Genomic DNA, 72,089 nt, shown 5'->3' with positions numbered 1-72,089 from the left:
TAAAGGGAGGCAGCCCTGTCGCCGCATTCGGACAGGTGATATCCTGGTAATAGAATAACGTCGACTGCTAGTTCCTGACCGACTCACTTAGCTGGAGAGCAGGATCACTACTCCGACTCTTTTTCTGGAAACCTAAGCCCCCGCAGAGCTGGAGAAGATGTGTCTTATCATCCGACTGGCTGAGTCATTTGATGGTTTGGGATCTAGCAGAAAATATGTGCTTGAATAACCCCCAATGGGGAGGGCAGCCAATGAAACAATCGCACAGGACTCTAAAAGCAGAGATATGGGCAATGGCGTTCGGGGGAAAGTGGTGAAGTTGTGCCCCGAAGTGATTCATGATGCCCTTGAAGAAATGATGCGGGGGCAAGGAGAAACCTCGATGGACGTGGCTGAGGAGTAAGACGCGCTCCCCCTCCCGGGGTGTCGGCTCGACCTCGTTCTCCGTCGGCAGCCTCCAAGACTTGTGCACGATCATTCCATGCTCCACCAGCTGCAGCAAATCCCCCTCCGTCACCGTGGAGGGGACGAAGTCGCCCTGAATCCACCCCGCCGGCAATGGCCGCTGCCGCCGCTAAGCAGGAGCCACCGCCTTCCCCTTCTTCTTCCTCGCCTCCATCTTGCTGGTCTGACCCTTGGTCATGGCGGCAACTGCGAACCCTCGGGAGGAAGGAGGAGGAAGGAGTGTAGAGGCGCTGGAGGTGGCGAGAAGGACGGAGCAGGCGAAAGCGATAGATTCGGCGAGCGTAACGAAGAACCCTCACCGCCGAGATTTAAGTAAGGTTCCGACTGGGTCGCTGGCAGGTGGCCCCGAAAACTTATCCCCCCGACCCACCGCGGCGATATTAGTGGAGAGGTTGAAGGCGCAAGAATCGAGGCGTCAGGCGCTACTCGAGCGCGATGGCGTCATCCCCGCTGAGCGCACGGAAACCGAAATTTGAGGATCCCGGAAAATCCGCCGCTGTCAGTTGACCGGTCGCGTCAAAAGTTGCCGCAGAAGCACTTGGATTCCGACAGTCTGTTTCACAAGTACTTCCACTCGGATCGTCGATCAGAAAAGATAAAATGGACCGAGGCAAGCAACGCCAAAGCCACGTCCGCGCCAGTCGGATCCAAAGCACAGGCATCACTTCGTCGTTTCAACCTCAATCCATTCGAGGACTAATGATGGGGTCATAGTCCTAGGGTAGGGTCATAAGCCTACCTTATAGGTCCTACCCAAGGACTACCCTTCATAAGGGACAAGGCCCTTTGTCAGCTCCGACTGAACTAAGGAATTCCCATCATCAAGTCGGTAACAGACATCCGATCATCCAGTGGAAGGCGAGCACTCGGAGCGTACCGATCAGACCGACTGGATTCCACTCTGTACATCATAACCCCCCAGGAGGGAAACGGTCGTACGTTTCCTCACGCTTTTATTTGCATTTAAGCCGTACGTTACCTGTAACGTAGGTGTTTATTTGCCATTATTCCACCCCTGCGCACCGACCGTTGTGAAGGACAGCGCACTCTATATAAGCCACCCTTCCCCACTGGTGCAGGGGTTAGCAACTCATTGTATTCCATATTTCCACTCGACAACAAGCTCCCTGAGCACTGAGACGTAGGGCTATTACCTCCACCGCAGAGGGGCCTGAACTCGTACAACCTCGCAGAAGCTAAGGCTCTGCCCATCCCTTTCGTACCCTACACATCTACTGTCAGGCTTATACCCACGATAATGATCATAGCTAACACCCTCTTTAAGAAGACAGAATCACATCTAGTGACGTATAGTAATGGGCAACAGTCTAAACATATTGATTTCATCCTCTCGAGAAGAGAAGACAGGCGTGCATGCCTAGACTGTAAGGTGATACCTGGAGAGAGTGTTGTCCCTCAACATAAGCTTGTGGTTGCTGACTTCCTCTTTTGGATTCGTGTCCAGCGGGACAAGCGTGCCAAAGTCTATAGAACGAAGTGGTGGAAGCTCAAGGGGGAGGTAGCTCAAGCATTCAAGGAGAGGGTCGTTAAGGAGGGCCCTTGGGAGGAAGGAGGTGATGCAAACAACATGTGCATGAAGATGGCGACTTGCATTCGTAAGGTGGCCTCAGAGGAGTTCGAAGTGTCCAGGGGAAGTAGAAGATAAGCTAAAGATACCTGGTGGTGGAATGATGATGTGCAGAAGGCAATTAAGGAGAAGAAAGATTGTTTCAGACGCCTATATCTGGATAGGAGTGCAGACAACATACAGAAGTACAAGATGGCAAAGAAGGCCGCAAAGCGAGCTGTGAGTGAAGCAAGGGGTCGGGCGTATGAGGACCTCTACCAATGGTTAGACACGAAGGAAGGCGAAAGGGACATCTATAAGATGGCGAAGATTCGAGAGAGGAAGACGAGGGATGTTGACCAAATCAAGTGCATCAAGGACGGAGCAGACCAACTCTTGGTGAAGAACGAGGAGATTAAGCATAGATGGCGGGGGTACTTTGACAAGTTGTTCAATGGGGAGAGTGAGAGCACTACCATTGATCTGGATGACTCCTTTGATGATACCAAAAGGCGTTTTGTGCGGCGAATCCAGGAGTTGGAGGTTAAGGAGGCTTTAAAGAGGATGAAAGGAGGCAAGGAGATGTGCCTTGATTGTATCCCCATTGAGGTGTGGAGAGGCCTCGGGGACATAGCGTTAGTATGGCTAACCAAACCTTTCAACCACATTTTTCGGGCAAACAAGATGCTAGAAGAATGGGGACGGAGTATATTAATACCAATATTCAAGAACAAGGGGGGTGTTCAGAGTTGTACTAATTACGTGGAAGTAAACTGATGAACCATACAATGAAGCTATGAGAGAGAGTGATTGAGCACGCTTAAGAAGAATGACAAGCGTGGCCAAAAATCACTTTGGTTTCATGCCTGGAAGGTCAACCATGGAAGCCCTTTTCTTGGTACGACAACTTATGGAGAGATATAGGGATCAAAAGAAGGACCTGCATATGGTGTTCATTGACTTGGAGAAGGCCTATGACAAGATACCGCTGAATTTTATGTGGTGGGCCTTGGATAAACACAACGTCCCAGCAAACTACATTACCCACATCAAGGACATGTACGATAATGTTGTGACAAGTGTTCGAACAAGTGATGGCGACACTCATGACTTCCCGATTAAGATATGATTGCATAAGTGGTCATCTTTGAGCCCTTATCTTTTTGCCTTGGTGATAGATGATGTCACAAGGGATATATAAGGAGATATCGCATGGTGTATGCTCTTTGTGGACGATGTGGTGCTAGTCGATGATAGTCGAATGGGGGCCAACAGGAAGTTGGAGTTATGGAGGCAAACCTTCGAATGGTTTTAGACTTAGTAGGACTAAAACCGAGTACTTGAGGTGCGCTTTTCAGTACTACCTTGCATGAGGAGGAGGAGGATGTAAGCCTTGATGGTCAGGTGGTGCCTCAGAAGGATACCTTCCGATCGATATTTGGGGTCAATGTTGAAGAAGGACGGGGATATCGATGAACATGTGAACCATCGAATTAAAGCCGAATGGATAAAGTGGCGCCAAGCTTATGGCATTTTTTGTGACAAGAGGGTGCCACAAAAGCTAAAAGGCAAGTTCTATAGGACGGCGATTCGACACGCAATGTTGTATGGCACTGAGTGTTGGCCGACTAAAAGGCGACATGTGCAACAGTTAGGTGTGGAGGAGGTGCGCATGTTGAGATGGATGTGTGGCCACACAAGGAAGGACCGAATCCGGATTGATGATATACGAGATAGAATTGGGATAACGCCAATTGAAGAGAAGCTTGTGAAACATTGTCTGAGATGGTTTGGGCATATTCACCGCATGCCTCCAAAAGCCCCAATGCATAGCGGATCGCTAAAGCATGCGGATAATGTCAAAAGAGGCCGGGGTAGACCGAACTTGACATGGGAAGAGTCCGTAAAGTGAGATCTGAAGGATTGGAGCATCACCAAAGAACTAGCCATGGACAGGGGTACTTGGAAGCTTGCTATCCATGTGCCAGAACCATGACTTGGTCACGAGATCTTATGAGTTTCACCTCTAACCTACCCCAACTTGTTTGGGACTAAAGGCTTTGTTGTTGTTGTTGTTGTATCCCAATCTTGAGGGATTGTTGTTGAGCCCATCGGCCACACCCTAACTTCTCCATGGTTCATGATGAAGCTTTTGAAGGCATTGTCATTGTGCCTAGCTCATAACGAATATGTTTGATAGAAGAAGTGTTTTCCCAAGGTTCATGTGCAATCTTGTCGTCATGAATATGAGACGGTTCTGCTTCGCTTCCTCTGGGGTCATCCGAAATCATTCACGCATGTGTGAGGTGTTATAAGTTTTGAAGATTTGCTATCCTCACTTCATATAACTTCTCTTAGCACCCCAAGGCGCTAACTAATTTGATCAAGGAAAGTAAGTTCCTTCATAAGAGCTAATTCATGCTTACATAAGGACCTTGATATCCTCGATGATGGTTCCTAAACCAGAACTCGGTTGCATTTCATTGTAAGAATTCCATGTGGGCACGGATGTCTTGACATTGTGTTCATGTGTCTTACAATCAAATTCGGGATTCAAGACTTGCTACCGCAGTTCATATCCCGAGATTCTTGCATCATCATCTCGTCAATTTCTTTGTTCCCCCTTTTTCTTCTCAGGCATACTGAACCAGAGGTGTCTTGGCACCAATCAGATCAGAATCTCGGACAGATATGATGGCTGGAACGTTTCTCAATAATTATATCTTTGGTATTTATGTAACCCGATACGGTGATCTCTTGTCTAGCACAGCTGGCCGGAGGACCTATTGTTATAGCATCTTGTTCAACAAGATTTGCCATTCTTCCATGCAGAAATTGTATGAATTATTTTATAAGTTGTTCATGATGGATCCTTTGTGTACCCAAAGTTTGACCTTTATATGATGATCATGTCGATGCTACCTCGAAGTACGAATGTGGTACTTCAAATGTAAACAATAACATTGGGAGCGTCATGCTAAAATGTTCTGGATCAATTATCCAAACAGTATGGTATGTATAAGCCTCATATTCCGCTTGCCCTTTATCTAAATGGTTATGGATTTGATGACCTATAATGTATACTATGCTCCGAATAACTTGGGAAAGGTATACTCTAATACTTGTACGTGAACACATTTTCCTTTCCGAGTGGTTTGTTTAACAGTTCTTGTATTCTAATTTATCTGGGCAGTGGTAATTCTCTGCTTATGTAAAAACCTCGGTGAACAACTCTGTCAGTAAGACCCTGTTACTATTGTGGGTAACATTCTGATAGCCGACGGTGGACGAGAACTTTGCCTATTGGTCCGCCTCGTTTCAAGGAGTAGGAAAATGGTTCCATTCGTCCCCCGCCCTTGGTACCGACGTTGTTGCCAACATAACTGATAGGCTATCCTCTAACATGTCTTGCTACCAAGACCGTACAAAATGTAACCACTCTGCCTACTCTCAACCCACATGGTGGACTCATAACCCAAAGTTCCATCGGATCGAAACCTCACTCTCTTGTACATATTTGACTCCAAATTATCCTTTGCACTTGGCTTTGTGTGAAATTCCCAAGCCACCGTCCAACGGGACTATATATTCTTCTGTTAGACGCAATATTGATTTTTTGTTGCTCTAAACCACCCTTTCATCTCTGTTTAGGCATCAAACGATTACCTAACCATTTGAAACCTTGGTACCATCGCATGTTACTCTCAATGAATTCCATGAGTTACAACTTAAGGAGTAATTCATGTCCTCTTCCCTTAGTTCTCCGTCAGATGCCCAACTTTGTGTAGGTACGTTCTTCGAACGTTTCTCCCTGTTATCGCATTCGTAGGACGATGAAGATCCTGAAGGAAGGATGAAAAATTTATTAGAATGATGTAAGCAAGATAATTGAAGACTTCAACAAAAAGGATAAATTTCTTTGAGAAGGACAAACAAGACCGAGAAGACTTGTTAGAATTTCGTAACCAAACGTTTTCCCCTTACATATACCTCTTAATTCTCAGGACGAGTGTAAGTGCATCTAGTGCCCTTAGTGATTTTGGTGGTTTGAAGACTTATAGGTAAAGTATCTAATGTGTTGATGAGTGTACGCATGATTTATAAGTCGTTGAGGAGTTTGAGTTATCCAATGAATATCGACCCCTAAAAATGTATATCTTCGGCTGAAGAAATTGGTCTTATGCTCAAGATTTGGATCGCGAAGAAATTGCGATGAAATTGATATTCCTCATGAAGATACTGAAGATGAGGAACTCGGTGTGTCCTGAAGAAAATCAGTCTGAAGACTTTGAAGCGTGAAGATTTATTCTTTCCGTTTCATTTTCTTCACTCTTGAGTCATAGGAACACCGTACTGTTAAAGGGGGTCAAGGTAACACTATGGAATAAATTTCCTCATGATGCTCAACCCAAGCCTAAATCTACAAAAGCCTCAAATGAGGAATATGAGAGACATGAGGACTCTCATAGTTGAGAGTCCCGACCGTTGCCGCGATTCACGCCACCTCACCGATCTTATCCACACCAACGGTCATAATATTTAACGGCATTAATATCAAATCATGTCAGGATGCTCCCAGGGAATAAATAGCCACCCCCACAACCATTAGCTGGTTGGCTGCTCGGCGAGAAACTGACACTTGTCATTTAGAACAACCCAAATTCCTCAAAGTCTTCGAGAGTAAATAACCCAAACACCAAACCACAAACCAAAAACCAAGTGATTGAGCATCACTGAAGAATTTGTTCCTGTGTGGAACTAAAGCCTTTTACCTTTGAGGACTGTGCATCCTCCAGACGGCTAGGCGTCATGGTCTAGAGCAATCTATCAGTCAATTGTGGATTGCCGGATGACCAAGTTTGTGAGGGTTTGGAAGTCTGCCCTGAAGACTTACCACGAGTGTTGGGCGAGGACTGTGTGTCCTTAGCTCAAGGAGAATACGGTAGGGACTATGTGTCTCAGGACTATGTGTCTTTTGGTTTCAATACCAAGCCGCTCCAAACCAGACGTACGACTGTCACAGCAGTTGGAACTGGGTCATCCACCACTGTATTCACTGTGATACGGGTTCTATTTTTTCAACTCTTTCAATTCCTCAATATTGGATGTTGAAGATTTTCATTGTCTCTGTTTGAAGAATTTGCTGAAGATTTTCTCTGAATTTCATCAACCTCAAATTCTTCACTCTAGTTAATCCTCACCTGCTTACTCTATGCCTACGTACTTTGCAAACTGATTTTCATATTCCTCATCTAGAAAACTGCTATAGTAATACTTTGCACTCCTTTGCTGTTTCCGCAGCAAGTTCTTCATCAGTGAGGAATTTCCTCAAAAGGAATTTCCTCAGCGATGAAATTCTACAAATCTCCTATTCACCCCCTCTAGTCGTTATAACGCACTTTCAATTGGTATCAGAGCAAGGTACTCCCTTGTTCTATGTGATTTTGGTTTAACCACTTGGAGTTTTAGTTATGTCAACTGCATGCATGATCAAGGTTACTGCTGGATGTCCTACCTTCAAAGGAAAGGACATTCCCTACTGGAAGGCCAAGATGCAGACGCATCTTCAAGCTATTGACAATGATCTCTCGTATATTGTTGAACATGGTGTTCCCTCCATTACTGCTACTATCTCTACCACTGATGTGAAGAAATTCAAGCAACTTGATTCTCAAGCGAAGAATATCATATGTGGCCGTCTCAGCAAAGGTCAGTATGGCAGAGTGAGTTCTTTGGGCTCAGCAAAACAAATCTGGGAAAGGTTGTCCAAAGTCAATGAAGGAATATCAACTCAGCGTGACTCTCGTGTTGATGTTATTCGCAATCTCTTCAATCGCTTCAAGAGGCTTGACAATGAAAGCTGCCAAGATACCTTTGACCGCCTCACTGACATCTCAAATGAACTGCAAGCACTCGGAGCTCGAGACATTACTGACCATGAAGTTGTGAAGAAATATATAAGATCTTTGGATTCATCATTTGATACACTGGTTCTAATGATTCAAGAAAGACCAGACTACAAGATGCTTGATCCTGCTGAAATACTCGAAAGGCTCAATACTCATGAATTCCAACAGGAAGAAAAGAGAGATCTATAAGGACCAAGCTATTCTAGACCTGATGCACTGAACGCCAAAGCAATTTCCTCATCTCAAGAAGAAGACTCAGAGTGCATCATTGGTGATCCTGAAGAACTTGGACAGAAGCTTGAAATGCTCATGAGGAAATTCCAGAAGTTTACAAAACATGGCCAATTTGGTAAATCTTCAAGAAGAGATATGAGGAAATCATAATCTTCATCTGAGGACTACACGAAAAGAACCTGCCACAAATGCAAGAAATCAGGTCACTATATTGATGATTATTCTCGTTGGGTGAACGAATCAAAGAAGAAGAAATACAAGGATGAAAGTTTTGATGACCTGAAGAAAAAGAATAAATCTTCAAAATCCTGATCCTCAAAGTCCTCATCGCACAAGAAGACTAGTTTCAGAAACGCTCGGGCACTTATTGGCAAGGAAATGGATTCTAAGGCAGAATTTGAGGAATGTGATGAAGAGGAGGGTTCTGAAGAAGACTCAGAGTCTGGTGTGGCTAGTCTTGCACTGGCTACCACGTTGGTCAGCAAGTCTATCTTCAACCTTGAAGAAAACGACAACGCCATCTACACTAATGACTATGCTGATGACTTCGCTCCAACCTATTGCTTCATGCCAAAAGGTTCAAAGGTACCAAATGACACTTCCTCCTCTGATTCAAGTGATTGTGAACCTAATGATTATAAAAAACCGAGTTACAGTAAACTTGCCAACATTGCAACTAAACAATAAACTGCCTTGAAAAGCTTCATAAACTGTTAGACATAACAGATGACCTCTTGAATGATGAAATGAATCTTACCAAAATCCTCACCGAAGATATATAAAGTGTTCAGTCCATATTTGATAATCTTCAAGATCGTCATGGCACACTCCTGGATGATCATGAGAAACTTTCCTATGAATTACTTCAAAGGAAACTTGATCTTGAGAAGTTGAGGATGTCTCATGATGATCTTCGAATGGAAACGGATTCTTTACTCGCTCAACAGTTTAGTGCCGCTCAAGTTGAATTCATTCCACCATGTCATAAATGCATCGAACGTGAAACTGCCAATTCTTCACCAGAATCATCAAACGCTTCTATTGCTACAAATTCTTCATCTGCTCATGTGGTATCAAATTCCTCACTTGAGGAAACCACAAGTGTTACTGACGAAAATGCAGGCTGAAGGAATTGTATGTGACATGCATGTACAAAAGTCTCAAAGGGCATCAAACCCTTTGCGATGTGCTCAAAAAGTAGATTTTGAACACGAACCCGGGGAAAGAAGGAATTGCTTTTGAAAGGAAACTGAATGCTGATGGATCATACTGGAAACTTGAGCAGTATCCCAAAACCTCATGGGTTGTTGCTAAAGGACCACCTGTTGATCCATCCAATCTAACATGCTTTGCATGTTAATTATCCTATTCCTCAGATGAGTCATTTGACTCCAACTATGAACTGTTAAAAAATCAATCTGGTGAAGTATTTGCTCGATATGTTGGAACAAACTACAGGAATGGACCACCCCTAAGGAAAATCTAAGTTCCCAAAAGCCTTTAGGAAAATCTTCAGGTGAATGTCCTCATGACACCACCCGTGAAGAATCTAAACCCCAGATCAAATTCCTGAGGTGGACCAAAGTCTTCAAGAGGATCAAAATTCTCAACTGGTCAAAACTATGCGCGTACTCGTGCTAATGCTTCTGATATGCAGGGAAATTACAAGGGTATGAATATGAGCATTACTCCTCAAATCATTATGTTCATAAATCCTCAAAGAACTTATCTGCCTATTCATTTGAGTACTCAACCCCCCCTACGGTGAAGAGAAGTGCATTAGCTTCAATGCCCCCTTTCTCATATGGTGCTCGCAGGATGATGAACTCTTTACCACCCCTTCAGATGTGGGTGGTGATGAAATTGGACTAATCACTTGTGCAGGTCAGGTCTCCAGATGAAAATCATCATTGATACGTCTCCGTCGTATCTATAATTTTTGATTGTTTCATGCCAATATTCTACAACATTCTTATACTTTTGGCAACTTTTTATACTATTTTTGGGACTAACATATTGATCCAGTACCCAGTGCCAGTTCCTGTTTGTTGCATGTTTTTTATTTCGCAGAATATCCATACAAAACGAATTCCAAACGCAATAAAAAAACTACATGGATTTGTTTGGAATATTTATGATTTTTGGGAAGAAGAATCTACGCGAAACGATGCCCGAGGAGGTAACAAGCCCCCTAGGCGCGCCGTAGGGGGCGCCCGTGGCAGGCTTGTGACCAATCCCTAAGGTGGTTGGGGCCCTTCTTTCTCCTCAAGAAAGATAATATAACGAATAAAATCGTGTTAAAAGTTCAGCCCAATCGGAGTAACGGATCTCCGGGAATTTGAGAAACGGTGAAAGCGAGAATCTGGGAGCACAGAAACAGAAGGACACAGAGAGAGATCCAATCTCGGAGGGGATCTCGCCCCTCCACCTCCATGGAGACCATGGACCATAGGGGAAACCCTTCTCCCATCTAGGGAGGAGGTCAAGGAATAAGAAGAAGAAGGGGGGCTCTCTCCCCCTCTCTACTAACGGCGCCGGAATGCCGCCGGGACATCATCGTGTGACGGCGATCTACACCAACACCTCCGTCATCTTCACCAACACCTCCATCACCTCCCCCCATCTATATTCAGCGGTCCACTCTCCCGCAACCCGCTGTACCCTCTACTAGAACACGGTGCTTTATGCTTCATATTATTATCCAATGATGTGTTGCCATCATATGATGTCTGAGTAGATTTTCGTTGTCCTATCAGTGATTGATGAATTGCTATGATTGGTTTCATTTGATTGTGGTTATGTTGCTGTATTTTGGTGCCCATCATATGAGCGCGCGCGTGGATCACACCATAGGGTTAGTAGTATGTTGATAGGACTATGTATTGGAGGGAAAGAGTGACAGAAGCTTCAGCCTAGCATAGAAATTGATGCATACAGGATTGAAGGGGGACCAATATATCTTATTGCTATGGTTGGGTTTTACCTTAATGAACGTTAGTAGTTGCGGATGCTTGCTAATAGTTCCAATCATAAGTGCATAGAATTCCAAGTAAGGGATGACATGCTAGCAGTGGCCTCTCCCACATAAATCTTGCTATGAGTCTAGTAACGTAGTCAATTGCTTAGGGACAATTCCGCAACTCCTACCACCACTTTTCCACACTCGTTAAACTAACGTAATTGTTTCTTTATCTAACCAGCCCCTAGTTTTTATTTACGTGTTCTTTATTTTCTTGGAAGCCTATCCTATCACTCCTACAAAGTACTTCTAGTTTCATACTTGTTCTAGGTAAAGCGAACGTAAAGTGTGCGTAGAGTTGTATGAGTGGTCGATAGAACTTGAGGGAATATTTGTCCTACCTTTAGCTCCTCGTTGGGTTCGACACTCTTACTTATCGAGAAAGGCTACAATTGATCCCCTATACTTGTGGGTTTTCAACACCTTTTTCTGGCGCCTTTGCCGGGGAGAAATAGCGTGGGGTGAATATTCTCGTGTGTGCTTGTTTGCTTTATCACTAAGTAGATTTATTTGCTGTTCTAAGTTGTTCTCTATCTTTAGTTATGGATATGGAACACGAAATACGAAAAACATTAGGTGTACTTGCTACTCATGGAGATGGGGAACCTCCTAAAACCCTCGATGCTCGTTATGAGGAAAATATTATGCACTTCTTTGATAATTCTGAGAAAACCCCTAAATTATATAATGGGATACATGTTGGATCAACGTGAATACTTTAGGGATTATCGCTTGACTCAAAAAGGGAAACTATTATGGGACCAAATACATATGTTTAAATGGTATGCTTGGGAGCTATGCTCGAGATATGATGTTACTTGTTGCTCTAGGATGAAGGCTCAACACCTTCCCTTTTCTTGTAAATTTAATGCTAATGCAAACTTGGCTTCTTATGCTAATGGTACATATGATTACTATGATGTGGAACAAATAGAAGAGTTTGTTGCTTTTATGGGTTCTTATGAAATTGAAGCTCTGTTTAAAAGGTGTGATGATAATGATGATGCTGCTTACCGATCTGAAAATTTGGTTATGCTTTGTTATTGTTATACTAATTATTAATATAATGCCCATATTTATCGATTGATGGAGAAATTCTACGCTGCCCGAGAAGAGAATAATATTTTGCAGGAAGCTATGGAAGAAGAAAATGCTGAAACTGTGAGCTCATTAGATGAAAAAGATGACGAGGAGAGCGAAGAACAAAAGGAGGAAGAGAAGACTAGCTACCGTGCCCACGTTCTAATGAGAATAACTCTTCAACTAATACATTGTTTAATTTCCCCTCGTTCTTACCGAAGGATGAATGTTATGTTGATCGCTATGACCCCTTGGATTCGTTTGAAATATCCCTTTTTGATGAACTTGATGCTTGCTATGTTTGTGGCCATTATGCCAATATGAATGATGCTTATGAAGATGAACTTGCTATAGTTCCTTATGTGAAACATGAAATTGTTTCTATCGCACCCACTTATGATCGTCCTATTATCTTTTTGAACTCTCCCAACTTCACTATATCAGAGAAGTTTGCTCTTATTAGGGATTACATCGATGGGTTGCCTTCTACTATTACAGATGGTGATTTTGATGAATATAATATGCATGTGCTTGCTGCTCCTACTTGCAATTATTATGAGACAGGAACTACATCTCCACCTCTCTATGTTTGCAATACGATAAAATTGCAAGAAATTGCTTATGCTATGTATTGGCCTTTACCTGATGTGCATGAATTCTTCTTTTATGACATGCCAATGCATAGGAAGAGAGTTAGACTTCGTCATTTCATGATATATGTTACCTTGTGCTCACTACTAAATTACAAATCATTGTTAATTAAAATTGGCTTTGATATACCTTGGGATCCGGGTGGATCCATTACTTGAGCACTTTATTCCTAGCTTAATGGCTTTAAAGAAAGCGCTGCCTGGGAGACAACCCAGAATTTTGAGGGAGTCATTTATTTCTGTTGAGTGCTTTTATATAGTTTAAAAACAAAAAAAATATACAGGGGAACTTAAAACTTTTTCAAAAAGAGAAGTGATTGAAAGGTGATGCATTGCGGAAGTGAGGATCGACCTTGAACACTTGTGTTCATGCTCATGGAAACAATGTAGAATTTTTCATGGAAGTTTCTCGCAAAAATAAATATCCCCTTGTAAAATTCCTTTGTATTATAAAAATAATGTGCCAAGTAAAGCCTTTATGATTAGTTTGGATGATAGTTGTTTGATCATGCTGAAAAAGACAGAAGCTTTGTGCTCACGAAATTATCTTTAATTCCTATCCAGAAAGAGCTTTTGAGTTGATCCTTTTTGCTACTGATTGTTATGAAAATTTCCCTAATTTTCATAATTTGTAAGAATTTGTGGAGAATCATAAGTATGGTATGTGTTCAGATTACTACAGACTATTCTATTTTTGACAGATTCTGTTTTCTATGCATTGTTCTCTTATTTTGATGAATCTATGGGTAGTATCGGGGGGTATGAACCATGGTGAAGTTGGATTACAGTATATATAATTCTAATATGAATTTGGAATGAGTTCACAATAGTACTTAAAGTGTTGATTTACTTTACTATACTAACGGATCTCAACAAGGTTTTGTTGAGTTTTGTGTGATTGAAGTTCTCAAGTTTTAGGTCAGACCACGATGGATGAAGGAATAAGGAGAGGCAAGAGCCTAAGCTTGGGGATGCCCAAGGCACCCCAAGGTAATATTCAAGGAAGACTCAAGCGTCTAAGCTTGGGGATGCCCCGGAAGGCATCCCCTCTTTCGTCTACAATCTATCGGTAATTTTACTTGGAGCTATATTTTTATTCGTCACATGATATGTGCAAATGCTTGGAGCGTCTTTTGTGTTTATTTTTCCTTTTTCTTTTATGAACCATGTTGGTATGAGATAGTCCATGGCATTATAGAATGCTTCATGTGCTTCACTTATATCATTTGAAGTTTGGATTGCATGTTTCCCTACACATAGAAAACCGCCATTTGTAGAATGCTCTTTTGCTTCACTTATATTTGTTAGAGCGGGGCATATATTTTGTAGAAGTAATTAAACTCTCATGCTTCACTTATACCTATTTAGAGAGTTAACAGGAGTTGGTCATTCACATGGTTAGTCATAAAATCCTACATAAACTTTGTAGATCACTGAATATGATATGTTTGATTCCTTGCAATAGTTTTGCGACATGAAGATGTGATATTAGAGTCATGCTAGTGAGTAATTGTGTATTCATAGAAATACTTGTGTTAAGGTTTGTGATTCCCTTAGCATGCACGTGTGGTGAACCGTTGTGTGACGAAGCCAAAGCATGATTTATTTATTGATTGTCATCCTTTGTGTGGAGGTCGGGATCACGCGATGGTTAACTCCTACCAACTGTTCCCCTAGGAGCATGCGTGTAGTACCTTGTTTGGATGACTAATAGAATTTTGCAATAAGTATGTGAGTTCTTTATAACTAATGTTGAGTCCATGGATTATACACACTCTCACCCTTCTACCATTGCTAGCCTCTCTAGTACCGCGCAACTTTCGCTGGTGCATTACACCCACCATATACCCTTCCTCAAAACAGCCACCATACCTACCTATTATGGCATTTCCATAAACATTCCGGGATATACTGCCATGCAACTTCCATCGCTCCGTTTATTATGACACGCACCATCATTGTCATATTGCTTTGCATGATCGTAAGATAGCTAGCATGATGTTTTCATGGCTTGTCCGTTTTTTGATGTCATTGCTACGCTAGATCATTGCACATCCCGGTACACCGCCGTAAGCATTCATATAGAGTCATATTTTGTTCTAAATATTGAGTTATAAGTAAATAAAAGTGTGATGATCCTCATTATTACAGCATTGTCCCATGTGAGGAAGTAATAAAAGAGGCCAATGAAGCCCAAATAAAAAAAGAGGCCAAAGAAGCCCACCAAAAAAAGAGAAAAAATAATAATAAAAAATACTAAAAAATGAGAGAAAAGATAGAAGGGACAATGCTACTATCCTTTGCCACACTTGTGCTTCAAAGTAGCACCATGATCTTCATGATAGAGAGTCTCCTATGTTGTCACTTTCATATACTAGTGGGAAATTTTCATTATAGAACTTGGCTTGTATATTCCAATGATGGGCTTCCTCAAATTGCCCTAGGTCTTCGTGAGCAAGCGAGTTGTATGGACACCCACTAGTTTCTTTTTGAGCTTTCATACACTTATAGCTCTTGTGCATCTGTTGCATGGCAATCCCTACTCACATTGATATCTATTGATGGGCACCTCCATAGCCCGTTGATACGCCTAGTTGATGTGAGACTATCTCCACCTTTTTGTCTTCTCCACAACCACCATATTCTATTCCACCTATAGATCTATGTCCATGGCTCACGCTCATGTATTGCGTGAAAGTTGAAAAAGTTTGAGAACACTAAAATATGAAACAATTGCTTGGCTAAAACCGGGGTTGTGCATGATTTAAATACGTTGTGTGGGGAAGATGGAGCATAGCCACACTATATGATTTTGTAGGGATAACTTTCTTTGGCCATGATATTTTGAGAAGACATGAGTGCTTTGTTAGTATGCTTGAAATATTATTGTCTTTATGTCAAATGATAGACTATTGCTTCGAATCACTCGTGTTTTAGTATTCATGCCATGATTTGATTATATGATCAAGATTATGCTAGGTAGCATTCCACATCAAAAATTATGTTTTTTATCATTTACCTACTCGAAGACGAGCATGAATTAAGATTGGGGAAGCTGATATGTCTCCGTCGTATCTATACTTTTTGATTGTTTCATGCCAATATTCTACAACTTTCATATACTTATGGCTACTTTTTATACCATTTTTGGGACTAACATATTGATCTAGTGCCCAGTGTCAGTTCCTGTTTGTTGCATGTTTTTTGTTTCACAGAATATCCGTATCAAACGTAGTACGAACACAATAAAAAACCTACGGGGATTTTTTTGTAATATTTATGATTTTTGGGAAGAAGAATCTACGCGAAATGATGCCCGAGGAGGTCACAAGCCCCCTAGGTGCGCCCTAGGGGGGCTGCACGTGGCAGGCTAGTGACCAATACCTAAGGAGGTTGGGGGCCTTATTTCCCTGCAAGAAAGCTAATATCCGGAAGAAAATCGTGTTAAAATTTCAGCCCAATCAGAGCTAGGGATCTCCGGGAATTTAAGAAACGGTGAAAGCCAGAATCTGGGAGCGCAGAAACAGAAGGACAGAGAAAGAGAGATCCAATCTCGGAGAAGCTCTTGCCCCTCCGCCGCCATGGAGACCATGGACCAGAGGGGAAACCCTTCTCCCATCTAGGGAGGAGGTTAAGGCAGAAGAAGAAGAAGGGGTCTCTCTCCCCATCTCTCCCGGCGGCGCCGGAACGCCGCCCGGGACATCCTTGTGTGACGGCGATCTACACCAACACCTCCGTCATCTTCACCAACACCTCCATCACCTTCCCCCATCTATATTCACTGGTCCACTCTCCCGCAACCCAATGTACGCTCTACTTGAACATGGTGCTTTATGCTTCCTATTATTATCCAATGATGTGTTGCCATCATATGATGTCTGAGTAGATTTTCGTTGTCCTATCGGTGATTGATGAATTCCTATGATTGGTTTAATTTGCCAGTGGTTATGTTGTTGTCCTTTGGTGCCCATCATATGAGTGCGCGCGTGGATCACACTATAGGGTTAGTTGTATGTTGATAGGACTATGTATTGGAGGGCAAGGGTGACAGAAGCTTCAGCCTAGCGTAGAAATTGATGCATACGGGATTGAAGGGGGACCAATATATCTTATTGCTATGGTTGGGTTTTACCTTAATGAATGTTAATAGTTGCGGATGCTTGCTAATAGTTTGAATCATAAGTGCATAGAATTCCAAGTAAGGGATGACATGCTAGCAGTGGCCTCTCCCACATAAAACTTGCTATCGGTCTAGTAATGTAGTCAATTGCTTAGGGACAATTCCGCGACTCCTACCACCACTTTTCCACACTCGTTAAACTAACGGAATTGTTTCTTTATCTAACCAGCCCCTAGTTTTTATTTACATGTTCCTTATTTTCTTGCAAGCCTATCCTATCACTCCTACAAAGTACTTCTAGTTTCATACTTGTTCTAGGTAAAGCGAACGTAAGGTGTGCATACAGTTGTATCGATGGTCGATAGAACTTGAGGGAATATTTGTCCTACCTTTAGCTCCTCGATGGGTTCGACACTCTTACCTATCTAGAAAGTCTACAATTGATCCCCTATACTTGTGGGTTATCAATCATCTAAAGAATTTGCTGGAGACCTAAGGAAAGATCTTGATTGGACGCAACCTAACATTGATGAAATGATAACATTTCACATGTCCTCTAATTTACTATTTATCATGAAATTCCTATCTGATGAAATTGATATGATATTCATCAAGGCTGAAGCATATGAGATGGTAAGCTATACTAATTCATCTGGAGGATGACAAACCCAAGAGTACTGAATGGCTTCTTGATAGTGGCTGCACACACCATATGACTAGTGACAAAAGCTTGCTGATGAATATGCCACTAACTACATCACCACTGAAGGAAATCACTTATGCTGACAGAGGTAAAAGCAATGTATTGGAACTTAGCAAAGTGGCTATTTCCAAGGACAGGCACATGGACAAAGTGATGCTTGTTGAATCCCTTGGGTTTAACATCATGTCAGTCTCAATGCTTTGTGATCTTGATATGGTTGTTATCTTTGGAAAATATAGATGTGTTGTCATCATGGAATCTGACAGATCCAAAGTCTTCGAAGGTGTAAGGAGAGGAGATTTGTACATTGTTGATTTTTCCACAGGTCCTCAACCAGCCACATGCCTACTAGCAAAATCCTTAGAAGGCTGGCTATGGCATCGAAGACTTGGTCATGCAGGTATGAGGAATTTGCACACGCTGGCAAAGAAGAAACATGTCATTGGCATCGAATCAGTCAAATTCCTCAAGGACCATCTCTGCGGTGCTTGCGAGTGTGGAAAAATGACTAGATCCAAACACCCATCAAAGACTATCATGACTACTACTTGTCCATTTGAATTGCTTCACATGGGTCTATTTGGACCTACTCATTATGCCAGTCTAACAAATGTAACATCTTTATACGGCTTTGTCATAGTTGATGACTATTCTAGATATACTTGGGTGCATATCATTCTGTATAAAACTGAAGTGCGGGAAGTCTTCAAACGATTTTGCTCAAGGGCCTCAACAAACTTCGCCGTCAAAATCAAACACACCAGGAGTGAGAATGGGACTGAATTCGAAAATACAGGTCTTGATGATTATCTTCATGAACTTGGTATTATTCACGAATTGTCTGCTCCTTATACTCCTCAACAGAATGGCGTCGTCGAAAGAAAGAACAAGACTCTGGTTGAGATGGCACGAACCGTGTTTGAAGAATATCAGACTCCTCGTCATTTCTGGCCTGAAGCAATCAACAGTGCTTTTCCATATCATCAACAGGGTATATCTTCACAAATTCCTCAAGAAAACTTCGTATGAACTCCTCACTGACAAGAAATCCAATGTAAGTTATTTCAAAGTCTTCGGTGCAAAATGCTGGATTAGAGATCCTCGCCATCGCTCGAAGTTTGTACCTAAAGCACATGAGGGTTTTATGCTCGGTTATGGAAAAGACTCGCACACCTACAAAGTCTTCAACAACTATCACAACAAGGTTGTTGAAACTGTAGATGTGCGGTTCGATGAAACTAATGGCTTGCAAAGAGAGTAATTGCAATCAAGCTCAAAGCTACCGAAGACATTGTTCCTACTGAGGAAATTGCTGAAGAAATCACTCCCACCACTAATGAAAATAAAGAAGATGCTTCTGAGGAAATTGCTCCAAAACAAATTCCTCAGCCCAGACGAAATCCTCAACCATCTCATCCGAGGATTGCAAATGAAGTAGAACTCGACAAAATCCTTGATGACATCAACGCGCCAGGTCCTCTCACTTGCTCAAAAGCTTCACACTTAGTTAACTTTTGTGGGCACTCTTCTATTGGGTCTATCATAGAACCTTCAAAATTTGCTGAGGCTTTCATGGAACGTGAGTGGATTCAAGCCATGCAAGATGAACTTCTTCAATTCAAGCTAAATGACATGTGGGAGCTCGTCAAACGAGAAGAGCCTCGCAAGCACAATATCATCGGCACCAAGTGGATTTTCTAAAAGAAGGAAGATGAGGATGGTTAAGTGGTGATGAATAAGACACGACTTGTAGCACAAGGCTATACCCAGGTTGAAGGAATTGATTTCGATGAAACTTTTGCACCTATTGGTAGACTTGAAACTATTCGAATATTACTTGCTTATGCTAATCATCATAACATTATCTTATATCAAATGAATGTGAAAAGTGCACTCCTCAATGGTAAGCTTGAGGAAGAAGTATATGTTGCTCAGCCCCCAGGTTTTGAAGATCCAAAGAATCCAGACAAAGTCTTCAGACTCAAAAAGGCACTCTATGGACTCAAGGAAGCCCCTCGGGCATGGTATGACACATTGATGGAATTCCTCATGAAGAAAGGCTTCAAACCTGGTTCACTCGATCCAACTCTTTTCACAAAATCCTATGACAATGAACTATTTGTGTGTCAAATATATGTCGATGACATCATATTTGGGTGTACTGACAAACGTTACAGTGATGAATTTGCCTACATGATGAGTGAAGAATATCAGATGTCTATGATGGGGGAGCTGAAATTCTTCTTAGGTCTTCAAATTCGTCAAAAACGCAATGACATCTTCATATCACAGGAGAAATACCTCAAGGATGTTCTGAGGAAATTCGACATGCATGAATGCAAAGGTGCCAAGACTCCCATGCCTACCAACGACCACCTCTACACTAACGAAAATGGTAAAGAATTCGATTAGCAGGTATATCACTCAATGATTGGCTCTTGACTGTATTTGTGTGCATCTAGGCCAGATATAATGCTTAGTGTTTACATGTGCGCTCGTCTTCAAGCAAAACTGAAGGAATCACACCATAATGCTGTGAAACATATTCTTCGATACTTAGCTCACACACAAACACTAGGATTATGGTACCCCAATGGCTCAAATCTTCATCTCGTGGCATATTCTGACTCTGACTATGCTGGTGACCGTGTGGATCGCAAGTCAACTTCTAGCACTTATCATTTCCTCGGAAGATCATTAGTCTAGTGGTCCTCAAAGAAGCAGAACCGTGTTTCTCTCTCCACTGCCGAAGCTGAGTACATTGTTGCTAGATCCTGCTATGCTCAATTGCTATGGATGAAGAAAACCCTCAAGGACTACGGCATCAACATGAACAATGTGCCTCTATACCGCGACAATGAGAGTGAAATCAAGATTGCATACAACCCAGTTCAACATTCGAAGACTAAGCACATCCAGATTCGTCATCATTTTCTTCGGGACCATGTTCTCAAGGGGAATATCCTCATAGACCATGTGAAGACTGACGACCAACTAGCAGATATTTTCACTAAGCCCTTGGATGATAAAAGGTTTTGCAAGTTGAGGTGTGAGCTGAATATCATAGACTCTTCAAATATTTTGTAAAATGATGCACACAACCTAAAACTTATGCAAAATTGATGACTTAGATGTGCAACACACGAAGAATCGATTTTCTTCAATCAATGAAGAATATCACTCTTAGTGTGAGGAAATTAATGAAGAATCTGGTTCTTAGGGCCCTACGACAATTGTACGCGGCGCCTGAAATCATCATTCTTATACGGTGGGTCACGCCACCACCCAACTTTGAAAATCTTCAAGCTGCTTTTTCTTCAAAGTTGAAATTCATCAACCTAACGCTTTGTCACAAAATCCTCAACTTTTTCAAAATCTTCAAGACACTTGATGATTTTCATTTGCCTATATATATATATATATATATATATATATATATATATATATATATATATATATATATATATATAGACTGTGATTTCAAAGTCCTCAACAACATTCACTTATAGCTATTTCTTCAATTTATATTTCATCTAAGTGAATGTGATCGGACCCTACTCCCCTCTATGCTATACTCACCCAGTCTATTCAATTCTTCATATGCGTTCTACTTGAAACTTGTTCAAAATCCTCACTGTGTCCTTGTCAGCTGAGGATTTTGCAACGAAATCCTCAAATCTTCACAAATGAATTTTATATTGTTACACAGTAACTGAACCCCACTTCTCACGATCAGATAAGGACGATCTCCACCGCTTTAATCTCAGGCTACATGTGTCGTGCGGAGACGAATGGGCAAGGGCTGTTCGGTTTGAAAGTCTCGGCCGAACTGTTTTAACTTGAGCTATAAATAGTTCCTTACCCCCCCTTTGTCAAAACTCTTCGTCCTCTCGTCCTTCTCTCCGCCTCAAGCACAAACCTAGCGCCACCGCTAGAAATCTCGTTGCCGGTGAGGAACAACTTCACTGCCTCGACCTCTCCGTCGCCGAACTCATGCCGGAAGTGGAACATCTACATCCACCACCGCCGTAGTTGTCTTCTGCCGCCAAGCTAGGGCGCTGCAGACTCGAACCGAAGAGCTTCTTACTGTTACTGCCTCTGTTCCTCGTGTTCACCACACATGGTAATTAAAATCCTATTTTACTCCTCCTTTGGATCTACTATTTTACCTTAGATTCGAGAAATCTGTTTTTCCTCAATGTCTATGAGCTTCACACACTCAATTCCTCAAACACTTGATGAATTTCACTAAGCCACTAAAATTCTTCATGTGATTCCTCAATTGTGCAAATTTTTGAATCTGCACAACTCTGGAACCCAAGATCAGAAAGCTTAGACAAATTCCTCAACCCACTGGTCAAATCCCTCAACTTTTAAAATTTCAATTTCTTCAAATCTGAGAACGCATATGACCTCTCCGAATTCCTCGCACCTATACTCTGTTCACAGGTACAAAATGTCAGTTGATGAATCTCTAGGTTCTCATCAACTTAACTCATTTGCAGCGTTCCTCGAAGAAACTTTGCGAGTGTCATCGGAATCTTCAAGAGTGCAAATTCCTCAACAAAAGCACTAGTTGAAGAAAATGGAAGATGACGGAAAGCGAAAGGGTGGAAAGAAACTTGAAAAGAACACTGCAATTGATATCCCTGAGGATATATACCTTGATTACTATACGCCAGATGAGCAAGAACCTATGGCGAAGCGGAAAATTAGGCTTCAAAGGATAGAACACAGGTGGACTAAGGAGTGGAAGAAATATCGCTTCGTCACTCCAAAGTATGCGAAGAAATTCGCCCTCAAGCCACCTTGCAAAAGGCCTCCTCTGGGTGATCATTAGGTGGCACATTCCTCAAGCATCAAAACAGTTGAGGATTACCCTAAGGAGAAAGAAAAACACTTGTCTAAACTTCAGAAGAAAGCAGAAGCTGTAGTGAAGAAATACAATGAGGAATCTGCTCCTGCCACTGCAGCCACATCTTCTGTTGCTGATGCTTCGGGTACAGCTATTCCTCAAGTGAAGTCTGTGCCAAAGAAACCGAAGGCCTGAAAGCCTAAAGAGAAATTGCATCAGAAGGTTGCACCAGCTTCAAAACCTTCAACTACTACACAGGCCTCAAAGCCTGAACAAAAACAGATTGTCAAGCAACAACCTACTCACTGCAGCTCCTCTCTACCATCTGCCACAAGCTCAGACACAAAGTCTTCACCAACACCCTTGAAGACTAAAATGACAGCTGGAAGGGGCATCAGGTCCATCCCAAGCAAAGGCATCACCATCCCTTCTGCATCAGAATGAAGTGATGAATTTGATGATGAAACTCTTCAAGCCATCATCAGAAACAAGCAGGAACAAGTTGCACAAGCCTCAGGCAGCTCTATTCCTCTTACCATGGATCCCAAGGTTCTGATTGACTTCATTAATGTCTGGTATGAAGACCCAAGCACCCCCATTCATGACTTGAAGCTTCCCCCAGGTCTTAGTCATATGGTGGCCACATTCATCAATGATGCCAAATGGAAAGAGATGCAAGCCAAGCAAGCAAAGGCTGCAAAACTGAAGAAGGAGAAATTCCTCACACACAATCTCCTCAAACTGACGCCTGAAGATCTTGTGTACACCCAGGCTGAACTGAAGACTTTGACTGACAAGTACACGAATCTATCTGATCGTAAAAGTCTCAAGTTAAACTTCATCAAGTTTGCAACTGATGCAATTGATGAATATAACAAGAAGGCTGCTCCTCCACTGAAACAAAAGCTGCATGAGTCCAGCTATTCTGTTCAACTGACTGAAGAAGAAGAAGCTGAAGAACCTGTTGTTGAACAAATACCTCAAGATATTCTAGCTGATGAACCTGTAATTGAGGAAATACCTCAAGACACTCTAGCTGATGAATCTGTTCCAGCTAAAGGAAATGCTTCAGCTGAGGAAACTGCCAGGACTGATACTGCACCAGATCTGAAAGAGAGAATTCCTTCACCTCAATCCTCAAAGGTGAAGAAAATGGTTCCGTCTGCATCAGACGTGAAGAAAACCAAGACTGCTGAGAAAGAAGCGAAGAAAAGAAAAACTTCAATGAACTCAAAATCATCAAAGGCCAAGCGCCCCAAGTTAGCTCACACAGAGTCTTCAACTGCTCCAGTGGATGCTATGCCTCTGAAGGTAGCTCCATCATATTCACTTATTCCCTTCAGAATTGACTATGTCATTCCTGAAGAAGATGAGGAAATGAAAGATGTTGAATCTGAAGAAACCATGGATGTGGAAATTCAAATTGTTGATATTCCTGAGTCCTTCATTCCTCACAAGACATCTGATGAAACTGCTCAGGGATCAGCTGCAACAACTGAAGATTTTGCCTCCTCCACCAAGCAAATTCCTCAAGCTGAGGAAAATCCTCAACCTAAAAAAAAATCCTCAACCTGAGAAACAGGTTGAAGAAAATGCTCATGCACCCAATACCGAAACTGCTATTGTTCTGGTCAACACTGAAACAACAATGATAGTATCTCCTCAAGACCAGCAGCATAATCCTCAACCAAAGAAAAATTAGCCTTTTTCGAAGAGGCCAAAGTTACAGAAGGAAGCGTTCTATGAAGAATAGATGTATTTCATAGGCGACAATCCATATGACAAGCTTCACATTAGGCACAGGAAGTTTTGGACAAGGGCTCAACTCAACTACTATACCTCTGTCCTCTGTGGGAGGAACAAAATATTTCAGCACATGCATATTCCTCATGTTGAGATGGAAGAAATTCCTTGCTTCGCCCCAGTCCTCAATATTCTTCATGAAGCTGGACTGCTGCCTTTTTGCACTGATATAGGTGATTGGAGCAGTGATATAATTCTTCAGTTCTATACTACTTTGCACATCTGTGGAGACCGGAAGGATATCAACAATTGGCGTTTAGACTGGAGGAATCAGCACACTGATTACAAAGCACCTGCCACTGAACTACTGCGGGTGCTTCGAGTTTCAATTCTCTCAGAACAGGTTGTGTTGATATATGATGAACAGGAGTTGCCCAACAAACTGATGGAGGTCCTCATGAAGCCTTTGGCCAAGAATCAACCTCCAAGGACTCGCTTCCGGGTTCAAGACTTGAATTTTTGTCTAAAAAGACCACTAGCCGAATGTTATTGTCAAAAAAGACCACATGTAATATGAAATGAGAGAAAAGACCCCCATTTTTCGTGGCAGCAGGTGCGCCAGGTGATGCGTGGCACCTGCCACCACGGGCTGAGGCGGCTGGGCCCCACTGCCACCCGGCGAGGCGGCCGGCCGGGCAGGTGACACCTGCCGCCAGCACTCGAGGCGGCCGGCGGCATGCTATGCATGGCAGCAATGCATGGCGCCGTGATGGACAGCCAGCCAGCTCGAGGCATGCAAGAGCATGGCATGCTGTGCATGGTCTTGTTCGGTAGCCAGCCAGGCATGGCCAGCCAGCTCGAGGCATGCATGTGAGCATGGGCAGCGGCAGGTGCCACCTGCCCGGCCGGCCGCCTCGCCGGGTGGCGGCGGGGACCAGCCGCCTCGGCCCGTGGCGGCAGGTGCCACGCGTCACCTGGCGCGCCTGCCGCCACGAAAAATAGGGGTCTTTTCTCTCATTTCATACCGCATGTGGTCTTTTTTGACAATAACATTCGGCTAGTGGTCTTTTTGGACAAAAATTCTCAAGACTTGAAGTATGAACCACGAACCGTTTACAGAATCTTGGCTAGTACCCTTGCTCCTATCAAAGGCCATGATGATGAGGAAGATGTACTAGGCATCATGAAGAATATCCTCTTCAACATCATCCATTGCATACCTATAAATCTTCATGATTTCTTCCTGAGGACTTTGGCTGATAATGCAATGTCACCATTTGACATGAGGCCTTATGCTCCGTGGATCATGAGATTCATCAGACGCAGGTCAGGCGTCGACTATCATGCTGATTTCAACAATCACATTGGATATATGCCTCCGATCAGAGTCATCAAGAAGACTTTTGAGACGGTTGAAGGAAAAGAAAAATCTGTCATCGATGAAGGAAGTCAGCCCCTTGATGGCCAGTTTCGCAAACCAGAAGCATATTCTTCATATGATGACACTGAAACTCAGGACCCACCTAGCCCTGTTGCCCCAAGAATAATGACTAACAGAGAGCTACTCCTCAGTCTTCATCACAAGGTCGATCGCAATCACAAATGGGTAAAATGTCAATTCAGTGCCATTGTGAAAACCCTCAACGAGACTCAGAATGCAGTGAAGAAAAATCATTACTATCTTCATGAGGTGTTTGATCATACCTGGGCCACCCTGGCTCATGTGAAGACTCAAGAAGAACTTGATGAATTGGAGATTACTCAGGACTTCGACTTGTCGTGGCCTCCCAAGAAGAAATTCAAGCCAATTCCAGTTCCAGACCTTGAGGACAGTTCCTTTTCTTCATTCCGCACTACAGAATCTGATGAAGAACTAGAAGACACTTCTACTGGCCCAAGGAAGAAGTGTGTCACCAAGAATCCTCATGCCTCTTCATCAACCAAGAAGTGAAAGTCTTCATGGGGCGTTAGTCCTCAGTTTTGTCCCTTTTCGTCACTTGATGACAAAGGGGGAGAAATATGAGTTAGTCTTCACGCGGGATAAATTTTGGGGATTATAAACTTTATTAAGTTACAAACTCTTGGTTCTTCTGAAGTGTTTTATGTAATGAGTTGTAACTTAAGCCCGATGGTACTCTGACGCTTTTGAATGTTTTTCTTCACATGCTTATTCCTCAAAATATTAATGCACCCATCCTGAAATTCATCAGATACCATTTCTGATCATGCATTCTCAAATTCCTCATGTTATATGTCATCTATATGCATGATTTACAAGATACAGGGGGAGATCTCCATGATATAAATCATCAATGTGCATTTGCTGTGAAAAGAAAATTCCTCAAAGTATGCACATCTTCAGGGGCAGTCTCTTAGTATCTTGTTCTCAAATTCCTCAACTGAGTATTTAGACTTCATATTTTTATCCCCGTTGAAAACTTAACCTAATTGTCATCAACCACCAAAAAGGAGGAGATTGTAAGTGCATCTAGTGCCCTTAGTGATTTTGGTGGTTTGAAGACTTATAGGTTAAGTATCTAATGTGTTCATGAGTGTACATAGGATCTATAAGTCACTGACGAGTTTGAGTTATACGATGAATATCGACCCCTAAAAATGTATATCTTCGGCTGAAGAAATTGGTCTTATGTTGAAGATTTGGATCACGAAGAAATTGCAATGAAATTGATATTCCTCATGAAGATACTGAAGATGAGGAACTCGGTGTGTCCTAAAGAAAATCAGTCCAAAGACTTTGAAGCGTGAAGATTTATTCTTTCTGTTTCATTTTCTTCACTCTTGAGTCATAGGAACACCGTACTATTAAAGGGGGTCAAGGTAACACTACGGAATGAATTTCCTCATGATGCTCAACCCAAGCCTAAATCTACAAAAGACTCAAGTGATGAATATGAGAGACATGAGGACTCTCACAGTTGATAGTCCCGACCGTTGCCGCAATTCACGCCACCTCACTGATCTTATCCACACCAACGGTCATGATATTTAAGGGCATTAATGTCAAATCATGTCGGGATGCTCCCAGGCTATAAATAGCCACCCCCACAACCATTAGTTCGTTGGCTGCTCCGCGAGAAACTGACACTTGTCATTTAGAGCAACCCAAATTCCTCAGAGTCTTCGAGAGTAAATCATCAGTGAGGAAATACCTCAAACACCAAACCACAAACCAAAAACCAAGTGATTGAGCATCACTGAAGAATTTGTTCCTATGTGGAACTGAAGCCTTTTACCTTTGAGAACTGTGCATCCTCCAGACGGTTAGGCATCATGGTCTAGAGCAATCCAGCAGTCAATTGTGGATCGCCGGGTGACCATGTTTGTGAGGGTTTGGAAGACTGCCTTGAAGACTTACCACGAGTGCTGGGCAAGGACTGTGTGTCCTTAGCTCAAGGAGAATACGGTAGGGACTGTGTGTCTCAGGATTGTGTGTCTTTTGGTTTCAATACCAAGCCGCTCCAAACCAGACGTACGACTGTCACACCAGTTGGAACTCGGTCATCAACCACTGTCTTCACTGTGATACAGGTTCTATTTCTTCAACTCTTTCAGTTCCTCAACATTATATGTTGAAGATTTTCATTGTCTCTATTTGAGGAATTTGCTGAAGACTTTCTCTGAATTTCCTCAACCTCAAATTCTTCACTCTTGTTAATCCTCACCTGCTTAGTCTGTGCCTGCGTACTGTGCAAACTGATTTTCATATTCCTCATCTAGAAAACTGCTATAGTAATACTTTGCACCCCTGATCCTTTGCTGTTTCCACTGCAAGTTCTTCATCACTGAGGAATTTCCTCAAAAGGAATTTCCTCAGCGATGAAATTCTGAAAATCTCCTATTCACCGCCCTCTAATCGATATAACGCACTTTCAACGAGAATTTTCTTTAGTGGTGGAGAGGTGTGACATCCCCTGATTATGCTAACCCCTTGTAATTAAGCTGCAATAACATGGGGATTAAGCTAATCCATTTTGCTAATCAAGTTATGATCACTGTTGGAATCAAACCCTGATTCAAATTCCTTTGCAACTAAAACTCATATGAAAAGTGGATTTAAAATTTCTGCGAACTTCAAAATAAAAATCATGCTTAGGTTGTAAATATTCCCTAAGCTTTTATAAAAATAGAAAAAAAATTATCATATCATTAAGTGCCTCAAAACTATTTTAACATATGTCAAACAATTATTAAAAGCCTTTTTGGATTATAATATTTTTCCTATTGTTTTCAAAAGGCCGTCAAAATGATTGTGGCTATGCCAAAGCAATATTGGGTATGTTCTCTTATTTTTTGTAAAGTTAGTTTATAAGTTAAATAAAAAATATAACTAATAAAAAGATAAACTAAAACAAAAAAATAGAAAGGAAAAACGCCCTCCCCCTGGTCGGCCGAGCTGGGCCTTGGCCCTCGGCCTTGGCCCATTCGGCCACTTAAAAGGTCGGCGCACCCTAGCCACTACTAGGGCACTGCTGCCCCCACGGACCCACTCCCTCCCCTGACTCGCCCCCACCACACCTCTCTCTTCCTTCTCACTCCCGACTGAGATCGAGATTGGGAGCGGACGCCGACACCGCCCCGCATCGGCGCCACCTCGCCGACCATTCCCCGTACAGCACGCCCCCATGGCCCGACGCCCCTCATATGTTCGTCGGCCACCACCACCGCCGCCGTATTCCTCACCGTCGGCCCCGCACCTCCTACCTCGCCCCTGCCCGTGTGCACCCAAGCCGCCGGCATCGGCCACCACTGGCCCTCGCAGTGGGATCCTCCCAAGCCTTTTCTTCCCCTTGAACCACCGGTGAGCCCCCGGGGCTCCACCCTCCTAATCTCCTCCTTCCCTCACTCCGGCCACAATGGCCCCGTGATACGTCCCGAACATATCTATAATTTCTGCTTGTTCCATGATCTTTTGGGTGACATTGTTATATGTTTTGCTACACTTTTATATCATTTGACACATATTTGGACTAACCTACTAACTCAATGCACCCAGTGCCAGTTTCTGTCTGCTGATGTCTATTTTCTAGGGCCTTTTACCCAATTTTCCGAAGACCGAAAAATTACAGAAAAAATATATAAAAAATCAGCAAAATAGAAGCTTACGGATCACCGAGGATGGGCCAAAGGGGGGCCAGGGGCGTCCCAGGCAACTTGCTGGCACGACCAGGCCCTAGGCCACGCTAGGAGGCCGCCTCGGTGGGTCCCTCCTCCTTTGGTGCCCTCCTTTGGCCTATATTTAGAGTCCCAAGAGGAAACCCTTCAACAACTTCTAGAATTGCAAATTTCTCCATCGTTCCGGCGCCGCAGCGCTTCTGAGATCGGGAGCGTCAGGAGACCTCTTCCCGGCACCCTACCGGAGGGAGGATTGACCTCCGGGAGATTCTCCACCGCAATGGACGCTTCCTGGATGTGCCGTGAGTAGTCCTCCTTGGACCATGAGTCCATGACCAGTAGTTATGTGATGTCTTCTCTCCAATCTTGTGCTTCAGTGGTTAGTCCTTGTGAGCTTCCCTTCATGATCAAGGCATCTATGTAATTCTCTTGCTATTGCTATGCTCGGTTCGTTGGGATCCGATGGATTATGAGATTATGTTCAGATTGTTATGAGTTATATATTTAATTATCCTTTTATATTATGTTCCTTAGTGATTCATGCATGTTCTCCGTTTCTATTTATTGATTTGCCGAGTAGTAGATTGTAATTCCAAGAGGGAGCGTTATGCATGATTGTGGGTTCATGCCCCTCGATGTCTAGCTTGAGTGACAGAAACATGAGACTAGGGGATGTTCTTGTTGCCACCAAGGAGAAAACAACGTTACTCGCGACCACAGTTGCAAGGATTGTTTACCTTACGCATAGTCCGTTAATGTAGTTATCCGTTGCTTTGGGTTTACACTTTGGGTGGGGCTCACAACTTAATACCGGAGAGATGTTTTGGATATATATCTCAAGGTGGATGGTTAGTAAGTAGATGCCGATGAATAAACAGTCTACTTGTCTTGGTGTACTGCCCATTACTATTGAACCTCTAACTATCAAGTAGAAAAATTAGCATTGCGGTGCGATCATAATTCTGTCAATTGCCCAACTGTGATTACTTTACCCAAGCATATTTGTTTATCGTCTTTTGGGAGAGAGACATCACTAGTGAACATCATGTGAATCCATTCCATATCAGCATCATTGTTTACACCTCCATCATTTGCCGCTTTCATTTACTTTTCCGTTGCAATCACTATTACTTTCCCGCTTGTGTGTTTGATCCTTTGCAAACTACAAGGCCTAAGACATTGACAACATCTCTGTACTCGTTGGGAGCAAAGTTATTTGTTGTGTGTGCAGGTCCACGTCTTCTGCTAGCGCGAGGGTGGAAGACACCTGCTTGTTGAGCCTAGGAGTCCTCTTGGTTCGATAAACCTTATAGTCTCTGTGTAAGGGAAATCTGTTGTTGACTACATCTCCACCTTCCACTTGCGGTAACCAACGAGGGGCGAGAAGTATATTCATCAACTCGTCATCAAGCAAATTTCTGGAACCGTTGTCGGGGACTCCAGTCTTCAAGATAGGGGATTTGCATGCTATCCTTTACATTTGCTTTTTAGTCTTGTTAGTTTGCTTTCTTGTTTTTTCTTTAGAGTCTTATACCAAAAACCACAAAAAAATTACTTACTTTGCTTTTAGTTGTCAAGCATATTAAGCTTTGATGCTTGGAAGCAATGTGAGGTCCTAGATTTCCGTCAAAGGAATGGAGAAAATATGAAGGAAGCATGGGATAGAATTTCTGAAGCACACAAAAGAATTATGCCTTGGATACCTATCAAAATTGTGCTTAGAAATTTTTATCATGGTCTCTTCATATGGTGCAAACACTCTCTTGATATTATAACTAAAGGAGATTTTTTAGAGTGTGATGAGTCAAGAGGTCTTGATATTATACATGGCCTATCTAATAATCTTGTTTATAATCATGGTTATGACATTATAGATAGACTTGCTCCTATTGAAGGGAAAATAGATGCTCTAGACTTAAGAGAAAGAGAGAAACCCATGGTTGATAAGGAACATATTTTGAAAATAGATGATAACTGGGAACCTTTTGTTAGAATTAGCATCTCTAACCAAGACTTCCTTGCTTATTGTGATATTGGATCCATGGTTTCTACAATGCCAAAAGTTGTTTATGATTCTTTCTGGTTAGACTTGGAATTTTTTTCATCTTATCATGAACATGCTAATGGTGATATTTTTGAAATCCAGGGAAAGGTAAAAGATGTCCAGGTTACATTCTCTAAAAGGAATGCAACAATTGATTTCTTCATCATGGAGCCCAACAAAGGGAATATAGTGCTTGGAAGGGTCTTCCTCCAAGCCATGAGAGGCTTCATTGATATAGGTAAAGGGCACATAAGATTACGTGGGAAAGCGAAAGGTACGTACCCGTTCCCTAGGAAAAATAAGGATCAACTTGTTGAGGATACGTTTGATGGTTTTTATAATTCTGATGAACTCAGAGAATCTTGATCCTCCTTCTTGCATTATGCCTAGCGCAAAGGCATAAAACAAAGCGCTTGTTGGGAGGAAATCCAATTTGTTTTTTACTTTCTATTTTAGTGGTCTTTATGCTTGTTACTACTGTAGCAACATCATTGTATCTTTATTTTTAAGCTTTGTGCCAAGTTACAGCCTCCGATTGCAAGAAAGTTCAAAAATTGTGACATGTTGTCCAGAAACAGATTTTGTCGCTTGACGGAAGAAATCGCCAAAAATCATCAAATCATCATTTTGATCTGAATTGTTTTGACAGCATGCTCTATATAATTTCCTTTCTGGCATCCGTTCTGAGCTTTTTGATTTGAGTTGCATAAGTGCCCCGAATAAATTATTTACTACCTGTTGTTCTATTTTTCATAGATTCTGCCATGTTTTGTGTTTTCATTGTTTTGCAAATCCTAAGCTTACCTTTTATTTTCAATAACCTTTTGGCATTCATAAGAAGCAGTAGATTTTCATGAAAATCTTTATTTCCAGCAGGTAGTGAATTATTTTATTAAGGGAACTAACCACTCTAATCAGCTTATGATGAGTTTCGTATGAAGGGATATTTCAAGTATGCGATGGGAGATGATGAAAGAAGATACATGAGTGTCCAGCTCTCAAGCTTGGGGGTGCCCCATGCACCCCAAGAAATATTCAAAGGAGACTCAAGCGTCTAAGCTTGGGGATGCCTCCGTGCATCCCCTTCTCTATCAACAATCATCAGTTCGTCCATCTCCATGCTATATTTTTATCACTTCATATGATATGTGCTATGCTTGGAGCGTCTCGCTCTTTACTTTTTAGTTTGTTTTAGTTTTTATTTGTGTTCATAACAAGTTCAAACCTATCCTACCTTGTTTGGGAGAGAGACACGCTCCATTCCACTCTAGAACACAACATAGGTTTTCATGCTTATCCTTTTTGTGTGTTCTTCATCTTTTCGTAGCTACTGTCATGCTTAGCTCTTAGTTTTCCTGCTTATCTTTTAAGATCTTTTATTTAAGTTTCTTCTGGAACTCTCTTGAGTTATCATGATTTTCTTGTTTAGAGAGTTGGCTCGTTGCACTGAGTTGTGTGTCTTGCATGAGTATGTAATTGAGGTTGCTATTTAAGTATAGTAGTAACTTGCAATAGTTTTGAGGTATTGATTTGAGTAATATTTGGACTATTGGTGCCAAGAGCTTGAGCCTATTAGTGATAGGTGTCGTATTTTTGTAAATCCGTGTGTTTTTCAAAAACTAAAATTAGTTGAGAACTCTAGCTACTAAATTGATCGCTATCCTCTGGAGGGGTTGGAATATATAGAGTACCCTCATGTTACCATGAGTTGAGGATGCGCAAGGATAACCAAACCCCCAAACACTCCTCCTAGGGGTCCTTGTCTCTTTGTGAATTTCCTAACTAGATAGAGAGTTACCGATAATAAGTGTATGAGTTCTTCGAACTAATGTGAGTATTCGATTGTTGGCACTTCCACCATCTATATTTTGCTAGCCTCTTCGGTACCATGCATTGCCCTTTCTCACATTGAGAGTTGGTGAAAACTCCACCGGTGCATCCAAACCCATGACATGATACGCTCTGTCATACATAAGACTCATTATATCTTTCCTCAAAACAGCCACCATACCTACCTACTAAGGCATTTCCATAGCCTTTCCGAGATACATTGCCATGCAACATCCAGCATCTCATGACTTGATCATCATGTCATACATGCTTTTGCTTGATCGTAGAGCCGCATGATAGTTGGTCCTTGCCCCAATTATTGCTACATGACGCGCTAGTATCATTGTATATCCTGCTACACTGGCAGAGGCATACATTTGCATACATCATGATAGTTTTCACTTGCCTTTATGTTGAGTACTTATTATAGAGTGTTGCCCTTAAGTGAGGAAAAGATCCCAAAGTGGACAAAACAAAATATCCCAAAGAGGACAAATGAGAGATAAAAAGAAAGATCCAAAGATGCCAAAAAAATAAATAAAAATAAATAAAAAGAAATAAAAAGAAATAAAAAGAGAGAAGGGGCAACACTACTATTCCTTTTGAAAGATCCACACTCGTACTCCATTAACATATTGGTACTACATAGAGATTATCATTCATGCATAACTATGTGGGGACCCTTACACTATAGAACTTGGTTTGCATATTCCAATGATGAGCCTCCTCAAATGAGCTCTAGGTCTCCATGAGCAAACAAGTTGGATGCACCCCCCACTAGTTCCATTGGAGAGCTTACCTTCGCTCATATGTGCATCCTTTACATGGCAATCCCTACTCCTCACATCATATCTAACATTTGGCTTTCTCTCGCCTATGCTTGTCCTCATTGATGTGAGCCTTTCACACATTTTTGTCTTCCTTCCCCATTATTATTCTATTTTCCGTCCTAAGTGCCAACATATCTTGCTTACGCTCATTGAGTGCTCAAAGTCGAAAGGGAGAGGATCATTTTGACTTGTGCCTCGCTAGTGGTCTCGGGATGAGTCAAAATTAGATTCCGAAGGAGACCAAGTGTGAAATTTTAGTATATTGAGATCTCAATTAAAAAATATTATATGATCTCAACCCATGTCCCACTTCTTGCATGAAAACACCATTTGGAGACATTCGAGTCATGAACAGCGAGAGCTCTTGCACCTTTATGTTCTTACTTTGCTAAACTCAATACTAGATATAGACTCTTGCTTGTTATTGTCTTGACTTGAATTGCATATATCACTTGCTTTACTTTGAAGTTATTATATGTGCGTTAGCATGTCACCACAGGAATTATTGTGTTATCATTTATCTACTCGAGGACGAGCAGAAATTAATCTTGGGGATGTTGATACGTCCCAAACGTATCTACAATTTCTGCTTGTTCCATGATCTTTTGGGTGACATTGTTATATGTTTTGCTACACTTTTATATCATTTTACACATATTTGTACTAACCTAGTAACTAAGTGCACCCAGTGCCAGTTTCTATCTGCTGATGTCTATTTTGCAGGGGCTTTTACCCAATTTTCCGAAGCCCGAAAAAATCCAGAAAAAATATATAAAAAATCAGCGAAATAGAAGTTTCCGGATCACCGAAGATTGGCTAGAGGGGGCCAGGGGCCTCCCAAGCGACCTGCTGGCGCGGCCTGCTGGCGCGCGAGGAGGCTGCCTGGGTGGGTCCCACCTCCTCTGGTGCCCTCCTTTGGCCTATATTTAGAGTCCCGAGAGGAAACCCTTCAACAACTTCTGGAATCGCGAATTTCTCCATCGTTCCACTACCGCAACGCTTCCTAGATCGGGAGCGTCACAAGACCTCTTCCCGGCACCCTGCCGGAGGGAGGATTGACCTCCAAGAGCTTCTCCACAGCCATGGACGCTTACCGGACGTGCCGTGAGTAGTCCTCCTTGGACCATGAGTCCATGACCAATAGCTATGTGATGTCTTCTCTCCAATCTTGTGCTTCAATGGTTAGTCCTTGTGAGCTGCCCTACATGATCAAGGCATCTATGTAATTCTCTTGCTATTGCTATGCTCGGTTTGTTGGGATCTGATGGATTATGAGATTATGTTCAGCTTGTTATGAGTTATATATTTGATTATCCTTTTATATTATGTTCCTTAGTGATTCATGCATGTTCTCCATTGCTATTTATTGCTTTTGCCAAGTAGTAGATTGTAACTCCAAGAGGGAGCGTTATGCATGATTGTGGGTTCATGCCCTGGATGTCGAGCTTGAGTGACAGAAACATGAGACTAGGGGATGTGCTTGTAGCCACCAGAGAGAAAACAACGGTGCTTGTGACCATGGTTGCAAGGATTGTTTACCTTACGCATAGTTCGGTAATGTCGTTGTCCGTTGCTTTGAGTTCACACTTTGGGTGGGGCTCGCAACTTATGTAGATATCGCAGAGATGTTCTGGATAGATATATCAAGGTGGATGATTAGTAAGGAGATGCTGCTCAATAAACGGTCTACTTGTCTTGGCGTAATGCCCATTACTATTGAACCTCTAATTATCAAGTAGCATAATTAGCATTGCGGTGCGATCATAATTATGTCCATTGCCCAACTCTGATTTCTTTACCCAAGCATAGTTGTTTATCGTGTTTTGGAAGAGAGACATCACTAGTGAACATCATGTGACTCCGGTCCATATCACCATCATTGTTTACACCTCCATCATTTGCCGCTTTAATTTACTTTCCCGTTGCAATCACTATTACTTTCCCGCTTGTCTTTTGATCCTTTGCAAACTACAAGGCCAGATAGATTGACAACCTCTCTATACTCGTTGGGAGCAAAGTTATTTATTGTGTGTGCAGGTCCACGTCATGTGCTAGCGCGAGGGTGGAAGACACCTACTTGTTGAGCCTAGGAGTCCTCCTGGTTCGAGAAACCTTATAGTCTCCGTGTAAGGGAAATATGCTGCTGACTACATCTCCTACTTCCACTTGGGGTAACCAACGAGGGGAGAGAAGTATATCCATCAAGTCGTCATCACCCCACTGCATGCCCAGCTACCACTTCGGCGGCCCCCCTCTGCCCTGCACTTAGCACGGCTGGGATGTGCCCTGTCCGCCCGTGCTCCCGCGCGGCGTCCCCGCCTCACTTCGGCGCCCCCATCGGCCCTGGCCGCTGCTCCCCCATCGCTGCGCCTCGGCTTGCCTGCCCACGTGCCCTGCCATCGGCCTCCACCCAGGCTTGCGCTGCCGCCACTGGCTGTGCTCGCCGGGCCGAGCCCCGGCCAGCCCTCTATGTCACACTAGGGGTAGCCCCTGTGTTAGTTTAGTTTTGGGTAACCCCCCTCGAGTGGATGACAATAGGGGCACACGCCCGTGTTTAATTGAATAGTAAATTAAAGTAAAAAACAATTATATGTATATATAATTAGTTAAATTAATTAAGAATCTAGTTAATTAATTTAATCTCAAATTAGTTAGATTAATTAACTACCTGGGTCTATGACATGTGGGTCTAGGTCATTAGCACTAATGACTCTCTTAGTTTACATTAAATTAATAAATTTAGTCTAATGTGGCACTAACATGTGGACCCCCATTGATATTTAAACCTGTTACATTAATTTAATTCTGGATTAGTAGTATGTCTATGACACGTGCGACCCCTGTGTTTGTTTGACCAGTCAACTTAGAATGTTGACTCCTGATGTGAGCCATGGCATCATGCCAATGTCATAAACAATTATTTGAATTAAAATAAATCTACTTAATTCCAAAATAATAATAAAACTATAAAATTTAATATAAAATAGTCGGTAATCCGGATGAAAATATTTTATACATTAAAGTTGATTAGAAAAATGAGACGAACCCGCATACTCTATGCGTTTGTCTAGCACGCGTCCCTAGCATAGCGAACATGGAACTTTTCCATCATTTTCGCCTCTCCGGTAGTAGTCAAAGACCCTAGAAATATCGTCACATATATTCCCGATCCGTCGATGACGTATAACACTCTATTAGGTCATGCCTAGCACTGCATATTGCCATGTCATGCATCGTCCTCCATTTGCCTACTTTATATTTATTATTTCTTCCCCCTCTTCTCTCTCGTAGACCCCGAGAGTAAAGCTCTTATCGGGTACGACAACCCTCCTGACAACTGGCCCTTTTCCGCACAGCAACAAGGCAAGAAAACCCCCCTTAATCATTCCTATATAGCTTATTCTTTCTCCCTCATGCTTGCATTAGATTTTGCTACTGTTGTAGATAGCTCCTATTCTAATGCTTAGCCTGATTTTGAAGAACTGCTACTTTACTCTACCACACTTTAATTGTTTAGTCTAGGTGGAGCAATTTTCCCTATGGACCCCTTAGTCCCAGTTACCCCCTGCTTTTTCATCAAGTCTCGATCTAATGATCGACGATCCAAGACCCATCACATTACTCACACCCCCTTGTTGTACGACACTGCATAGCTACTATCAAGTATCGAGAGTGACACCTTGTTACATACTCCTGATATTATCTCTATAGTGTAGTTAACCGTCGGTGGTTCACGGAGGGTGATTCCTCCTTCACCACCGGAACGGTTCTGTCGTACAACCCCTCAAGCGTGAACCATCGAGGGTGATTCCTCCCTGGTCAACTTGATGGTTATATCAATTGGAATCCATCGAGGGTGATACCTCGGATCCCTATGATGTTACAACCACACAGTTATTCGACCTTGATACTGGAAACATGATGATGTGTGTTGCAGGTGGATTCCCATGTGGTTGTGATGGGGCGTGGCCGGGCGTTCTGCACCCTTGCCACACATCCTCGAGACGGGGCGACGGGACCACATATCGTGAATTACTGATTGTCACCGTAGTGTTAATTAAAATGCTAGTGGATTTGGATATTTGATCTGAGTCGGCCGGAGACCTTTTCGCACTAACCTTCATGTGGGAGAAGTTACTCGTACTCGACGTCGTGGTATCAGCCGAAGCTCTTCACATGCCAGCAATGGAGCGGCCCGCCCCCGAGTGGTCCGCGTAAGCATCGTTCTTATATAAAAGGTGACAGGACTAACGTCGGCCACCCACACATCGTGTAGGAGCGGAAAGGGTGATGTGCCCATAACCCCTACGCACTTAGGATTCAGACCAGCGGGCTGGCCTCTCTGTGGAGCCTATGTAGGGCTGCGACGTGTTGATGTTCCGAGGTCGGGCATGACCCAGGAAAGTGTGTCCGACCAGAGTTTATCAAGCGTGTTGGGTACTGTGGTGCACCCCTGCAGGGATGAAAATTAACTAATTGAATAGCCATGTCCACAGTTACACGATGACTTGGAGTTGTGCCCCGATCTTATGCAACTTCAACCGTTACTTAAGTGGAATGTTTTCTCTGGGATTGCTTTCTTGCAGGGAGTCGAGGAAGAATATTTGGGTGTGTCCTTTTTAACATTGCTGAAACAATATGACTATTTAATTGTGTTACTTTCTCTACTCTTGTCTATTACTGCAAGAACCTGAAGATGCTAGTCTTCGGTAGGAGTAGTCCCTTCTCTCTATTCTAGCATTGCTGTAGTCAATCCACATATAACCCCATTCCTTTGCCTCTGATGCATACTCAGTATAGTTCTGATGTTAGTCTTGCGAGTACTTTGGATGAGTACTCACCGTTTCTTTGCTCCCTTTTTTCCCATTGATACAATTTTTGCGACCAGATGATGGAGCCGAGGATATGGCGCATCCTGCCGACGACGTATGCTACCCCGACGGTGCCGGCTGCTTTGTGGAGGCCGCTGACGACCATGAGTTGTTTAGGAGGTTCCCAGGCAGGAGGCCTTGTCTCGTTCGATCGATGTATCTTTTGTGCTAGCCTTCTCTAAGGCATTTCTATGTTGTATGTTTGTACTCAGATATTTGTTGCTTCCGTTGGCTCCTGTGTTTCTCAAGCTTTTGTATTGTAGCCCTCGAGGCTCCTTGGTTGTAATATTAAGCTTGTATGTTTTTATCTGTATCTAAAGTTGTGTTGTGATAGCTTCCCGTGAGTCCTTGAGCTTGGTCATACACATTCGCGTGTATGATTAGCTTACGATCAAATCGAGGGCATCACACCCTTTTTATCGCTAACCGCGTGATGGTAGAGAGTGTGGTTGATTATGCAGAGATGTAAATCGAACTCAGGCTATGGAAGCAGGAGATGAATTGCAAACCGTACCAATTTAGATTATCATAGTATAGTTGGTTGTGGTGCTGATCAAACAGACTATCATGCTTTGCAAACTGTACCAATTTAAGATACGGGCATGAGATTACCATGCATGTACATGTTGAGTGGATCAACTCAACATCACTTATATGGCCAGTTTTCTGATTTGCCTTCATCAGTTTAACATTTGGTGCTATGAAAACCACATAGTGTGATTGATTCCACGTGGATGGAATGAAAAGGGTGTTGACACCCTTATAAAAGGGCTTAATTTTGAGACGACTGATTAGTAGATATGAGACGTGTTTGAATGTTTCCATAGTAGTGCACTTTCGAGCCGAACATATGCTGAGATGAGATATTAGATGAATACTAAATAAACATGTCTATGAACTTCTCCACGTATCTATGGAGATCAGCTCGGGTAGTTGGATTCTCGACATGCGTTATGGTGTAGCCATCGTATTTTAGTCGACGTGTTTCCCGATGGTAGTTGGTATCACGCGGGCATACCCATGATGGTGAGTTAACACAAGAGTCTGTCCCAAGATGCCAAGCTAATGAAGGCAGTTTAGGTGTTGGCCATAGGAAATATGTACATGGCCCTTTAGTTCTTATTAGTGCATCTAACATGTGCTGGAAATTAAAGGAGACATCGTCATCCTGCTTACTATACACCACAACCCAGCAATGCCATGTGGCCCTCACCTTAGCAAGGCTAGTCTCCGGCCAGATTTTTTGCCCCCAGGAGTCAGCCCAAAAATTCATGAATGAAGGAAGTTAGCCAATTTGTGCCCATCATACGGCAAACATCGACATGCCATCCACACAAGCGTCCATACCATCTCAACCGTGCCAACTGTTTGGGGGAAGCAAGTAAAGGGAATGAATGTTTGTACCTTATCGATTTATGAAGTAGTTGCTGCTTGACCACCTTTGGTACCATCTCCTTATCTGCTTCCTTGTATTCACTAGTCACCCTGTGGGAGAGAACAGAATCATCATTTTGGATATTTAGCTTGTCATGCAGTTCGAGTACAAGGTAATAGTATGATTAATAATATAATAAACAAAACATGCCGAAAAATTATTACTGTTCTTTCCTTCAATAGTATGCTCAAGTACCACTACTGATTCACATATTTTTTGTATAGTTGATTACAATATTATTGAAGTGAGGAGGTAAATACAGAAAAATGGTGCTTATGTTGGTCGTGCTCATGCTTTTCATGTGCAGGGATCTTCTATTCACCTCCAGGAGCACCGTCGGTCCCATTGGCATTGCCGTCGTCGTCCGACTATCGCCTATACAGTCTAGGGGTGAGATCGACTGTCATATCATCCCCCTCCTCTATTTTCTCAGTTCCATTCATCGTGCCGATTTCACTAGATTTTACTTTCATGGCAAGTCTTGTAACCTAGGCGTCTCCCGTTCGATAGGGCGGCATCTATAAATACACATGTATTTGCATAATTAGATCAACTCCAATCGGCCGACCCAAACAAACATCAATTTTGTCCGCTTTTTTATTAGTTTGGCTCGCCTGTCACACCCCAAAAATTTGATCATATTTTTGTAAATTAAAATGTTGCCTAGAATATTTTTTTTGAGAAATAATTTGCTTGATGACTCTTTTCAAAGCCTCTTTCCAAAAAATATATTTTCAAGTGGCATTTCAAAGATCATTTAGTGCTAGAGTCCTTACTTGAGATAATTTTAATTCTTTATTTATTCAAATGGGGATTGATTTCCACACACTCGCTGTTGGAAAATTTTCCAGATTTTCCCTTGGTAGACCGTTGTTGCCAGACGAAAGGGGACACGTTCTACGGACTCCTCCTAGGAGAAGTAGAATGTGTTTTCCCAGACCAAGAGTATTTTCTCGGAACCCCCTTGCTCGTGCCTCATTGGCCACTGTAGGATCGAAAGTATGTCTAGAGGGGGGGGGGGTGATTAGACTACTTGACAAGATTATTTTTTTGCCTTTTCCCAATTTTACGTGACAGGCAGCTACGTGATACGTCCATTTTGTATCAAGTTTTCATGTTGATATTTATCGCTTCTCGGGCTGTTGTTTCACTTCACGGTACAATTCTTATGCCCTTTCTCTCTTATTTTGCAAGGTTTACATGAAGAGGGATAATGCCGGCAACTGGAATTCTGGCCTGAAAGTGGAGCTAAGTTGAGATACCTATTTTGCGCAACTCCAAACGCCGTAAAAATAAACGAGGATTTTTCCCGATTTATCAAAAATACTAGGCCGAAGAAGTGCCAGATGGGCACCAGGGGGTGCCCACAAGCCTGCACGGCGCGACCACCCCCCAGGCCGCGCCATGAGGGCTTGTGGGCAGCCCACCGGCCCACTTGCTCCCCTCTTTTGCTATATGGAGGGTTTCGTCCAGGAAAAAATCAGAGAGGACTTTTTCATGGTTTCGCCGCCGCCACGAGGCGGAACTTGAGCAGAACCAATCTAGAGCTCCGGCAGGACGATCCTGCCGGGGAAACTTCCCATCCGAAGGGGGAAATCGTCGCCATCATCATCACCAACAATCCTCTCATAGGAGGGGACTCGTCTCCATCAGCATCTTCATCAGCACCATCTCATCTCCAAACCCTAGTTCATCACTTGTAACCAATCTCCGTCTCGCGACTCCGATTGGTACATGTAAGGTTGCTAGTAGTGTTGATTACTCTTTGTAGTTGATGCTAGTTGGATTATTTGGTGGAAGAGTTTATGTTCAGATCCTTGATGCTACTCATTACGTCTCTGGTCATGAATATGATTATTATTTGTGAGTAGTTACTTTTTGTCGGGACCCCGATCTTAAGTCATAGGAATCCATCCTGTAACATATCGCATCTCTTTGCGGTCTCACGCACAGTTAACTCCACGGCTGCAGCCTTACCTTAGCCGGGACCGTTTGCGTCTTTTGACTCACGTATGCAATAGTGTCGCTAGCATTCCAATGTCAAAGAACCCGGATCGACAAGTCTAGTCACAAACCAAAGTGGCAGTACCGCACAAGGACAGGCATACATGACCCAACAAAGCAGGTGTCGGTCACCAGCGAGTGTAGACGAGTCGTAGCAAGCTACAAGGAGTCCGTTACATCGCGTGACATTTCCCCAAAGGGGACAGACACAGCAGCTATGAAGGACACATGCCGGTCAACCAATGTGTCCGGAGCAGTAGCGAACTACCAAGGCTCGTCGGATCACAAAGGGGCATTTCCTTGTAAGGAGTGCTACTAAAGTTCATGACTAGGTAATCGAACCCCATACATATTAAGTACGACACACGTACGCATGGCATACCGATATGCATAGATACATCGATGGCATCACAACATAACCATAAACATACAAACTTTATTTAAGAGGCTCGGAAGAGCCACACACATAATATTACACATTAAGGGTCTCACGACCCATAATAGCAGTCATTCAGTTACAAGCCAGCGGAAGAGTTTAAACTGTCTGAGTACAGACAGGGCAACTAGAAGGCACATGGCCTGACTATACTACAGACCCAACGTAGGGCCGGATCGTAGCTGGGACACCAGCTACTTGTCGTCGTCGATGTCTACGAAGAACCCTCCATTAGGGTCATTAGCAACCTCTGCAACATTTATTAAGCAAACATGAGTACGAAGGTACTCAGCAAGACTTTAGGATAACTAACTACTCATGCAAGGTATCAATAAGGTATTGTGGGGTTTCATGCGGAAAGCCAGCATTTGACTCGTGGCTAGACAACTTGCATTTTTAAATAATTTTTACAACTTGATTTCTCGCACGCGAGTCCACTAACACCACAACAATACACCATCGTGGAATCATTCCGTCTCCATACGGAAAGGCCGTCCACGACACTCACGCTTATCTTGACAATTTTATGAGTAGCCATTGAAGTTATCTATGAACAACATATGTCTCCAAGTAGTCCATATCCGCGGAAGCGGCTATTCGAATAGATCATAACCCTGCAGGGGTGTGCTTCGTCACACACGCTCTCGCCACTTATCGCCATGTGCACGTCATGCACCTCGGCAACCTTCAAGCGGAAGCCTAGCGAGGGAGTCGGCGATGACCGTTAACCACACTAGTACCTAGTCCAGGTTTATCGCCTATCTGAGAGTAACCCGTACGGAAGTCCGGCCGGGGTTTCCGCCACGTCCTCAAACGATGTGCGCAGGGTTCCCAAGACCACCATACGGGTGCCACTTGGTACACCGTGCCACTGCCTACCGCATCACGGCCCACCTCTTAGGTCAGCACCATGCACGGCCTCTAGCATGACTATAAACACCAGAAACTACATGCAACTCCTGGACCGAGTACTAAGCAATTAATAAGTCGAGAGGGTCAATTAAGTATCCCAACGTGTGGTAGTATCTAGTCTTGGATTACATACACGGAACTCAGTTCCTAAGGACGGTTCCAATGAAACAACCCGCCATGTACTCCTACACAGCCTTTCACCGGTACCTTTACCAAATCAAGTTCAACACACAACCTTGGCTTACCGAACAAATTCTCACAATTCTGTTCATCTCCCAGATGACAGACCATACACAACTCTAAGCATAGCATGCATAGCAGGATAAGACATATCATGGCTCAAGCAACTACCAGGTATGCTAGGTTGCAAGGTTCGGCTATTTACTGTGACAAGGATAGGCCATGCAAAGGAAGTGGGTTCAACTATCGTGGCAAAAGCAGTTGAAGCATTTGATCCTAATGCAATAAGTAAGTGCAGGAGCAAGAACATGGGATTTATCGGGATGATCAAAATGGTTGCTTGCCTTGTTGCTCAGAGGAGTGACAATATCCGTCAGACGGATATTCGATGGAATCCGGGGGAGCGGAGCCTACCGGAAGGAATGACAACAATCAATAACAATCATATGCAAACAAGAAGATGCATGAGCATGGCATGAGAATGCAAGGTGATAAACTATTATAATCAACATGTATTAGGTTTGAAGTTGATTTGAATCACATTCAAATATCAATTCAAACGAGGTATTCTCGGATACCGATTTAATTGATTCGACCTGATGCTCAGATCAACTTGATGTTAGCATGCATGAGATGTCATGTTAAGGTACTAGTTTGTTATTAGAACAATGTTTGATCATGTCAAACAAAAAGAAATTTAAATACTTTTCATATTCCATTTATAAAGTATTTATAAGAATTGACTTATTCATTAATCTACATGTTTGGGTTTTGTAACTTTCTCAAACATGATTGAAAATAGCATATTCAGATTCCTTGAATTTGTCTGATACTTTTTCATATATAAATTATTTTCATTGGAGTTACGGATTAATTTCTATAAATTTTTGAAGTTTTAAACATTTCTGGAATAATTTTTATACTGGAAAATACTTTTACTGCATGAGCATGACATCAGCAGGTCCAACTGGCCGTTGAAAGTCAAACCTGACCAGTGGGACGCACTGGTCAGTGTCTCTGGTCAATTTTAGATTAGGATTAATCTTATTTAGTTAATTAAACTCACTGGACCCACATGTCAGTGTCTTATTAATTTATCTGATTTATTTTTATTATCTCTAAACTATCCAGAGGCTGGCCCCACCCGTCAGTGGCTCAGGCCAGCTGAGATCCACCGGCGGCGAGGTCGTCCTCGCCGGCGGGGAGCTTCCGGCGAGCACAAGAACGTCGGGGGGGGGGCTCGGAAATGGTGCACAGGGGGCCAAACTCGGCGCGCAGAGCACCAGAGGCACGGCATTTCTCCCGCAGTTCCATTTCTGCACTTAGCCGGGGCTGATCTGGCCGGAGATGACGCCGGCGACGAGATTGGCGGCGGCCAAGGTTCGGGCGTCATCGGGGTCTTTGATACAGAGGGAACTACGCACGGTTCTCAGCTCCTACAGCACCTACGCGACAGCCTGAAGCTATTGGTAGCTTCAGATGGACGAGCTTATCACCGGAGGGCTACCGGCGACGAGCTGCAGCGGCGAATCTTGTCGGGCTCCGGTGGAACTAGGCCTAGAGGAGGGGATCGACGGGGAGACCTTAGGGGAAAGACGCGCAAGCTCACGAGGAGTGCAGTGGTGGCGCTAGTTTGCTCGGGGACGGCCTGGAGAGGGAGAACGCCGGCGACGATCTTCGGTGACCCGAGGAAGAAGACGACAGCTGCTCGTCGTTTCACTGCATCTGGGCGTCGGGCTCGTGGCTATGGAGCTTCAGGGAGTTGCGGCGGAGCTAAAGCACGGCTCCGAAGGAAAGAGGGGAGGCTAGAACGACGGAGAGCTCGAGCTCTGCTCGGGCTCCAATGGCGGCAGAAGGAGGGAGGAGAGATCCGAGAGGAGGGGGGAACTGGCGCTGGGAATGGATAGCCACGGGCTCGGGGAGCTTATCCCCGAACTTGCCAGCACGAAGCGGCGGCCAGGCAGGCGCACAGGTGCGTGGCCGCGCCGGAGTACGCGGCGGCCACCTCCTGCTGCCCACTGGCGGGGAGGAAGACGACAGGAGTTGCTGGGCCGGGCTGAGGTGAGCGACAGGTAAGGGTTTTCCATTTCTTTTTTCTGCTTTTGTTTCTGTTTTGCTATTTCATTGATTTTCTATTTATTTCAACTCCCAAATAATTTGTAAAAACTATGTTAAGCACCCTAGAATATTTGTTGCAATATTTCCAACCATTCCTAATGTTTTCAACATTTTTGAAAGTTTAAAGTTTCTGATTTCAAATTTAAAACTTGAAACCAGTAGCTTTTTGGATTTATTTAAAATGCTTAAAGTGTCAAGAAAATGGTTTTCTTCATTGCTCATTTACTTTCATGATTTATCAAAAAGTTTGAACTTTTCTTGAGGCCATTTTGGGTTCATTGATTTTAACTAGTTTGAAATTTTCCCTCACTTTAAGAAGTGGCTAGGGTTTTAGAATTTTCCTTCATCATATGCTTTGTTCATGAGCACAAGACTAACTTGCTTAAGGTGTTAGGGATGTGACACTTTTGTTCCTGGGGACATGGGATATGTCATGCTAATAGTAGTCATGTGAATTTGGTATTCGTTCGGTAATTTGATGTGTTGTATGTTGTTTTTCCTCTAGTGGTGTTATGTGAACATCGACTACATAACACTTCACCATTATTTGGGCCCAGAGGAAGGCATTGGGAAGTAGTAAGTAGATGATGGGTTGCTAGAGTGACAGAAGCTTAAACCCTAGTTTATGCGTTGCTTCGTAAGGGGCTGATTTGGATCCACTAGTTTAATGTTATGGTTAGACTTTGTCTTAATTCTTCTTTCGTAGTTGCGGATTCTTGCGAGAGGGATTAATCATAAGTGGGATGCTTGTCCAAGTAAGGGCAGTACCCAAGCGCCGGACCACCCACATATCAAACTATCAAAGTAACGAACGCGAATCATATGAACATGATGAAAACTAGCATGATAGAATTTCCCGTGTGTCCTCGGGAGCGCTTTTCCTCCTACAAGACTTTGTCCAGGCTTGTCCCTTGCTACAAAAGGGATTGGGCCACTTTTCTGCACCGTTGCTACTTTTGTTACTTGTTTCTTTCTACGAATAATCTCACCACACAATCACTTGTTACCGACAATTTCAGTGCTTGCAGATTTTTCCTTGCTGAAAACCACTTGTCAGATCCTTCTACTCCTCATTGGGTTCGACACTCTTACTTATCGAAAGGACTACGATCGATCCCCTATACTTGTGATTCATCAAGACTCTTTTCTGGCGCCGTTGCCGGGGAGTGAAGCGCCTTTGGTAAGTGGAATTTGGTAAGGAAACATTCATATAGTGTGCTGAAATTTGTTGTCACTTGTCATTATGGATAGTAATCGTTTGAGGGGCTTGTTCGAGGTATCTTCACCTCGAACGGAAGCACAAAGAGTTGCTCCTCAACTTTCTGCACCTACTGAAAATATTTGCTTTGAATTTCCTTCGGGTATGCTTGAGAAACTGCTGGCTAATCCTTTTACAAGAGATGGAACATCACATCCAGACTTGCATCTAATCTATGTAGATGAGGTTTGTGGTTTATTTAAGCTTGCAGGGGTGCCGAGGATGAGGTCAAGTGGAAGGTCTTTCCTTTATCTTCGAAGGATAAGGCGTTGATATGGTATAGGCTATGTGATGATACTGGATCATGGGACTACAATCGGTTGAAATTGGAATTTCATCAAAAGTTTTATCCTATGCATTTAATACGTCGTGATCGGAATTATATTTACAATTTTTGGCCTTGGGACAGAGAAAGCATCGCTCAAGCTTGGGGGAGGCTTAAATCAATGTTATATTCATGCCCCAATCATGAGCTCTCCAGAGAAATTATCATTCAGAACTTCTATACTCGGCTTTCTCATGATGATCGCACCATGCTTGATACTTCTTGTACCGGTTCTTTTATGAAGAGAGATATTGACTTCAAATGGAATTTGTTGGAGAGAATTAAACGTAACTCTGAAGATTGGGAGCTTGAAGAAGGTAAGGAGTCAGGTATGAATGTCACTTTTGATTGTGTTAAATCCTTTGTTGAGACAAATACTTTTTGTGACTTCAGTGCTAAGTATGGACTTGACTCTGAGATAGTAGCTTCATTGTGTGAATCCTTTGCTGCCCATATTGATCTCCCCAAAGAGAAGTGGTTTAAATATCATCCTACTTTAGAAGTGAATGTAGTTAAACCCACTCCAGTTGAAGAGAAAGTCATTGCCTATAATGATCCTGTGGTTCCCAGTGCTTACGTTGAGAAACCACCTTTCCCTGTTAGGATAAAGGATCATTCTAAAGCTTCAACTGTGATATGTAGAGGCTACATTAGAACACCTACTCCCCCTGAGCAAATTAGAGTTGAACCTAGCATTGCTATTATCAAAGATCTTCTGTTTGAAGAAGTTGAGGGACATAATATTCTCTTCTGTGAAGATGCTGTTAGAATTGCGAAACCTCACGTTAGAGACAAACATAGGCCTGTTATTGGCATGCATATGGTTCCTGTTAAGATAGGAGATCATTGTTACCATGGTTTATGTGACGTGGGTGCTAGTGTTAGTGCAATACCTCAATCCTTATATGATGAAATCAAAGATGAGATTGCACCTGTTGAGATAGAACCTATTGATGTCACTATTCATCTTGCCAATACAGATACTATCTGCCCTGTGGGAATTGTTAGGGATGTTGAAGTCTTGTGTGGTAAAACAAAGTATCCTGCTGATTTCCTTGTTCTTGCTACCGCACAAGATAGCTTCTGTCCCATCATATTTGGTAGACCTTTTCTCAATACCGTCAATGCTCATATTGATTGTGAGAAGCAAACTGTCACTGTTGGCTTTGAAGGTGTGCGAGATGAGTTCAATTTCTCCAAGTTTGGTAGACAACCTCATGAAAAGGAGTTGCCTAGTAGGGATGAAACATTGCCTTAGCTTCTATTGCTGTGCCTCCTACTGATCCCTTAGAGCAATATTTGCTTGAGCATGAAAATGATATGCATGTGGATGAAAGGGATGAGATAGATAGAGTTGTCTTAGAACAATATCCTATCCTTAAGAATAACTTGCCTGTTGAACTGCTTGGGGATCCACCTCCACCAAAGGGTGATCCTGTGCTAGAGCTTAAACAGTTGCCTGATACTCTTAAGTATGCCTGATGAAAACGAGATATATCCTGTTATTATTAGTGCTAGCCTCTCGGAGCATGAAGAAAAGAAGTTACTAAAAACTCGGAAGAAGCACTGTGCTGCTATTGGATATACTCTTGATGATCTTAAGGGCATTAGTCCCCCTCTATGCCAGCACAAGATCAAAAATGATCCTGATTTCAAACCAGTTGCTGATCATCAAAGGAGATTAAATCCTAAGATGAAAGAAGTAGTAAGAAAAGAAATACTAAAGCTCCTGAAAGCAGGTATTATCTATCCTGTTGCTCATAGCGATTGGGTGAGTCCGGTGCATTGCGTTCCTAAGAAGGGAGGCATTAACGTTGTCCCTAATGATAAGGATGAATTGATCCCACAAAGGATTATTATTGGCTATAGGATGGTGATTGATTTTAGGAAGTTGAATAAAGCCACTAGGAAAGATCATTACCCTTTGCCTTTTATCGACCAAATGCTAGAAAGGGTGTCTAAACACACACACTTCTGCTTTCTAGACAGTTATTCTGGTTTATCCCAAATACCAGTTGCACAATTTGATCAGGAGAAAACCACTTTCACCTGCCCTTTCGGTAGCTTTGCTTATAGACGTATGCCTTTTGGCTTATGTAATGCACCTGCCACCTTTCAAAGATGTATGATGGCTATATTCTCTGACTTTTGTGAAAAGATTGTCGAGGTTTTCATGGATGACTTTTCCGTTTACGGGTCTTCCTTTGATGATTGCCTTAGCAACCTTGATCGAGTCTTACAGAGATGTAAAGACACCAATCTTGTCTTGAATTGGGAGAAGTGCCACTTTATGGTTAATGAAGGCATCGTCTTAGGACATAAAATTTATGAAAGAGGTATTGAAGTCGATAAGGCTAAGGTTGATGCAATCATGAAAATGTTGTACCCCACATATATCAAAGGTATAAGAAGTTTCCTTGGTCATGCTGGTTTCTATAGAAGGTTCATTAAAGACTTCTCTAAGATTTCTAGGCCTCTTACCAATCTCTTGCAAAAGGATATTCCTTTTGTCTTTCACGATGATTGTGAGGAAGCCTTCAAAATACTTAAGAGGGCTTTGATAACTGCACCTATTGTTCAACCACCTGATTGGAACTTACCTTTTGAGATCATCTGTGACGCTAGTGATTATGCTGTTCGTGATGTTCTAGGGCAAAGAGTTGATAAGAAGTTGAATGTTATTCACTACACTAGTAAAACTCTAGATAGTGCCCAGAGAAACTATGCTACTACGGAGAAGGAATTTTTAGCAGTCGTGTTTGCATGTGAAAAGTTCAGGTCTTACATAGTTGATTCCAAAGTCACTATTCACACTCATCATGTTGCTATTAAGTACCTGATGGAGAAGAAGGACGCTAAACCTAGACTTATCAGATGGGTTCTCTTGATACAGAATTTGATTTGCACGTTGTTGACAGGAAGGGTGCTGATAACCCTGTAGCAGATAACTTGTGTAGGTTGGAGAACGTTCTTGATGACCCACAACCTATTGATGATAGCTTTCCCGGTGAGCAATTGAATGTCATCAATGCTTCACGTAGTGCACCGTGGTATGCTGATTATGCAAACTACATCATTGCCAAATACACACCACCTAGTTTCACGTACCAGCAAAAGAAGAAATTCTTCCTTGACTTGAGACCCTACTTTTGGGATGATCCTCACCTTTATAAGGAAGGAGTAGATGGTGTTATTAGACGTTGTGTACCTAAACATGAACAGGGACATATCCTACAGAAGTGTCACTCTGAGGCCTACGGAGGACACCATGCGGGATATAGAACTGCACACAAGGTATAGCAATTAGGTTTCTATTGGCCCACTCTCTTCGAGGATGCCCGTAAGTTTTATCTTGTCTTGTGACGAATGTCAAAGAATAGGTAATATTAGCAAACGTCAGGAAATGCCTATGAACTATTCACTTGTCATTGAACCATTTGATGTCTGGGGCTTTGATTATATGAGACCTTTTCCAAAATCCAACGGGTATACTCATATCCTAGTTGTTGTTGATTACGTCACAAAGTGGGTAGAAGCTATCCCCACTAGTAGTGCTGATCACAACACCTCTACCAGGATGCTGAAAGAAGTTATCTTCCCTAGATTTGGAGTCCCTAGATATCTAATGACCGACGGTGGTTCACACTTCATTCATGGTGCTTTCTGTAAAACACTTGCTAAGTACGATGTCAACCATAGAATTGCGTCTCCCTACCACCCTAAGTCCAGTGGTCAAGTAGAGCTAAGCAACAGAGAGATTAAACTAATTCTGCAAAAGAATTAGTCTAGGAAGCTCGATGATGCACTGTGGGCTTATAGAACTGCCTATAAGAATCCCATGGGCATGTCTCCGTACAAAATGGTGTACGGTAAAGCATGTCATTTACCTCTTGAGCTAGAGCATAAATCTTATTGGGCAATCAAAGAGCTCAACTTTGATTTCAAACTTGCCGGTGAGAAGAGGTTATTTGATATCAGCTCGCTTGATGAATGGAGAACTGAGGCATATGAGAATGCCAAATTGTTGAAAGAGAAGGTTAAGAGGTGGCATGATAAGAGGATACAAAAGCGTGAGTTCAATGTAGGTGATTATGTCTTGCTATATAACTCTCATTTAAGATTCTTTGCAGGCAAGCTTCTCTCTAAATGGGAAGGTCCCTATGTAGTTGAGGAAGTATATCGTTCCGGTGCTATCAAGATCAACAACATGGAACGTAATTGTCCGAGAGTTGTAAATGGGCAGATAATCAAGCATTATATCTCAGGTACTCCCATAAATGTTGAAAGCAATATCACCAATACCATAACTCCGAAAGAATACCTAAGGGACATTTATCAACCTGTTTCAGACTCCGAAATCGAAGAGGTATGTGATTCGGTAAGAAAACAGAGTCCAGAACTTTTCCAGTAGGAAATTTTCTCCGTTTTGGAATATTTGAAAAAATACAAAAATTGGAAGTAGTTCGGAAAGTGCGCGAGGAGGCGACAAGCCTGCACGGCGCGGACCCACCCCCTGGCCGCGCCGTGAGGGCTTGTGGCCACCTCGTGCGCCTCCCGGACTCCGTTTTCGTGCGGGGTACTCCTTCTGGTCTGGAAAAAATCGTTATATATACTCCCGTTTGGTCTGACCCGTTCATCACGCAGATTTCTTCTGTTTTTCGTTTTGAGCCTATTTCTGTTGCAGATCTAGATCGGTATGATGTTGCAACAACTCCTCCACCATCACCACCAAAGGAAGACAACTAAGCATTGGTATGGGCAATCCCCTTGGCTTGTGCCAAGCTTGGGGGAGTTGCCCTGGTATCGTATCTCCATCACTTCTTTTGCCTTTACCTTTGTTTTAGTTTTCCATTTCAGTTTTGTCTTTCTCTAGTAGATTAAAAGTCTTAGTGTTTTAGTCTTGAGTTTTGCTTTGTGTCACCCCTGATGTATTCGAGCTCATGAGCCATATAATAAAGAGTGTCTTAGTTGAAGGGCTTTGCCTCTTGCCATGATCAAAAGAGTGAGAATAGAACAAAAGCATGAAAGATCATGTAATGATCTTATGAGAAGTGATGGCTTCACATATAAAAATAATGAGGATTGAATCTTGTTGAGGGTAGGCAAACTTAGACCTTGGTCATTGTTGCAATTAATAGGAAGTGATAAAGAAGGAGAGGTTCACATATAAATATATCATCTCTCACACCATCTATGATTGTGAACACTCACTAAACTATTGCATGCCTAGAAGTAGATGTTGGACAAGGAAGACAACATAATGAATTGTGTTTGCTTGGCTCCGAACAATGTTATATGATTAGAGATCCCTTAGCATGTGACGATTGCTTCCACCTCACATTAGCCAAAGCTCCCGCACTAAGTAGAGATACTACTTTTGCATCCATAAAACCTTCAACCTAGTTTTGCCATGAGAGTCCACCATACCTACCTATGGATTGAATAAGATCCCTCAAGTAAGTTGTCATCGGTGCAAGCAATAAAAATTGCTCTCTAATATGTATGATTTATTAGTGTGTGGAAAATAAGCTTTGTACGAACATGTGACGAGGAAGACATAAAAGCGACAGACTGCATAATAAAGTTCTTTATCACAGGAGGCAATATAAAGTGACGTTCCTCCGCACTAAGAGGACACACATCCAAACCTCAAAAGTGCATGACAACCTATGCTTCCCTCTGCGAAGGGCCTATCTTGTACCTTTACTTTTTGCCCTTGAAAGAGTCATGGTGATCTTCACCAATCCCTTATCTCGCCTTTATCTTTGCTAACATCATATGCTTGGGAATGATCTATATTCATATGTCAACTTGGAGGTAAGTATTCATGAATTATTATTGTTGACATTACCCTTGAGGTAAGACGTTGGGAGGCAAACCTATAAGCCCTTATCTTTCTTTGTGTCCATTTGAAACTTTGATCTCATGAGTACCACGTGAGTTGTAGCAATTGTAGAGAACGAAAGAGTGATTGAGTATGTGGATTTGCTTTACAAGCTCTTATTTGACTCTTTATGATGTTGTGATAAATTGCAATTTCTTCAATGACTAAAGGCTATCGGTTGTTACTTCTCGGTAAGGTTCTTTATCCATGCTTTACTTTGTGAAGGAATTATCACTTTAACTTGAGAGATTATATGTTGGTATTGTTGTTCTGATCATGATCATGATGCATGCATGTTCGTATCTTGTTTTGTCGACACCTATCTCCCTAAACATGTGGACATATTTATTGAGCTACGTTTTTGCTTGAGGACAAGCGAGGTCTATGCTTGGGGGAGTTGATACGTCCATTTAGCATCATGTTTTTATGTTGATATTTATCGCGTCTTGGGGTGTTGTTTCACTTCACGGTACAATTCTTATGCCTTTTCTCTCTTATTTTGCAAGGTTCACATGAAGAGGGATAATGCCGGCAACTGGAATTTTGGCCTGAAAGTGGAGCAAAGTTGAGATACGTATTCTACGCATCTCCAAACGCCGTAAAAATCAACAAGGATTTTTTCCCAATTTATCAAAAATACTGGGCCGAAGAAGTGCCAGACGGGCACCAGGGGGTGCCCACAAGCCTGCACGGCGCGACCACCACCCCAGGCCGCGCCATGAGGGCTTGTGGGCAGCCCACTGGCCCACCTACTCCCCTCTTTTGCTATATGGAGGGTTTCGTCTAGGAAAAAAATCAGAGAGGAGCTTTTTCGTGGTTTCGCCACTTCCACGAGGCAGAACTTGAGCAGAACCAATCTAGAGCTCCAGCAGGACGATCCTACCGGGGAAACTTCCCTCCCGGAGGGGGAAATCGTCGCCATCGTCATCACCAACACTCCTCTCATCGGAGGGGACTCGTCTCCATTAACATCTTCATCAGCACCATCTCATCTCCAAACCCTAGTTCATCACTTGTAACCAATCTCCGTCTCGTGACTCCAATTGGTACTTGTAAGGTTGCTAGTAGTGTTGATTACTCTTTGTAGTTGATGCTAGTTGGATTATTTGGTGGGAGAGTTTAGGTTCAGATCCTTGATGCTACTCATTACCTCTCTGGTCATGAATATGATTATGCTTTCTGAGTAGTTACTTTTGTTCCTGAGGACATGGGATAAGTCATGCTAATAGTAGTCATGTGAATTTGGTATTCGTTCGATAATTTGATGTGTTGTATATTGTTTTTCCGCTAGTGGTTTTATGTGAACTTCGATTACATAACACTTAACCATTATTTGGGCCTAGAGGAAGGCATTGGGAAGTAGTAAGTAGATGATGGGTTTCTAGAGTGACAGAAGCTTAAACCCTAGTTTATGCGTTGCTTCGTAAGGGGCTGATTTGGATCCACTAGTTTAATGCTATGGTTAGACTTTGTCTTAATTCTTCTTTCGTAGTTGAAGAGGCTTGCGAGAGGGGTTAATCATAAGTGGGATGCTTGTCCAAGTAAGGGCAGTACCCAAGCGCCGGTCCACCCACATATCAAACTATCAAAGTAACGAACGCGAATCATATGAACATGATGAAAACTAGCATGACAAAAATTCCCGTGTGTCCTCGGGAGTACTTTTCCTCCTATAAGACTTTGTCTAGGCTTGTCCCTTGCTAAAAAAGGGATTGGGCCACTTTGCTGCACCGTTGCTACTTTTGTTACTTGTTGCTTGCTACAAATCATCTCACCACACAATCACTTGTTACCGACAATTTCAGTGCTTGCAGATTTTTCCTTGCTGAAAACCACTTGTCAGATCCTTCTGCTCCTCGTTGGGTTCGACACTCTTACTTATCGAAAGGACTACGATCGATCCCCTATACTTGTGATTCATCAAGACTCTTTTCTGGCGCCATTGCCGGGGAGTGAAGCGCCTTTGGTAAGTGGAACTTGGTAAGGAAACATTCATATAGTGTGCTGAAATTTGTTGTCACTTGTCACTATGGATAGTAATCATTTGAGGGGCTCGTTCGAGGTATCTTCACCTCGAACGGAAGCACAAAGAGTTGCTCCTCAACTTGCTGCACCTACTGAAAATATTTCCTTTGAATTTCCTTCGGGTATGCTTGAGAAACTGCTGGCTAATCCTTTTACAAGAGATGGAACATCACATCCAGACTTGCATCTAATCTATGTAGATGAGGTTTGTGGTTTATTTAAGCTTGCAGGTGTGCCGAGGATGAGGTCAAGAAGAAGGTCTTTCCTTTATCTTCGAAGGATAAGGCGTTGATATTTCAGTGCTTGCAGATATTTCCTTGCTGAAAACCACTTGTCAGATCCTTCTGCTTCTCGTTGGGTTTGACACTCTTACTTATCGAAAGGACTACGATCGATCCCCTATACTTGTGGGTCATCACTACGACATTTATAGCAAGTCAAGTACACCCTACACATGCAATTATAATAGTATAATAACCGAAAGTAAAACATGCAAGTGTAAAGTAGATGAGTAAGGTAGGGAGATCAAACGCATGAGGTTGACACGACGTTTTTTGGCATGGTTCCGATAGGTGGCGCTATCGTACGCCCATGTTAGTGGACACTTCAGCCCACTGAGGGTGAAGACTATGAGAGTCCACGGAGGGCTCCACCCACGGAAGGGTCCACAAAGAAGCATCCTTGTCTATTCCACCAAGGCTTTCGTCCATGTAGGACTAGCCTTACTCATGGTAGATCTTCACGAACTAGGCGATCTCCTTGCCCTTACAAACATCTTGGTTCAACTCCACAACAAAAACTAGGAGGCTCCCAAGCGACACCCAACCAATCAAGGAGGCACGGCCCTCCAAAAGGTAATATATGTGGTAGACCAATGAAATCCTTGCTCTTGTTCTTCTAAAGATAGTGTCCTCAACACGAATCACTCTCTCACAGAATATGCATGGGTAGGACAGGTTTATTTGGTGGAAAGCAGTTTGGGGAGGATAGAGATCAAGTTTCAAATGATAGGATTGGAATATCTTGGTCTCAAAACATGAGTAGGTGGTTCTCTCTCAGAAAATGGATCTGGCAATGAAGTGTGTGTTCTGAGTGCTTCTCCCACGAATGAGAGGTGGGTGGAAGGGTATATATAGGCAGTAGCCAAAATCCAACCGTTTCACACAGAAGGAAAACTCGGTGACACCAAAGTTGAAAACTCGGTGGTACCCATTAGCACTAGAAGTGTGAACTTTTGAATCTCGGTGAGACCGATATACGAAACTCGGTGGTATCGAAAAGGTGACTAATGGTTAGATGGCCAAACTCGGTGGCACCGATACTCAAAGACGGAAATTCCAATTTTGTGCATCTTTGCAATAGAATGTCGGTCACACTGAACTCGGTAGCATCGACTTGGTTTTGGTTGCACCAATTTGGTGGGAATCGCTAGAGTTTCTGTCTGAGGTCAAACTCGGTGGGTCCGATATGGAAATGTTGGTGACACCGAATTTGTGTATGTGGATCTTGACAGAGTGGATATGTGGGAAAAATGACTGAGTGTTTTGGTGACTAACTTTGAGCATTTGAGCAATGAGTTCATTTTACTACCTCACCCCCTTTTAATAGTATTGTCTTTCCTATGGACTCAAAAGTGATTTCTCACAAATATAAAATGAAGAGTCTTCTATCTTGAAGCTTCCGCCAACATTGTTCCTTTCTTGCATCGAGGGGCATCTCCACATAAACCTTAAGACAGAGCATCTTTTGAACTTTTTTTGAAATATACTTGGAAAACATATTAGTCCAATGCTACATATGTTGTGATCAATTATCAAAACCACCCTAGGGAGCAATTGTACTTTCCATCTCCCCCTTTTTGGTAATTAATGACAACATATAGATAAAAGCTTCGACAACAGATATAATCAATGGTTAGCATCGATGCTTTGAGAAGTATGTGAAAAGCAAGAGCTCCCCCTAAATTTGTGCATTATTTAAAATTTGCGTTTGAATGCAAATGAACAATCGATTAGGATCATGGGTCACTCTTCCATGTCACATACATCTTGGTGTTGCACATACAAAATAAGAATGAATAGCAATGCACATGGCACCAACAAGATAAGTGAATGACCATCACAAAGATAGCTAAGAGATAATAGTGTAGCATCAAACAAGGAAAGCGTATGATCAATCAAACAGATAGGATAAAGTCATCCAAAATACCAAAGTTTTTAAAACCAAATGAGAGAAAATTAGGTCAAAAGCTCTCTCTCTCTCAGTCTATGATCTATACATTTCTCCCCTTTGGGACAAGTTACCAAAAAGTTCAAAAGTATAGAACTACTCATCTCTCTGGGCAGCTGATGACGGAGCCGACAGAAGAGCGTCCGCGAAGGCTTCTGCTTAATGTCCTGGAGCTGGAGGAGTTGATTCTGAAGGTGCTTGAGCTGGAGATGGTGCTGAAGGTGCTGAAGCTTGTGCTGAAGATGTTTTTCTTGTCTCTCGACTAGGTACAACAGCTGACCTAGGCCTGGTGCTGAACTGAGTAGTAGTGGGAGGAGGAGACTCTTCCTCTTCCTCATCATCATCTTCCTCATCTGAGCGTGGGATCTCCGCTGAGTCAACTTCATGCTGAAGCTATTTGACTATAGTTCTCAACTCAGAAACCTTCACATCCATGTCAAGAAACTTAGTTTCCACGATTCTCTCAAGGCTTTTGTGACTTTGCAGTATCTCCTGGATGTTCTTATCCATGCCTTGGATAGAGCTAACTAGAAATGCCATTTTCCCAGCTTGAGTTCTGAGCTGTGGAATTGGTGGTGGCCTATTCGTAGCAGCCTCAGCTTCTGTTGCCTTTGCTGCCATTCTTGCTCTAACTGAGTAGGGATCATTGTCGTCCATTACCACTTCATTGTCTTCAAACTCTCGCTAAAGAGGTAGAAGGGGACGTGATACGTCCATTTTGCATCATGCTTTCATGTTGATATTTATCGCTTTATGGACTGTTATTATACTTTGTGGTACCATATTTATGCCTTTTCTCTCTTATTTTGCAAGATTTATTTGAAGAGGGAGAATACCGGCAGCTGGAATTCTGGACTGGAAAACGAGCAAGTCTGAGTCCTCTAATCTTCGCAACTCCAAATGCCCTGAAAATCAACGTGGAATTTTTTGGGAATATATAAAAAATCATGGGCGAAAGAAGTGCCACAGGGGAGTTGCCAGGGGCCCACAAGCCTGGTGGCTGTGGCCTACCCCCCTGGCCGCAACAACAGGGCTTGTGGTCCCCCTGGTGGCCCACTGGCCCCCCTCTTTTGCTACATGAAGGGTTTTGTCCGAAAAAAAATCAGGGTGGAGCTTTTTCCTGGATTCTCCGCCGCCACGAGGCGGAACTTGAGAAGAACCAATCTAGAGCTCCGGCAGGACGATCCTGCCAGGGAAACTTCCCTCCCGGAGGAGGAAATCGTCGCCATCGTCATCACCAACACTCCTCTCGTCAGAGGGAGTCATCTCCATCAACATCTTCATCAACACCATCTCCTCTCCAAACCCTAGTTCATCTCTTGTAACCAATCTCCGTCTCGTGACTCCGATTGGTACTTGTAAGGTTGCTAGTAGTGTTGATTACTCTTTGTAGTTGATGCTAGTCGGATTACTTGGTGGAAGAGTTTATGTTCATATCCTTGAGGCTACTCATTACACCTCTGATCATGATTATGATTATGCTTTGTGAATAGTTACTTTTGTTCCTGAGGACATGTGATAAGTCATGCTAATAATAGTCATGTGAATTTGGTATTCATTCGGTATTTTGATATGATGTATGTTGTCTTTTCCTCTACTGGTGTTATGTGAACGCCGACTACATAACACTTCACCATATTTGGGCCTAGAGGAAGGCATTGGAGAGTAGTAAGTAGATGATGGGTTGCTAGAGTGACAGAAGCTTAAACCCCAGTCTATGCGTTGCTTCGTAAGGGGCTGATTTGGATCCACTAGTTTAATGCTATGGTTAGACGTTGTCTTAATACTTCTTTCGTAGTTGCGGATGCTTGCGAGAGGGGTTAATCATAAGTGGGATGCTTGTCCAAGTAAGGGCAGTACCCAAGCGCCGGTCCACCCACATATCAAACTATCAAAGTAACGAACGTGAATCATATGAACATGATGAAACTAGCATGACAGAAATTCCCGTGTGTCCTCGGGAGGGTTTTTCCTCTTACAAGACTTTGTTCAGGCTTGTCCCTAGCTACAAAAGGGATTGGGCCACTCTGCTGCACCGTTGCTACTACTTGTTACTTGTTACTTTTCGCTTGCTATGTTTCACCTCACTACACCATCAATTGTTACCGCTACTTTCAGTGCTTGCAGTTATTACCTTGCTGAAAACTGTTTATCAGAGCCTTGTGCTCCTCGTTGGGTTCGACACTCTTACTTATCTAAAGGACTAAGATTGATCCCCTATACTTGTGGGTCATCAAGACTCTTTTCTGTCGGCGTTGCCAGGGAGTGAAGCGCCTTTGGTAAGTGGAATTTGGTAAGGAAACATTTATATACTATGCTGAAATTTATTGTCACTCGTCACTATGGAAACTGTTCCTTTGAGGAATTTGTTCGGGGTATCTTCACCATGAACGGAAGACCGAGGGGTTGCTCCTCAACCTGATGTACCTACTGAAAATATCTTTTATGAAATTCCTTTGGGTATGCTTGAGAAACTGCTGGCTAATCCTTTTACATGAGATGGATCTTCACATCCAGACTTGCATCTAATCTATGTAGATGAAGTTTGTTGTTTATTTAAGCTTGCAGGTTTGCCCAAGGATGAGGTAAAGAAGAATGTCTTTCCTTTATCTTTGAAGGATAAGGCGTTGACATGGTATAGGCTATGTGATGATACTGGATCATGGGACTACAATCGGTTGAAATTGGAATTTCATCAAAAGTTTTATCCTATGCATTTAGTACATCATGATAGGAATTATATTTATAACTTTTGGCCTCTTGATAGGGGAAGCCTAGCTCAAGCTTGGGGGAGGCTTAAATCAATGCTATATTCATGCCCCAATCATGAGCTCTCGAGAGAAATTATCACTCCAAACTTTTATGCTCGGCTTTCTCATGAAGATCGTACCATGCTTGACACTTCTTGTACTGGTTCTTTTATGAAGAAGGATATTGACCACAAGTGGAATTTATTGGAAAGAATCAAACGTAACTCTGAAGATTGGGATCTTGAAGAAGGTAAGGAATAAGGTATGAATTTCCAGTTTTATTGCGTTAAATCTTTTAGTGAAACAAACACTTCTAGAGATTTTAGCGCTAAGCATGGACTTGACTCTGAGATAATAGCTTCTCTATGTGAATCTTTTGCTGCTCATGTTGATCTTCCCAAAGAGAAGTGATTTAAGTATCAGCCCTTGTAGAGGTCAACATAGTTAAACCCAATCTAGTTGAAGAGAAAGTCATTGCCTTTAGTGATCCTATTGTTCCTTGTGCCTACACTGAGAAACCACCTTACCCTGCTAGGAAAAAGGAGTATTCTAAAGCTCCAACTGTGATACGTAGGGGTTACATTAGACCATTTGCACCCCCTGAGGAAATTAGAGTTGAACCTAGTGTTGCTATTATCAAAGATCTCTTAGCTGAAGACATAGACGGGCATGTTATCAAATTCTGTGAGGACTCCGCTCGAATTGCTAAACCTCATGCGAAAGACAAATACAGACCTGTAGTTGGCCTGCCCGTTGTTTCTATCAAGATAGGAGATCACTGTTATCATGGTTTATGTGATATGGGTGCTAGTGTTAGTGCAATACCCCGGTCCCTATATGATGAAATCAAAGATGACATTGCACCTGCTGAGTTAGAACCCATTGATGTCAATATTACGCCAGCTAATAGAGACACTATCTTCCCTGTGGGAATTGTGAGAGACGTAGAAGTCTTGTGTGGTAAGACGAAGTATCCTACTGATTTCCTTGTCCTTGCTACTGCACAAGATAGCTTTTGTCCCATCATATTTGGTAGACCCTTTCCCAACACTGTCAATGCTCATATTGATTGCGTTAAACAAACTGTCACTGTTAGTTTCGAGGGTGTGTCTCATGAATTTAACTTCTCCAAGTTTGGAAGACAACCCCATGAAAAAAGAGTCGTCTGGTAGGGATGAAATCATGGCTCTTGCCGCTATTGACATGCCTCCTACGGATCCTTTAGGGCAATATCTCCTTGAGCATGAAAATGATATGCATATGGATGAAAGATATGAGATAGATAAAATTGTTTTAGAACAATATCATATTCTTAAGAAAAATCTGCCTGTTGAATTTCTTGGGGATCCTCCCCCACCAAAGGGTCATCCTGTGTTCGAGCTAAAACAGTTACTAGATACACTTAAGTATGCCTATCTTGATGAGAAGGATATATATCCTGTTATTATTAGTGCTGACCTCTCGAATCACGAAGAGAAGAAGTTATTAAAAACTTTGAGGAAGCACCGTGCTGCTATTGGATATACTCTTGATGATCTTAAGGGTATTAGTCCCACTCTATGTGAGCACCAGATTAAAACCGATCCTGATTTTAAGGCAGTTGGGATCATCAACCGAGATTAAATCCGAGGATGAAAGAGGTCATGAGAAAATAAATATTAAAGCTTCTGGAAGCAGGAATCATTTATCCTGTTGCTCATAGTGATTGGGTAAGTCCAGTACATTGCGTACCTAAGAAGGGCGGTATCACCGTCGTTCCTAATGATAAGAATGAACTAATCCCATAGAGGATTATTACTGGCTATAGGATGGTGATAGACTTTCGAAAACTGAACAAGGCAACCAGAAAGACCATTATCCTTTGTCGTTTATCGACCAAATACTAGAAAGGCTATCTAAACACACACACTTCTGCTTTCTAGACGGTTATTCAGGTTTCTCACAAATACCTGTTGCACAATCTGATCAGGAGAAAACCACTTTCACCTGTCCCTTCGGTACATTTGCTTATAGTCGTATACCTTTTGGTTTATGCAATGCACCTGCCACCTTTCAAAGATGTATGATGGCTATATTCTCTGACTTCCCTGAAAAGATTGTTGAGGTTTTCATGGATGATTTCTCCGTTTACGGTTCTTCCTTTGACGATTGCCTCAGCAACCTTGATCGAGTCTTACAGAGAAGCAAAGATACCAACCTCGTCTTGAACTGGGAGAAGTGCCACTTCATGGTTAATGAAGGCATCGTCTTAGGACACAAAATCTCTGAGAAAGGTATTGAAGTTGATAAGGCTAAGGTTGATGCAATTGAGAAAATGCCTTGCCCCACAGATATCAGAGGTATACGAAGTTTCCTAGGTCATGATGGTTTCTATAGAAGGTTCATTAAAGACTTCTCTAAGATTTCTAGGCCTCTTACCAACCTCTTGCAGAAGGATGTTCCTTTTGTTTTTGATGAGGATTGTGAGGAAGCTTTGGAAATACTTAAGAAGGACTTGATAACCGCACCTATTGTTCAACCACCTGATTGGAACTTGCCCTTTGAAATCATGTGCGATGCTAGTGATTATGATGTTGGTGCTTTTCTAGGACAAAGAGTTGACAAGAAGTTGAATGTCATTCACTACGCTAGTAAAACTCTAGACAGTGCCCAAAGAAACTATGCCACTACAGAGAAGGAATTTTTAGCAGTCGTGTTTGCATGTGAAAAGTTCAGATCTTATATAGTTGACTCCAAAGTCATTATTCACTCTGATCATGATGCTATTAAGTACCTTATGGAGAAGAAGGACGCTAAGCATAGGCTAATCAGATGGGTTCTCCTGCTACAGGAATTTGATCCACACGCTGTTGACCAAAAGGGTGCTGATAGCCCTGCATCAGATAACTTGTCCAGGCTAGAGAATTTCCTTCATGACCCACGACCTATTGATGAGAGCTTTCCTGATGAGCAACTGAATGTCATCCGCACTTCACATAGTGCACCGTGGTATGCTGATTATGCAAACTATATCGTAGCCAAATACATACCACCTAGTTTCACCTACCAGCAAAAGAAGAAATTCTTCTTTGATTTGAGACACTACTTTTGGGATGATCCTCACCTTTATAAGGAAGGAGTAGATGGTGTTATTAGATGTTGTGTGCCTGAACATGAACAGGGACAGATCCTGCAAAAGTGTCATTCCGAGGCCTACAGAGGACACCATGCTGGATACAAAACTGGTCATAAGGTATTGCAATCAGGTTTCTATTGTCCCACTCTCTTCAAGGATGCCTGTAAGTTTGTCTTGTCTTGTGACGAATGCCAAAGAATAGGGAACATCAGTAAGCGTCAGGAAATGCCTATGAACTATTCACTTGTCATTGAACCATTTGATGTCTGGGGCTTTGATTATATGGGACCTTTCCCGAGTTCCAATGGGTATACTCGCATCTTAGTTGCTGTGGATTACGTCACTAAGTGGGTAGAAGCTATCCCCACTAGAAATGCTGATCACCACACCTGTATTAAGATGCTTAAAGAAGTCATTTTCCCAAGATTTGGAGTCCCTAGATATCTGATGACTGATGGCGGTTCACACTTCATTCATGGTGTTTTCCGCAAGATGCGCGCCAAGTATGATGTCAACCATAGAGTTGCATCTCCTTATCATCCTCAGTCTAGTGGTCAAGTGGAGTTGAGTAATAGGGAGATCAAACTGATCTTACAAAAGACTGTCAATAGATCTCAAAAGAATTGCTCTAGCAAACTTGACGATGCACTATGGGCTTATAGGAGTGCTTATAAGAATCCCATGGGCATGTCGCTGTATAAAATGGTTTACGGTAAGTCCTGTCATTTACCTCTTGAGTTAGAACACAAAGCTTATTGGGCAATCAAAGAGCTCAACTTCGATTTCAAACTTGTCGGTGAGAAGCGGTTGTTTGATATCAGCTCATTAGATGAATGGAGGGCCCATGCATATGAGAATGCCAAGTTGTTCAAGGAAAAGGTTAAGAGATGGCACGATAAAAGAATACAAAAACGAGAGTTCAATGTAGGTGATTATGTCCTGCTATACAATTCTCGCTTAAGATTGTTCGCAGGCAAGCTTCTCTCTAAATGGGAAGGTCCTTACGTTGTCGAGAAAGTATATCGTTCCGGTGCCATCAAAATCAATAACACGGAAGGTAATTTTCCTAGAGTGGTAAACGGGTAAAGAATCAAGCATTATATCTCTAGTACTCCCATAAATGTTGAGACCAATATCATCAATATCATAACTCCATAGGAGTACATAAGGGATGTTTATCAGCCTCTTTCAGACCGTGAAAATGAAGAGGTGTGTGTTTCGGTAAGTAATTGGACTCCGAAACTTTTCCAGTAGGAAATTTTCTCTGTTTTGGAATTTTTGGAAAAATAGAAAATTAAAGAGCAGTCCGAAGAGCGCACGAGGCGGCCACAAGCTTGGTTGTCACGGCCTCCACCCTGGCCGCGGCAACAGGGCTTGTGGGCACGTCGTGTGCCTCCCGGACTCCGTTTTCTTGCGGAGCACTCCTTCTGGTCCAGAAAAAATCATTATATATACGCCCGAGGGTTTTGATCTCCGTATCGCGCAGTTTTCCTCTGTTTTCGTTTCGAGCCTGTTTTCTGCCGCAGATCTAGGTCAAGATGTCTTCGCAGGATTCAGAGGGGGAGAGCTATGTGGTTGATTACCTTGCTAACCCCAAGATCTATGGGAACTTGGAACCATATGGCTGGACCACTGATGAGGAAGAGGACTATGATCCCAAGGGGAAGGAACAAACGAGTTCCGATGAAGAGGAGGCTCCTCTACCTCAACCTGGACGCACTCATGTGGAGTTCAAGAAGTCAAGCCTCCGTGACCAAGGGAAGAAGCCTAAGACCTTGTTTATCCCCTCTCGTTTCTTGCAGGAGAGTAAGCAGGAACTTTGCCATAGAGTGTTGAAGCTTGAGGAGGAAAATGACGATCTGAGGGAGCAAAACTTTATGCTCAAGTGGAAATTAGACAAGCTCAAGACTGCTTCAACGACTCCACCACCATCACCACCAAAGAAAGGCAACTAAGCATTGGTATGGGAAACTCCCTGGGCTTCTGCCAAGCTTGGGGGAGTTGCCCTGGTATCGTATCACCTTTATATCTTTTGCTTTTACCTTTGTTTTAGCTCTTTCCTTTTCAGTTTTTATTTCTTGTCTTAGTGGAATAAGTCCTTAGTGTCTAGTTTGAGTCTTTTGCCTTGTGTCTCCCCCGATGTATTCGAGCTTGCGAGCTATATAATAAAGAGTATCTTAGTCAAGGGCTTTGCTTTGTGCTGTGATCAAAAGTATGAAAAGAACGATAGCATGAAAGATCATGATATGATCTTATGGAAAGTGATAGCTTCACATATAACAAGTATGACGATTGAAACTTGTTGAAAATAGACCAACATAGACCTCAGTCATTGTTGCAATTCATAAGAAGTAATAAGGAAATAGAGGTTCACATATAAATACATCATCTTAGACACTTTCTATAATTGTGAGCACTCACCAAACTATTACATGCTTAGAAGTAGATGTTATACAAGGAAGACAAGATAATGAATTGTGTTTGCTTGATTCCAAACAATTTTGTATGATTAGAGATCCCTTAGCATGTGACGACTGCTTCCACCTCATATTAGCCAAAACTCCCGCACCAAGTAGAGATACTACTTGTGCATCCATAAACCTTCAAACCAGTTTTGCCATGAGTGTCCACCATACCTACCTATGGATTGAATAAGATCCCTCAAGTAAGTTTTCATTGGTGCAAGCAATAAAAATTGCTCTCTAATATGTATGATCTATTAGTGTGTGGAAAATAAGCTTTATACGAACCTGTGATGAGGAAGACATAAAAGCGACAGACTGCATAATAAAGTTCTTTATCACAGGAGGCAATATAAAGTGACGTTCCTCCGCACTAAGAGGACACGCATCCAAATCTCAAAGCGCATGGCAACCTCTGCTTCCCTCTGCGAAGGGCATATCTTGTACCTTCACTTTTTGCCCTTGAAAGAGTCATGGTGATCTTCACCAATTCCTTTTTTCGCCTATATCTTGGTGAACGTCATATGCTAGGGAAAGATCTATATTCATATATCAACTTGGAGATGAGTACTTATGCTTTATTATTGTTGACTTTACCCTTGAGGTAAATGGTTGGGAGGCAAAATTATAAGCCCCTATCTTTCTCTGTGTCCAACTGAAACTTTGATACCATTAGTACCACGTGAGTTGTAGCAATTGTGGAAAACAAAATAGATGATTGAGTATGTGGATTTTCTTTACAAGCTCTTATTTGACTCTTTCTGATGATATGATAAATTGCAATTGCTTCAATGACTATGGACTGTTGTTGGCTACTTCTCGGTAAGGTTTTTGTTTCATACTTTGCTTTGTGAAGGAATTGTTACTTTCCCGTAAGAATCTTTATGATGTATTCCTGTTCTATGTGTGATCATGATGCCCTCATGTCCGTATTTAGTTTTATCGACACCTTCATCCCTAAACGTGTGGACATGTTTATGGATCTTGGTTTTCGCTTGAGGACAAACGATGTCTAAGCTTGGGGGAGTTGATACGTCCATTTTGCATCATGCTTTCATGTTGATATTTATCGCTTTATGGACTGTTACTATACTTTGTGGTACCATATTAATGCCTTTCTCTCTTATTTTGCAAGGTTTATTTGAAGAGGGAGAATACACGTAGCTCGAATTCTGGACTAGAAAAGGAGCAATTCTGAGTCCTCTATTCTGCGCAACTCCAAATGCCCTGAAAATCAACGTTGAATTTTTTGGGAATATATAAAAAATATTGGGCGAAAGAAGTGCCAGAGGGGAGCTGCCGGGGGCCCACAAGCCTGGAGGCCGCGGCAACAGGGCTTCTGGGCACCCTGGTGGCCCACTGGCCCCCTCTTTCGCTATATGAAGGGTTTCATCCGAAAAATAATCAGGGTGGAGCTTTTTCGTGGATTCTCTGCCGCCATGAGGCGGAACTTGAGCAGAACCAATCTAGAGCTCCGACAGGACGATCTTGCCGGGGAAACTTCCGTCCCGGAGGGGGAAATCGTCGCCATCGTCATCACCAACACTCCTCTCGTCAGAGGGGAGTCATCTCCATCAACATCTTCATCAGCACCATCTCCTCTCCAAACCCCAGTTCATCTCTTGTAACCAATCTCCGTCGCGTGACTCCGATTGGTACTTGTAAGGTTGCTAGTAGTGTTGATTACTCTTTGTAGTTGATGCTACTTGGATTACTTGGTGGAAGAGTTTATGTTCAGATCATTTATGCTACTCATTACACCTCTCATCATGATTACGATTATGCTTTGTGAGTAGTTACTTTTGTTCCTGAGGACATGGGATAAGTCATGCTGATAATAGTCATGTGAATTTGGTATTCGTTTGGGATTTTGATATGTTGTATGTTGTCTTTTTCTCTAGTGGTGTTATGTGAACGTCGACTACATAACACTTCAGCATATTTGGGCCTAGAGGAAGGCATTGGGGAGTAGTAAGTAGATGATGGGTTGCTAGAGTGACAGAAGCTTAAACCCCAGTCTATGTGTTGCTTCGTAAGGGGTTGATTTGGATCCACTAGTTTAATGCTATGGTTATACGTTGTCTTAATTCTTCTTTCATAGTTGCGGATGCTTGCCAGAGGGGTTAATCATAAGCGGGATGCTTGTCCAAGTAAGGGCTGTACCCAAGTGCTGGTCCACCCACATATCAAACTATCAATGTAACAAACGCGAATCATATGAACATGATGAAACTAGCATGACAGAAATTCCCATGTGTCTTTAGGAGCGTTTTTCCTCTTATAAGACTTTGTTCAGGCTTGTCCCCTGCTACAAAAGGGATTGGGCAACTTTGCTGCACCGTTGCTTCTACCTGTTACTTGTTACTTTTCGCTTGCTACGTTTCACCTCACTACACCATCACTTGTTACCGCTACTTTCAATGCTTGCAGTTATTACCTTGCTGAAAACTGTTTATCAGAGCCTTCTGCTCCTTGTTGGGTTTGACACTCTTACTTATCGAAAGGACTACGAATGATCCCCTATACTTGTGGGTCATCAGGACGATTAAGTAGATATGCAAGCTTGCCTATCTTCGCATTGATAAGCATTTGAATGTAAGGAGCATATCCACATGATCTCTTCTGATCCGCAGCAGTCCTCCAGATAGTCTCTACTATCAAATCCATCACTTTGAATCTGGTATGGATGTCTATCAGGTGCAGCTAGTTGATGGAATGTCCTCTGATCATCTTTTCATATCCTGATTTAGGCATCAGGGTGTTTCTCAGAATAGTGTTTGTAGTAGGAATGCGTGCTTGCAGAAAGTACACAGAATCTAACTTGTGACTAGCCAAGTACTAGTGTGGAATTGTCTTGTACATATTGGCCACTGAGTTTTGATTCTGCTTCGCTTCTGAGTACACATCTACATCTCGATCTTCCTACTTGGGGGCACCAATGATAGTATCCCATTCATCAATTGTGGCTTCATACTTGTGACCATCAGTCATCCATACTAAAGAACCATCTCCATAGAAATAAACAGTTGCATAGAATTGCATGATCAGCTCATCATTCCATGGGGTCATCTCTTCGCCAACAAACTTTTCGATGTCCACTAGCCTGAAGTTTTCTTGGACATGGGGAAATAAATTATCATTTTCCTTGATATATTCCGAGTCGACATACCTCATATCACTAACAGAAAGACTCTTGTCAAAAAGGACAGTCTCATAAAAATCTTGTTGTTCCTTGGTGTGAAACCTCGGATCAATAGTAGTTCTCCTCCTGACAACACATGGATCATTAGCTCTCCAGTTTCATAGTCTGACAGCCTTCCTCTTCTTCATATCTTCTGCTATTGGATGAGCAGCATTGTGAATAGGCAGGGTTGGTCTGTGCATCCTGAGAATTGGCGCATTCTCATCTTCTACCTCCTCTGCAGCATGGGCACATGATGCAGGGCCTTTGCTCTTGGCAGCTGCAGGTATGTCATTGGTAGTCCTTCTCGGAGCTACAACCTTCTTTGCTTTGGTAGGAGGCTTAGGAGCAGATTTCTTAGCATCAGCCATCAACTTCTTCTTCTTGGGAGGAACTGGGATCTCCTCACGAGCTTCTTCCTCAGCAACTTCTGATTGTTCATACATTGAAGTCTTTCTTCCAACAAGAGGAACAGTTCTCTTCCTGGGCCTCTTCATACCAACCTTCCTGGCAGGTACATCATAGGTAAGTGTTGTGATCTTCCTGGCATATTCAGGTGCTCTCAGATTAGTAGGGGTAGTAGTTACCTTCTTGACATCCTTCCTTGGAGCCTTCGAAGGAGCTGTAGTTTCCTCCTACATAATGTATGAGTCATGTTCATCAAAATCCAACTTCTTCCTTTGTGTGGTGGCTGCCTTGGGCAAACTATGGGAGCTGGGAGAACTTGGGTTAGAGGCAAACTTCTCTGGACTAGTGCTTGAGTCCATGTCTACACAGTGCTCTCTAAAGTCATTTTGACTATCATCTGAAACCAGACATATCTTACACACAAGCAGAAACTCAGCAGCAACCAGCAGAGCATGTAAAGTGGATATAGGAAAGATAGAAAGGATGAGGATCACAAAATTCAGATGTTTTTGAAAATTTGAACAGAGAAATCCTTAGTTTTAACTTTATGCAGAACACATATCGGTGGAACCGAGTTTGCACTTTCGGAGTCACAAAGACACATGAACTCCTTAACAAAAACTTGGTCATCATTTTGATGGAACCGAAAACGACAACTCGGTCTCACCAAGTTCATTCTCAGTAAAACTAGGTACAAAATCAGTTGCACCGAGTTTTGCAACTCGGAGGCACCGAGATGGGGTCTACGGACGGTTAACCCTAAAAAATTCCTAGTTATCTAATCTATGGATTCATCTCGTGGATGGAGAGGATGCACACAGTGGCTTGTGGATAAATCTTCCCATTTCATAAGAACTAGAAGGAGGAACGGAGAGGGGATTCGAACCATACCCTAACTCGGCGGTGGTCCGGCTATGTCGGGGATGACAGTGAGGAATCCGTCGCCGGCGGCGATTCCCAGCGGTGGAGATGCATGGGGATTCAAGGGTGACGACCAGGGGTCCAGAGGCAGCATAGGGCTTTCGGACAAAATGACTTTGATGAAGTGACATGAAAGGTTAGGTCCACTTGAATATATACCCATTCGCTGTCGGTGTCACCGAGTTCGTCTACCGTGAGTTGACAAGGAAACTGGGTGGAGCCGAGTTTGTGATTCTGGTGGTACCGAGATGGAAAACCTAGATCAACTCTGGAATTTGGTGGAACCGAGTTGGTGAAGTTGGTTTCACCGAGTTCATTCACAAAGATGTTTTGGAGGTCATCCATTGACGATATGGAACTCCGAGTGCACCTTCACACAGAGGAATCGACAAGTGCTTGTTCAAGTTTTGTGATGAAGCATTAATAGAACTTGAGATGAGATAGCATAGATAGATAGAGAAGGGTCCTAGGCATTCTTGTCCATCCAATTGGCAAAAGATAAATCAAGAGCAAAATAACAACAACTGGATGTCGTCGAATGATCAAACACATGCATACCAACATGCTCAGAAAATAAGAATGATAGAGAAAAACATGGTGAACATGCACAAACATCCTAACACCTATCAAGGACTTGGGCGATGACAAAGTCATCTATATATGAGTATATTCACATAGGAGACAAGTAAGAATACTCGATCATAGGTCATACTCATCGTTAAGCCCAAGTGGGGTTACCACTTTTACATAAGCATTAATGTGTTCATATACTTAGGAGATGCTTATACTCAAGTCTTAGAGTAAATCTCCCCCTTGATATGACATCCCCACTAAGAGGGATCAACTAACCTTGGGTTTTGTCGTAGAAGACTTCAAATAGGTGAAGTAGTGGTGGATGCTCAATGTTGATGAAGATCATCTTGAGTTGGGAGCAATCCTTGTTGTTTTCATACTCTTCTCACCTACATGGGTTAGTCCCAGAGCACGAGGAACATATGCAAGAATATCTATGGATATGGAGTGAAACACAAATGGGATGATGTCCAAAGGTGCATCAATTACCTTGTTCCTTTCTTACCTTTGAGGGAATATGTGCCTCCTTGAACTAATGCATATGGTTAAGGTTGATTGCAAATAGTTCTTGCCAAAATGAATAAGAGTGAATTCCGTCGGCGTAGTCATCCCTCAAGAACTTCCCTAGTTCTTACTCTTGGGTATCCACATCAAATTGATGGGAATCCTTGGAGTTGTGGTAGAACTTGTTGAGGTAGAGCTAGTTGTGTCCTTGGGAACCCACTTGACCTTGGCTTGGGGTTCTTCTTCAAATAGGTCAATGTCATATTGAAGCTTTCCCTTGCCTTTGTGGTCTTGTGGTAGAAGGCCAACTTGTGAG

The sequence above is a fragment of the Hordeum vulgare genome, chromosome 1H (assembly GCF_904849725.1).
Source record: "Hordeum vulgare subsp. vulgare chromosome 1H, MorexV3_pseudomolecules_assembly, whole genome shotgun sequence".
NCBI classification, from domain to species: Eukaryota; Viridiplantae; Streptophyta; class Magnoliopsida; order Poales; family Poaceae; genus Hordeum; species Hordeum vulgare.
The sequence above is the reverse complement of the archived record's forward strand: the minus strand, read 5'-3'. Positions refer to the sequence as shown.